The sequence below is a fragment of the Parasteatoda tepidariorum genome, chromosome 9 (assembly GCF_982258835.1).
Source record: "Parasteatoda tepidariorum strain Cologne lab strain chromosome 9, Ptep-v5.0, whole genome shotgun sequence".
NCBI classification, from domain to species: domain Eukaryota; kingdom Metazoa; phylum Arthropoda; class Arachnida; order Araneae; family Theridiidae; genus Parasteatoda; species Parasteatoda tepidariorum.
In genome coordinates, this window is record NC_141763.1 from 85,513,683 (window position 1) to 85,574,630 (window position 60,948).

At 30.0% G+C, this 60,948-nt stretch overlaps 3 protein-coding genes across 13 annotated transcripts; 1 reads left to right on the plus strand and 2 right to left on the minus strand.

Moving 5' to 3' along the window:
• Nucleotides 1-3,534: 3,534 nt before the first annotated feature.
• LOC107451780 (uncharacterized) lies at nucleotides 3,535-16,062 on the minus strand. The gene is made up of 5 exons (XM_043053705.3): nucleotides 15,939-16,062; nucleotides 11,681-11,923; nucleotides 10,093-10,296; nucleotides 8,439-8,693; nucleotides 3,535-3,796 (listed from the first exon to the last, which is right to left on the minus strand). Exons 1-5 carry the CDS (start codon nucleotides 16,003-16,005, stop codon nucleotides 3,546-3,548), a joined length of 1,020 nt encoding a protein of 339 aa, XP_042909639.1. The 5' UTR covers nucleotides 16,006-16,062; the 3' UTR covers nucleotides 3,535-3,545.
• Nucleotides 16,063-16,524: 462 nt separating this feature from the next.
• On the plus strand, nucleotides 16,525-35,744 carry LOC107451781 (uncharacterized). Of its 2 annotated transcripts, none has more exons than XM_071186474.2 (7): nucleotides 16,525-16,846; nucleotides 22,865-23,095; nucleotides 24,390-24,623; nucleotides 27,078-27,308; nucleotides 30,586-30,819; nucleotides 32,413-32,718; nucleotides 35,339-35,744. In XM_071186474.2, exons 1-7 carry the CDS (start codon nucleotides 16,828-16,830, stop codon nucleotides 35,371-35,373), a joined length of 1,290 nt encoding a protein of 429 aa, XP_071042575.2. In that variant the 5' UTR covers nucleotides 16,525-16,827; the 3' UTR covers nucleotides 35,374-35,744. The 2 variants fall into 2 exon arrangements, with proteins under 2 accessions (XP_071042575.2, XP_042909640.2); XM_043053706.3 differs by lacking the exon at nucleotides 16,525-16,846 and adding an exon at nucleotides 19,959-20,066.
• A 5,090-nt stretch (nucleotides 35,745-40,834) lies between these two features.
• LOC107446443 (uncharacterized) lies at nucleotides 40,835-60,510 on the minus strand. Of its 10 annotated transcripts, none has more exons than XM_016061097.4 (4): nucleotides 60,374-60,495; nucleotides 50,982-51,137; nucleotides 50,429-50,539; nucleotides 40,835-43,460 (listed from the first exon to the last, which is right to left on the minus strand). In XM_016061097.4, the coding sequence occupies exon 4, from the start codon at nucleotides 43,458-43,460 to the stop codon at nucleotides 40,983-40,985; it is 2,478 nt and encodes an 825-aa protein (XP_015916583.3). In that variant the 5' UTR covers nucleotides 50,429-50,539; nucleotides 50,982-51,137; nucleotides 60,374-60,495; the 3' UTR covers nucleotides 40,835-40,982. The 10 variants fall into 10 exon arrangements, 8 of the variants coding, with proteins under 8 accessions (XP_015916583.3, XP_015916592.3, XP_071042574.2 ...); XM_016061106.4 differs by having other exon boundaries at nucleotides 50,978-51,137; XM_071186473.2 differs by lacking the exon at nucleotides 60,374-60,495 and adding an exon at nucleotides 57,777-57,874.
• Between the last annotated feature and the right edge of the window lie 438 nt (nucleotides 60,511-60,948).

The following is a 60,948-nucleotide window of genomic DNA, read 5'->3' on the forward strand; positions in this document are numbered from 1 at the left end:
TCATAATTCAAACGTGCTAATATAATTCAAAAATATTTCATCATTTTTACATGTGCGTTTGGCAAATTTCTGCCTATACGTATGGTAAATTTTGTTAGTGCATATAGTAGTATTTTGCCAAACGGTAGTAGCTAAAGTGTATAGTGAAATTGAACTATAGGTTAAAACTAATGGAGATATTCTACTTTACGTTTTACGCCAAACATATTAAAAATTTTCCTAAGGGATCCTCGGAGGTGGGCAAAGTTTCCACAGCCTGCCACCCCTTTAGTAAGTCTATGAAATAAGTTCCAAGCATTTTCTGGGACTTGGGGATTCCTCGTTCAGCTAACCACCTATAGGGAACATCTTGCACCCCAAAGTCTAAGGTCAAGAAAACTGGGATGGGCAGAGTAGGCGTTGACACTCAATGGCCTATTGCACCACTGAGTTTAGTTTTTTTAGTTTATTGTTGTTGATGTAATTAATTTACGTCGCACTAGAGCTGCACAATGGGCTATTGACGACGGTCAGGGAAGCATCCCTGAGGAGGATCCGAAGACATGCCATCGCAATTTTGATCCTCTGCGGAGGGGATGGCACCCTCGCTTTGGTAGCCCGACGACCTGCACCGAAGTCGAGCACTGTAGACCAGTTACGGTAGAAAAGTTTAACGAGGACTAATACCGCACACCCTCGGTCCCTGCTCAGACTAATCCAAGTGGTCACCCACCCGCACACTGCCCGTAGCCAGTGATGCTTGACTTCGGTGATCTGCTGGGAACCGTGTCTTAACGATGAGTCTACTGCGGGACTTTATTTGGAAAACTTAATATCAATATATATAGAGCCAATTAAAAAGGAAGTTTGTAATGTATGGAAAAAGGAAATATTCGACTCCTTGAAAGGGATAAGTGCGGGAGAAAATTATTTGATTGTTGTAAATTTAGACTATCATGAATTAGCCTCGAGCAACAGTATCATGTAAAGTGATAATGAGGAACGTAAATGAAATATTTACCCCGACCTGCCCCAATTGAGGGCATACGGGTAAATGTTTATTAAAAACCAAGTAAAAAAAACATTAAAGAACATAAAATACAAAAAATGCATAAAATACATAAGATACAAAAGTCAAATGGCAACAGCCTGTAAACTTTGCGGGCGAACAATACTCTTGAACAAAATTAGTTATCTCAATTAGTCAGAATATTAAAGGCACAAAATTTAAAAACTAATCATAGGGCAAATTGCCTATTAAGGAAACAATCGAGTTACAAATAGTAAAATCATCAAATTAGTGTTTAAATAGTAAAAGTGGATTAAAATGGTGTGAATGACGAGGACAGTTCAAATCCTACCTAAGAACACCATGAGATTTAAAAAAAAAATTTTTTTTTTTTTAAAGTCACTAAAAGTCCAGTTTTAAGGATAGTCATCCCGGCTAAAAATCAAAATCGCCGAATCAGAGTCTCCAGTGATGAGGTAATTAAAGCGAGAGAATTGGAGTTGACTCAGGGGATATGGAAACGCTGATCCATACGGTAGTTGGACGGCCAGAGTTAGTAAAAATTTACAGTGGGTTTAATGTATCTTCCATAGTTGTTTTGATAATGTCTTTGATGATTGATCTGCAGGTCAGGTTAGAGTAAATCTGGTGTTCTGTTTTGTTGTGAAAATTGTTGCCTCGTCGTGTTTGAAATTTCGGACATTGAAAAATTAGGTGATGGATGTCAAAATGGGGATGGAACGTAAATATATATTTTGCTGGGGTGAGCAAACAAACGTGTTTTACTTATTATAAAAGCATAAATTCACCGAGAAGGGCAAAAAAAATAATTGGTATTTTTCGGCTTTATTAATTTGTTGGCATATACATTCCAGTTTAGCGTATGACTTCGTAGCGCTGTTCAAAACTGGTTTAATGATTATTTACTTTACTTCATTCGTTACCGAGAACGGATATTCAACTAGCATACAATATATAACGCAGTAATTAAAATACTTTTCATTTATAGTTTACAATGAATCATTTATTGAAAAAAGGGAAGTTTAAATATAAAAATCATGGTTAAAAGTAATTATCGAATATATATGAGTAAGAAATGAAACTGTAATAAAATTAGCTGTAGTTTTAAAATATACAAATACTTTTGCTGTATCTTTAGGAAATACTTACATTATCTTTCACTAAACGCTACAAAACATTTAGTAAAAGATAACGACAGGACCAATCGGCAAATAAGACCGCCCTTAATTTCCCTTACCTTTCCCTTTGTTAGAGAATAACTGAGATCTCATCTCCCCACAAATTCAATTCCTGGTTTCCTCCTTTGGTTGCAGTTTTAATTAATATGCTGTTTCCCTCGTGGCTGTTTAAATTTAATAAATACATTTTTCCCCTTTAAAATTCTATTTTAAAACCATCATTGAACAGTCGACCCAATTTTGCGTTAAAGACTAACAATGCTCAACTCTATAGCCCATTTGAACCCAGTCCAGAAGACAATGAAACACCTGAATCAAGTATTGGGAGAAACATGCCTCCGTGGAGACTTTTTGATAAAACAAACCTGCATGAATTGCTCTACATGGAAAGGAAAAGTACGAAAACCCAGGATATGGTTGTGTGGCGAAGGTGAAAAAACACTCTTCGCCTTCGTTGGTGAGCAGCTATTATGATCATAGAGCGTTCGCCTTCCTATGAGGTTCGAATCCCGGCGATAGCTGGTCGATACGAATCCGCATTCGGCTTGCACCGACAACAGTGCTGACATGAAATATCCTCAGTGGAAGACGGATCATGGGTTAGAGTCCCTTTGCCGTCAAGCTAATCGTGGGAGGTTCTCGTGATCTTCCTCCTCATGTAACGCAAATGAGGGCTCATTCCATCAAAAAAACGCCCACGATGGTAAATTTCTCCCAATACAGGAATTACCTTGCCTTCTGGATTGGGTTCAAAATTACAAGGCTACAAAATTGAACATTAGTAGTCATAAACCCAAAAATTGAATCGGATGTTCAACGCCAGTTATTAAAAAAAAGATCCAGTGTTTGAAGTTAAAGAAGGCCGCTTATTAAACCTAAATGAAGAGAGCGTGATTGACTCAACATGAAGCTGGATCAATTTCAATATAGGAGTGTTGGGCAGTTTTGATGGTCCCAAAAAAAAAGCATGATGGTTTGGAATGGAAAATTATAATGGTAACCAATAAATTATGATGGATCATGATGACTGTTGTTGGCCCAATATAAAAATCCATCATACTATGATGGGTATGCTACGTTGGTACAACATGAAAAGGTGCCAATTCCTAACTTGGGAGCAGGTCAAGCAGGTTTGACGGTCCCATCAAGCTGTATGATAGTTTCTGATGGAAATTCAAGATTGTAATCATCACATTCATATTGGTTCATCAATGGAAAACCATTATGATATTTTTTCTTCGGTGAAGAAGTAGAAGAAGAAAAATGCACAGATATAGAGAAATAACTTATATGGAGATATCGGTTATAAAATATTTCACAAGAACGAATCTGAAGCCTATATAATTTAAATATATTTATTATTTATACAAAATATTTTTACAGTTTTCTTCGTCTTTCCCATCGAAACAATCTTCTTTTCCATCACAGACAAGTATTCTTTGCTTGCAGACATTTTTATCGCATCTTATTTGGGATTTTTCATCGCATTCGTGTGAGCCGCAACCGAATTCATCACTCGCATCCAAACAGTTAACTTCTCCGTCACATCTGAGATACTCCGGAATGCACTGTTGGTTGTCACAGTAAAAACCACTGCAATGGTTTTCAGCTAGAGGGAAATAAATGTATAAGTTATAAGGCGATCACAATGTTATAGATTTTTAGTATAAAGTTAAACCTCACGGAAATGACCTCTCTCCATTTTGCAATAAAATGGTTGTTGATGGAGGTTGGTCGTTCTTAGAGGTTACCACCATTGTCTTCGAAATTGTTATCGAAAGTACATGATTTTAAATTTAGTCAGTGTCATTTTGTTGGAGCGGAAAGGCCGCTTCTTTTGGCCTCATGAAAAGACGATTCTATGAACAAAATTGAGTGTCTATAAAAATTATGTGCAAAAACAAATTTATATATAATTATGTTTTGTTGTTGTTGCACACCCCTATTGGCCAGCAGTGCTAGACCTGGTCCATGACGTTATACACCCTCAAAAAATCCAACACCGTCAATGGATCATCTGCTAAATCCTGTTTGGTGAGCCCGAGGCACGCGAGGATGTGGTGAGGCAAAGCCTGGTCTGAAGAACAGTTGGTACAAATTTCAAAGTTCTTGGATCCTTCCGAAAATTTCATTGATTTAAGGTGACCAACCTGTTCGAAAGCTGGCAAGAATAGTTTGTTCCTGACTATTAAAGCCTTGGTCCAGGGAGCCGCCAGAACACTGATACCATCGGTGCTTTAGGGGGACATTTCAAGTGGTCTTGTTCTTGTGTAAGATTTCCAAAAAGGTGAGGGGTGTCGACGGTACAGATGCCTCGCAAGCACCAGCTTTAGCCAAAGTGTCCGCTATCTCGTTTCCTTCAAGATATAATTGTAATTAATTCAAGATAATTATGTGTAAACATAATTTATATAATATGTATAAATATAATTATGGTTTAACTTAATATTAAAAACAAATTTGTGAATGATGAATCTATTTTAAATAAATAAACAAGTATGCTTTTTTGTTTAAGTTTGTATTTAACTTTATATCATAAAAATTTGTTAGCTTTAAAAGATGAGAACAAGTTTGTTTGTCTGAGATGCTCGTATTTTCTGAAATATTTTTTTCTTCTAATTTAACTTTTAACTCTTTTTTTAACTCTAAAAGTAAACGATAACATAGCATCGTCTTCAGAGCACTCTGACTGCAACATGAGCTCTACCGTCAAGAAGAGCTCTCTAAATCAGACACAAATATTTAGAATACACTTCAATCCACTTATTTGTTTTGTTAATAATTTTAATTTTGATATTTTTTCGTGTTTCCATGCCTGACCTTTTCCGCATTTGGTTCAAAGGTTTGTCTGCTCGCTGGGGGAGGATTTGATGGTTGCTCCTAAAGGTTTTCTTCGACATAAAGTCTATGAAAAACGTTTCGCGCCTCCTAAATGTAGTTGCAAATAGAGGAAGTCGTTACACATAAGTGATTATTCATGGAGCTTTCACTGTAGTAGGGGTCGACGCCGCTGTTTTGGGTGCTCAACTTAACGTTACATTTTGTTTTGCACAACAAAAACTATGAGACATAAAAAAACATGAAAATGCTAAGAATGTAAAAGCGTGAAATAAAAATAATAAATGAAGTAAAAAAATATGATTCGATTGTTAGTTTTGAAATTATTATCTGCTAAACTTTTAGTAATAAAAAACACGTTTGTCGATCCGTCGAAGTGCAATTACAGTGCTGAAATTTAATGTGCAAATAGGATCATTTTGTATTATAATTTAAAAGAGAGAGTTTTTCAGAAATTTCCATTTGTTTGAAAGTCATTGCAAATTCAAGTATTGGAGGTGCTGAAGAATGACTATTAATAGTTTTATGAAGAATTAGTTCACTTGGATAAATTAGTTTAGCTAGAATATCAAAATCGCTGAAATTAATAACTAAAAGATCATCAATGAATCTGAGAAAGAAGGAATTAATTTGAAGATTAACATATGATTTTACAATCCTTTATTCTTGTAAAAAAAGTAAAATATTGCGTATTAAATATAGAAAAATATTGATAAATAATTGATAGTAAAATATTCATAATATATATATATATATATACATATAACAAAAAATCGACACACCACGAAGGAGTTGTCCGATTGAAACGAAAATTGGTGGATAGGAAGACAATGTACAGAATAGTAAATGATTAAAATTTCAGAACAATTGAATAATTTATTGCAGAGTTACAGTAACAAGTTTCAATAAGATGTTGACCCGCGTCTAGCCTGGATACAAGCAGCCACACGACGTGACATAGACCGATAAAGCTCCCAGATGGTCTCTTGCGGTATTTCCTGCCAAATTCGATCCAATTGTCTAACAAGGTCATCAACATTCCGTGCTAGATGCAATCGCCTTCCTATCATATCCCAGACATGCTCGATGGGAGAGAGATCTAGTGATCTGGCAAGCCAAGGAAGAGTTTGACAAGCTTGCAGACAATTCATAGCAACACGTGCCGTATGTGGTCTGGCATTGCCCTATTGAAAAACCAGCCCAGGGCGCTGCAAAAGGAACGGTAGCAAAACAGGTCTTAGGATGTCGTCGACATACCGCTGTGCAGTAAGTGTACCTCTAATGACAACCAAAGGGGTCCGGCTGTCAAAGGAAATGACACCCCAGACCATAATGCCTTGTTGAGGGCCGGTGTGGCATGCAATAGTAAAGGCAGGATCTATCCTACGCCCTGTGCGTCTCCAAACACGTCTTCGATGATCGCCAGGACACAGTTGGAAGTGGGATTCGTCGCTAAAGACTATACGTCCCCAGCTTATATATATATATATATATATATATATATATATATATATATATATATATATATATATATATATATATATATACACTATTTAATACAATTTAGCAAGAATCCATTCATTTAGTCAAATAGCCATCACTAGGTAAAGTGCACAATTCAAATTAGTAACCCAACAATGTTTAAGCATTCTGCAGGTGTACTCTATCTGTTCTTACGTGTTTATTTACATTTGTATTTAATCTTCCTCTATATATGCTCAAGGTGTTCAGTAATTCCCGGCCCTTAGTTAGAAATCAGTTATTCTATAGATTATCTAGCTGATGTACAGAGAGATTAGCTAAGGTGATCAATTAAAGTGCCAGAAAATTGTTTCCTTTCTCAACTTGCCTATGTAATCTGCAAATTATCTAGATATTCTGCACATTATTTAAAATGCTCTCCTTAAAGTGAAAACAAGATCTTTACTGAAACAACAAAAGCGGTAATGTACGTTTAAATTTATCTACAGTTTCTTTATATATTTTTTGCTATCTAAAAAAATTCCGATGCTCGCATGGCTAACGAGAAACCTTATACTACGATCTGGTCAAGATATAATTGATACTTTTGTATTCCACACAATTGGCATTTGTATGAATTCCAAATTATTGACATAAATATAGTTTTGTTGCTATTGAAGATATATGTTGTCGAATTTGTTGTATTATTAACAGTTATATGATAACAATATTAAATACATTCGTGAGTTCGTTTCGTATTGGCATAAGGACATTATGTAATATTCCGTATTATGAATATTTTTGGTAAAATCTAAAAAAAACTTTAAAAAAAATTAAAAAAACTAATAAAAAATCATTTAAAAAATATATATTCCGTAAAATAAACAATTCTGGAATAGTCATCATATAGAGAAATATTAATAACCAATAATATTAATAATTCTCTAAAAAACCTATTTTAGAAGCTTATTTTAAATATGAAAAACATTGTTCGAAACTATTGTAAAATCGGAGGGGAAAAAAACTTAACAATTGAGAATAAAACAAACAATTTCTTTTTTCTAAATCCATGAATTTTCCGAATTATCGTTTTTTACTTAGTACTTTTTCCTTAAACTTTGAACTAGTATCGAACATAAGTAAAAGTACTAAACCTTAAAATAAACAAAGCACGTGTTAGAATTAAGAAAAATTATTTTATTTTCCTTATTTCTTAAAAAGTATGGCTAAATCTTACACTTTATAATAATATCAAATTCTTCCAAACTTTCTAACAGTATAGAATTCACACAAAAAATAATAAATAATGAAAATACTTAATATTTTCAATTGGATCAGAGATATATCTAACACTACCGAGTTATAAAAAAAATCAATGTAATCAAAAATTTCGAAATTGTCATTTTCATACATTGATTCATTCTCGGGGAAACAATCAATTTGGAATTACCATGCCGGTTTAAATTAACACAACTTTAGTAAGACATAGATGCATGGAGAGCTAAAGCTACGTAAAACATAAAAATAAACATTTACTAATCACGTCAGTTTGTGCTGACATCTATATTTTAGTTTGAGAACTATTTTGAACAGAAACAGTTATATTGTTGGATAAGCTGCTAAATGCAAAAAAAGGATGGCTAATATATACATATATATATATAATATATATATATATATATATATATATATATATATATATATATATATATATATATATATATATATATATATATATATATATATATATATATATATATATATATATATATATATATATATATATATATATATATATATATATATATAATTGTTAAAATAAGTCTTGCTTTATCAATTCTATAAAATTTTATTTTAAGATTCATGAAAGATAATGAATGTCAATCCATTCTTCTCTAATTTTATAGTGAGGCTGTTTTTTCAATTGCGTGAAGAACACCAATTATACTTACATTTAACTTTCGAATACTTTATCATGCAGTTTATTTCATCAGTTCCATCGGAGCAGTCGTGAATGCCATCACATATGGAATTTTTATTGATGCAGCGAGAATTATCACATTTCATTTGAGTCTTTATATCGCATTTGTGGTGTTCACACTCGGTTTCATCTTCGCCATTTAAGCAATCCCTTATTCCATCACATTTCCTGAGGTTGGAGATGCACCAATTGCTCCCACAATAGACGCCCCTACACTCTTCTTTTGCTGAAAATAAAGACCATGCAAAATATTTTTTTATTTCAGTTGAGAGCCGATCATCCGAACGTCGATGTACCGGATTGCCAGCAGATTTACTTAACATAAATGATATTAATGTATTCTCAAAAAAAAAAAATCTTAATCAATAGTGAATTAAGATTTTTCAAAATTTTAAATTTCATGATCTTAAGTAACGAAATTTTCTTTAAATATCGATTTCTCAAGAACTATTCTAACGATTTCACTCAATTTTCCAGTTTGCCATGTAGAATTACATTCTTTAAAATGATGTAAAATATTGTGTAACTTAGAATTGAAAGTTTTTTTTTACTATTATGAAATAAAATAACAAAAAATAATACGTATTTATTAATATAAATGTACTCTCAAAGGAAAATCTTAATTAATAAGAGTTTCATCTTTCAATAGTCCAGGGTCACCAATTGAAAAATATATAGCACTGGAAACTTATCGAGTGTTGACGGAATAGAGGACAAATTATGGTGTTAAAATTGGGATTCAAACATGAAATTGACTGGTTAGCTTTTTCGGTAGAAAGGAGCAAAGTGACTCCATAAGGAACTTACCACGCACTTATCATTAACAAATTATTTGGCATTCACTGTCCTAATTTCTACGAATAAAGCTCTCTTTGTTTCACCGTATTCAGTGAAAACCGGCTATAAGAGGGTTTTCTCACAGTTACAAGTTTGAATACCATTTATGGCTACTTAAGTGTTTTGGTTGAGTCAATGGTAAAATAACAATTAAATAAATTTTTATTTAACGTTTTTTGAAAATGCTAACAGTGTAAAATTATTGTTCATTGTAGCAATTTTTATTTATTTAGAAAAATTATTATAAAAAATTTGAGTTTAATTTCTATTTGTTAGACAGTTTTAATTAGTATATCAACTTATTATAAAAATGTTAAATGCATTCATTTAGCATAAAAATCTAATTTATAAATTTAACGAGAGAAAAAAAAGTCCAAATTTGATTTAAAAATAAAGTCAAATAAGTTTAAAAAACATCTTTATTGAAGTAAGGAATAAGCAATTTTAAAAGGATTATACGATGTATATTTAGCAGGAATAATAAAATGAACATTGCACTATAAAATTACTCATTTTTCTTTCATTTAAATATTTGTTTCTAATCGGAAAACAAACTTCAGCAAGGTGCCTATACAAAACAAGAAAAATAATTCATTTTGAAATGAATAAATTAATAATAAAATGAATAAATTTAATAATAAAATCAGTAAATTAATAAATATGAATAAATTAAATTAAATTAATAAATATAAATAAATTAAATTAAATTAATGAAAATGAATTATTTAAATTGATTAATAAATTATATTAAGTTAATGAAAATAATAAAGTAAGTTAATAATGCTTACTACAATTATTTTCATCAGCTAAATCCCCACAATCAGCTTCGCCATCACACTTGAAAGCTTTCAAAATACACTTATTTTCGCATTTAATGAAAACTTCCTCATCACACCAGAGTTGTTCCTCGCTATCATTTTCAATCAGATCATCTTCAGATGTATCATCATCGTGCGATTCAGGCCAATAGGCTTTTTCACAACTTGTTGCCTCTTTAAAAAAATGTGATTTCATAAACAAAAGGAATTAAGCATTAAAAATATATAACTGATTCCCGCAACCATAATTATAATAAAAATTTCTTCTAAGTGGTGACATTAGGTAGAGAAGAGCTATTAAATTCATTTCATTGGATGAAAAACGAACTTTTATTCATACTTTTTTTCCTTTTTTTAAGTCAGCCCTTATTGAATCAACAGTATGCTCTGAAAAGAAAGGATACAGTACCGTCACATCTAGTGCCCATGTATTTAATGTACCTAGAAAATAACGAATTGCTATAGTACTGGTTCTATGGTACGCTGAGGGTGGTAAATTTACCGGAAATAAACCAAAAAATTCTTCTTAGATTTAATAACAGTAGATTTAATGATTGTAAGAATGATTTTATTTTCTACTTTGCAAATCAATCTCCAATTTTTGCAGTTTCTACTATACGCTAAAATAGTGTTAAATAGCTATGTATTTTGTTGAAAAAAAATTATTTTCAAATAATGATTTTTTTTAAATGAACTATGAAAGCTTTGAAATGTACATTTATTAAGTTACTCAAGGTATTATATGCCAAATTAATACATACTTTTTCATGAAACGGTCATGTTATTGATGATAAATTATTTTTATTAAAAAATTTAGCAAAACACACTAAAAATAAACCTTTAAACTAATATAATTTTGCCTAAAAAAACTGCAAGAAAATCGACGCGATTAGTTTATTTATTTAAGTCTTATTTTTGTTGAATTAACTAAGAGAAGGTCTCCAAATGCTAAGCGTTTATAAACCCATTCAATTTTAGGACGTGCATCTCATACAGAGTTTAAATAGTTTTCAAATCTTTGATGAAGGGGAAAAAGGCACCAAAAAAACGGATGCCGCTGAATATTTTTCGATCTAATGATTGGATCTGAACGTTCTAAGCACAATCATAATGACTCAAAGGGATACTAGTTTGGAAAATCAGAAATACAATTCTAGAAGAAAACGAAGAGTAATTTAAGATATGTGTGTTCACAAGACAGCACTTGATCAGGGGACACACTTATTCTTAAAAATATTGAAGATTTAAATTTAAGATAAGATTATGAAAAAAAATTGTTAACTAAAAACTTTAAAACCTTTAGGCCAAGTATAAGGGACTTAAACTATGACATATTTTTATTTTCCTTAGTGACAGAGCTTCAAAAAACATCGTTAAAAACCATACGGTAGCTCAGAAGCTGTGCACGTTAAAATATCTATTTTCAAAAAAGTTGAAAACAGTCTTTACCTATAAACAACAGGAGACAACAGTCTAATTGAAGTTATTAAAAATACAATAATTTTTAGTTTTCTTATGAAATTCGAATGTTCTGATTTTTGCAGTATGCAAGACTTACCCTCATCAGTGTGGTCGCTACAGTCATATAATCCATCACACACTTCCCACTCAGGGATGCACTGTCCATTGCCGCATCTGAACTGATGCCTACTTGGGCATTTTCTCTTTTCACATCCTGCCTCATCGCTGCCATCCAAGCAGTCTTCATGACCGTCGCATATCCAACGAGTCTGGATACACTCTCCGTTGAGACATAAGAATGGGTCAGAGTATATCCACGTGCAGTCTGAAGCAGAAGTGACTTATGAAGTGAAGAATAAAAGAGAAGAAAAAAAATATTATTAGATTGTGATGATTCCATCGAACCAAAATTTTAAAATGAACTTTTTTATAGACTGGCAAAAAAATATGGTCAAAGTTTAAAATCAAATATTTTGTTTTCGTAATGTATTATATAAATTGAAGAAGTTGGCGAGTTATACAATCTTTAACAGCCTTTTCAGTTAAGAATATTTTGGCGATATTCTTAGCCCACTCCCCGCAGTTTTATACTGTCGTATCACCCGAGAATTTGGTCCGGGATAGCCTGGTCGGTAGGGTGCTGGTCCCATCTCCGAGAGTTCGCGGGTTCGAACCCCGCCAGCCGAAGACTCACCGTGTAGTAAAATGGTGACTGGTGCACGTTAAATCTTTCGAGTCTCAAAGTGCTCCATGTTCCCATGACAAATCAATACCTCTGGGGGGGGGTACTGAATCGGAGATTGATCGTTCTCTGATTGAGGTCAAAATTACGATCTGTCGACGAATGAATAGATGTATGAATGGGTCCGCCCTATAAACGGGCGTGACGTATGGGTGAGACTGAAGTCGAATTCATAGCCATAGATGGCGCCACTGGAAAGCAAGAAGAATCGCACCTCATCTGCTTTAACAGGCATGCGTCAACCACAACAACCCGAGAATTATGTTGTTTTTTTGGTCCCTATAACTCTATTTGATCTCATGTAAGTATGTAGTTTTATCATGTTAATGATTTATTTTATGCAGATACGACTCTTAAACACGTTCGAGTAATAAAGTTAATAAATGTATTATCAAAATGTATTTTTTAAGAGATCAATACATGGGACATCATTTATTTCACAACCACTAGGCCGAGTGAAAAAACTGCTTGCTGACAAAAATATTTTGCACTTTCGAATTTAGGATAGAACATATATTAATTTTCAGCAAAAAAAAAACAACTTTTTTTTTGGTTGAAATTTGAAAAAAAAAAGTCCGACAAGGCAATGAATGAATGAAATCACTGAGTTAATAGCAATGAAAAGACTATTATTGCTTTATTGAAATTACATACATTTACAGTGCTCAATTTAGGCTTATAAGCCTTTATCAAGTAGAAAGACAGGACAGTTCAGAGAAGGACATTACGCAGGGTTACGGCTTGATTCGAACCCGCTACCTCCAAGCTTTGTACAGCGTTTGGCTGGCGATACCGCACCGTCAGGGTGGCCCCAAAAGACTTTTAAATGATATTAAGAGTTAAAAACATCGAAACTTGTTATGATTTTTCTTAATTTTCATTGTTACTTCCTTAATTGCTTAAGACCCCCTTTTGATTTTTTTAAACACTAAAAAGTAAAAAAACTTTATATTCTGAAACATTTTGAGTAAGAAATTTGTCAGTAAAAATTGTAATTTCCTTGTTAAAAAAACAAAACCTAAAATTTGAATGTAAATATACTCTTGCATCTATGCATATCTAACAATTTAAAAAGTTCGTTTAATACTTGCTACATTTTTATTCTTATAACATTTCGAATTTAATGAAACAAAAGTCATATGCCTATTTAGATATTATATATTTACGTATTATGTAAAAATGTGTTTATTTTTAAAATAGATTTATTGTAACTCTTTAAATTAATTATATTTATTACAGCTGGTTGATTCACATGGTATGGTATTTAATATTCGTAAATTATGTAGCTGAAAAGCTATAAAAAAGAAGTTGAAATTAAGTGTTTTCAAGCATCATAAACTATTGTAGTAGTGCTATTATTACATAAACTACTTACAGTTGACAAAAATAAACAAATATTATTTTTATCATTCATTGTTTTTCTTAAATATATTGCGAAATTCACAGTTTAGCATTTTTCACTGTTTATTCTTTCAGACTAAAAGCAAGAAACATCCTTTTGATTTTTTTTGTTGAAAAGTAGGTCACTAAACATCATGAGATAAAAAAATCAAAGTAGTAAAAGTTGAAACTTTTCCACAAAAAAGAAATCTTGAAATTTGCCAAAAATTTCTCCTTATTTTTTTAGAGCCAATTTTAAAACATTTTTTGACATATATTTAGTATTTTAATACAGTCAAACCCCGCTATAGTGAACACGGTTTATAGTGAACTCCCGGATATAGTGAACGAAATGTTCGGTCCCGTGCCTTGCTATACAAGCATAATATTATTTCTTATGGATATAGTGAACCAAAAAAGTGAGGAAGTTGGATATAATGAACTTTTTTCTGTCTTCGACTGATTTTTTTCTTCATTTTTTTGCAATAATTTTGAAATTTCTACTTCAAAATAAATACGTATACCGATTTTGAAAACCATCTATAGAGGGGAATGTAGTGATAAGCATTTTTTCTTGTTTACTTCCTTTGTCTCACTTTCCCATCCTTAAACAAACCAAGCAGATGTTTCCAACTCAGGCAGACGATGCATCTGTGAGGTGTCAGTGGGATCAATTTGCATTTTCTGCCAGATGGAATGATTAATTATTTATTATTGGTTAAAGGGTTGGACACTAATATGTGTTAAGGCCCTCATTTCAACTCCTTTTTGCTCTCAATTTAGTTGAAAAAAAGCCTGCAAACAAGTGCCTCAAATATAACTAAGCAAGCAGTAAACGTCCTCCTTTGATGATAAAATGGGCATAATCAGAAAAATTAAAAATGGATGCGATCAAGCTGATATTTTCAGGGAATGTAAACTATCCAAATCTGCAGTTTGTAACATATGGAAAAATAAGCAATTAATAATTTCTGCTCACGAAAAAAATTAGATGACAGAAAAAAGTTGAGAAAAGCAGATCACAAGGATGTTGAAGAAGCATTACTGAAGTGGTTCACCATTCGAAGAAGCCGCAATCTTCCAGTATCAGGACAAATGTCGATGAATTTGCTAAGTGATTTTATGAGACTACTTGTATGTGCTCAAATGGCAGGTTAGACAGGTTTTAAAAACGGAATAACAGAAATTTATTAAAAATTAGCTGAAAGTCGGGAAATGTTTCCATATCTGATGCTGAGGATTGCTCATCAGCTTAAGATTACTAATTTTTTTCGCACGCAAGACGAAGAGTAATGAAAAATAACACATTTTTTGCTACTACATAATATTTTTCAGTCATTTATTTGAATAATGTGTAATAAAAGAGAGGAGCTTGGGAACCATTAGTTAAATTGCCTGCGTGACGGATATAGTGAACACCCGGTTATAGTGAACCAAAATGTCGGTCCCTTGAAGGTTCACTATAGCGGGGTTTGACTGTAGTTTTAACGCATAACTGGTACGTTTATGTTTCTAATGACCCCCCCCCCCCCTTCCCCCCAAAAAAAACCAAATTTTTCAAGAATGAAAAAGTTTTAGAGGTTATTGACATATGAACCACCTTGTCAAATGACGCCCTTATGGTAAAAGGAATCAGATTTCTAAGTGCCCCCCCCCGGTCCCACTTTTGGATCGAAAAATTCTGAACATTTTATTTTTTTGCTGTTTTTTATTAACTATTTCCCTACAAAATTTTCAAAAATCTCTAAACGCAAATATTATATCTATCTATTAATATATATATAAATATATATATAAATATAAATATTTAATATGCAGTTTTCATTTGTGCAATTTTGAGTGTTTCTTTAAACTTGAAACAATTTTTAAAAGTAATCAATAGTTTCTAAAAAATATCAATTTTAAAATATTTAAATGAAAAAAGTTATTAAATTCACATAAAGTCTGATTGTAAAAAATTCATAAGGGCTAAAAAATAAGCACTGAAAAAACAAAAAAAACAATTATCATTTTACATCTTTCTTCGCAATCATTAAGTTAAAAAAATATTTCGTATTTAAAATACAAAAAATTATCAACGATAAAACAAAATTGCTTCGTAATTTTTTTTTAATAACTTGATTAAATAATAAAAAGAAAACTTAGGGAAATTGTAAAAAAAAAAATATTGATACTTTTAAAGACTATAATTAAAAAATTTGCAATATTAATCAAGAAAAGTTTTAATAATTACCAATAGGATATGATTCACTCTTTGTCGCGATTAGAAATAAAAGTAAAAAGCAATTTAAAAAGGGCATTTTTTTTTAATTCAAGTTGCTTATATTTTTATTATCTATAAAGGAAAAGTAAACCGATTACTCTATGAAGCAGGAAATATTTCATACATCACTTCCGACTTTAGATTTTAAACGAATAATCGAACAAGAATAGTGTGTGTAAGAAATGTAAGGAATATTTTATATTTTGCTTTAAATTATTTTAATTCGTGAACAAAAAGTAGTCGTTTAAAAACTAATAGTTTGCGTAGAGTGCGCAGAAAAGTGTGAACATCAAAAATAACTCTTAATTCGATAATCGGATGTTCACATTCTAGGACACACTTTATAATGATTCGGAGGTCTGACTTTAAATAGGCTAAGTGATTGTCTCAGGTGATATTTCAAGTTACGAAATCAAACACAAAACTCACTTTCTTTGAATAAACAAAAATTATTCTGACCTATGATTGACCCTCAACGCATAGAAGAGTAGCCGTAATCTGGAAAACATGCCTCCAATACTTTAGACAGGAGAGGGGTTAAAAGTATGGACCATTTTTTAATATTAATTCAGTTTGTGCATTTAGTTATAGCTCTGAAACCAATGAAATGAAATAATACCATTCTGCACACAATTATAAAACGGGCTATAATTAAGAATAATTTCATGCGCATGAGCTGCAAGTACTTTGTTGATACTAATGCCATGCCACTTGCCAATGATGGCTAGCCTACTATGGGATTCCAAGCGAATTCAAGTCAGAGGGTGCGCTTCTTGTTTTTCAGTGGTGTCATCTAGGGCCAATAATACAACTTCAGCAACACACACGTCACAGTCCGTTTTACTCGGAGGACCCATTAATGTGTAACGACAGGCGTGGTGAGTATGCGAGGATTCCTCTCTCTCAATTGGTGACCCGGACGTGATTATTTAGGAAGCTTTAAGAAGCTTCCAGTATTTAAGAAATTTCGAGCTTTGCTCTGTGCACTCTCATACTTAATTTTACTTTTCTATTTTTATCTTGTTATGCTTCAGTTGGTAATAAATGTTGTTTGATTTTTGTCGTAGTTGTCTTCAACTTAATATGAGAGGGTTCCTCTCCCTCAATCGGTGACCCGGACGTGATTATTTAAGAAGCTTCGAAGTTTTAAGAAGCTTCCAGTATTTAAGAAACTTCGAACTTTGCTCTGTGCACTCTCATACTTAATTTTACTTTTCTGTTTTTATCTTGTTATGTTTCGGTTGGTAATAAATGTTGTTTGATTTTTGTCATAGTTGTCTTCAACTTAATATGAGAGGGTTCCTCCCCCTCAATTGGTGACCCAAACGTGATTATTTAAGAAGCTTCGAAGTTTTAAGAAGCTTCCAGTATTTAAGAAACTTCGAACTTTGCACTCTCATACTTAATTTTACTTTTCTATTTTTATCTTGTTATGCTTCAGTTGGTAATAAATGTTGTTTGATTTTTGTCATAGTTGTCTTCAACTTAATATGAGAGGGTTCCTCCCCCTCAAATTCATCCACGGATCATAATTTTGAAGCATGGTTTCAAAACCGTAAAAAAGAAATTCAACTGGACATAGGAGCTAGGCTTTTGGGTTAGGTAATGACCATTAGAGAGAGTGAGGGGCACTGTAAGCTCTTCATGCGCTGTAGGAAAGGGGGGAAATATTGTAGAGTCGGGCTCCAATTCTGTTGGTCATGTGACAGACAGATTTGCCCTCTAGACTTCAATATGCATGCAGATGCAAGGAACTAGGTGGCTTCATTAGTTGGGCTAAGTTGATGGGATAGAATTCTGGTTGTTTAATCGTATTAAGTGAAATCAATTAATGAACCGTTTTTCAAACTGTTTACTATCTTATTTATGGTTATTTGACTATTTTGTTTGAATACGGTAAAACAACAATTAAATAAAAAAACGGGAGACGGCAAACCAAAATTTGCACATTTTTAATTAACTCTGCTAATTTTTTAAGAAGCTTCAACTGTAATTAAGTGGCTCGTCACATGAGCCTTTAGATTATTCAGAAGTAGATTAGACTTTAAAATATTTACTAAAACAAGAATTATTTATTAAAAGACTGCATGACTTTAAATCGGATGCGATTTGAAAATTGCGAATTTGACATAAATTTTTCTTGCTATTAAATATTTTTATGATGTCGAGCTTAGGTTTCGAAATTTTTATATTGCATCCTGAAAGAAAATAAACAAGTGCGCAAAAAGAAGGGGAAAAAATGGAAGGGCTTGAAGTACTTTTGATTTAATGATCGAATCTTAGCGTACTAGGACTCAATCTTAATGATTTAAGGAGGGGTGACCTCAGATCTGCTAATTAATTTATACAAACGATATTTTAAGTTCCTTAGAAATCGAATTTTGAATTTTTTCAAGTCGTGTATTTAAAATTCGATTTCTCAGAAACTATTCAGCCAATGTAGCTCAAATTTTGTATTTTACATTATAAAATTACATTCTTTAAATTTATACAAAAATTTGTACGCTCAAAATGTAAAAGTTTTCTGACTACAATTAAAAAAAATTTTAAAAAATTATTAAAAATTTTTTTCATGCAGTTATCTTTGGTTCTTTGGTATGCAGTTATTTTATATTCATGCGTAAAAATTTTGCAATTCGCTTAAAAAGTTCTCAGGATATAGCGAAATACACAAAAAGTAAAATTAACATTAAGGGATCCAAACTTTGAACCTGTCTCCTGACCAAACTATTGGGACTATATTACCCAAATTGTGGCTACACTCTATATTTTGAAGGGTAGAAATGCAAATCCGTTGAAAAAAAGTTGTGCTTATTCATAGAAAATGCGTTTTTTTGGCTGATTTCGTAACTTAAAATATCGTCTATGACAATTAATTAATTAGCATATTTGAAGTTCACATCTCAAACCAATAAAATTGAGTCCTAGAAGGTGAAGATCTGATTATTATATCAAAAGTTATTCAGAGTGTTTCGTAAATTGTTTTAGGCTCTTATTACAAAAGGCAAACTAATAATTTTATTCCAATATTCATATTGTTTTCCCTTTGTCTTTTAAATCTTCGATTGAAACCATTACGCAAAATTTATGCACCCTCCTGCATGAATTTAGTACTTTAGTTTGGTGCTTAACTATTTATTCTTTCTTGGTGAAATTATTTGGTTTTCCGTAATTCATATGCTGATAATAAGTATTCTTATGTTGCTCATTTAATCTTCATTTTCTCTTAAAAGAAAATTCTTTCTTCGAATTATGAAATTTGCATCAATGGAAAAAATAATAAGCGAAAGAAAAAATAATAATTCAAATTTTTAAAAATCTTAGACCCGCTTAAACAAACCCTTAACGAATTCAATAATTTAAATAGATAATACTGCCCAGCAACCTTGTTCAATAAGCTTTGAGTAGAAATTTACTTTATTATTTGTATTTTTTTAATAAAATAATTTTTTTTTCCACCAGTAAAACATTTTTATAATATGTTTGTTTTATCTGAAAAATCTCATCTTGTTTTTTTTTAAAGACATCTAAACTTTCTTTTCTAACTTTAAGCCAAGAAAAAAATTATTTTTCGAAATTTCAGTTCCTCAAATTAATTTCAACACGGCCTACTTATTCAACGATTCACTTTATGATTCAATAAAAAAATACTTTCTAAAATGTATCTTTAGAAGAAAAAAAATGCAAGCAAGCTCTGTGAAACATAAAAGAACTTAAAAAAAAATTGAAATTGTTTTTCTCCGCGACTTTTACGTAATGCTCATCTAAACCAATGCTACAGTATTATTATTTTTTTTAAATTAAGTTAGCGTAAGAATTATGAAACTAATGAGCATTGCACAATATTTAGAAAACAATAGTAAAAAAAAAACATACAATTTTACGAAAAAAGTTTTTTTAATATATATACTCGCTTGACCGGAAATATTTAATGAATCCTTATTGACATAGTTTAACGTGTGTAAGAGTTTCCTTATTTATAAACCAAGTCTTTATAAAGAAGCACAAATTGTTCAATTGCAAAAAGATATTTTTTTAAAATGCTTATCTTACTTCTGATATTTATTTCTCTCTCAGTGATTACTTCAGGAGATGAAAGTAAGTTACGGTTACCGTTCTATATGTATTTTAACATTTTGTAATAGAGAAATAATAGATATTTTTATTTATTTAGAATTACTTTAGATATTAATGCCATATATTTTATACAACGTCGGTGAGTTTTTAAATCTGAGCAGAGCTCGAAATGCATGTTTACGAAAATGGACGCAATTCAAAATTCGCGTTTTAAAAAATGAAGCTCAAAATGCGTGTTCACGAAATTGGATGCAGCTTAAAATACGTGTTCACGAAAATGGACGCAGCTCAGAATGCTTGTTTAAGAAAACGGACGCTTGATTCCGTTTCTTAAACTTCTTTTATGAGGATTGTTCGAATTTTTCAGAATGAGTAATTAAATCCTAATAATTTCATAATATGAATCCATTTGAAATTCTTTGCTAATTTCATTAAATTATAATTTTTTTTTTAAATAAAGCTTTTCAAGTCAAAAGTTTTTCTTATAAGGTTGCCACAGGTGCTAAAAATTTATAATAGTGGAAGATGATTCCCGTTGTATGAATTTAGAGTTTTTAAACTCATTTTACCGGTTAAAATTCTTTAAACGCATACATCATCCAAAAAGTTACATCTGTAATATACCTCCCAATCCTTATATCCGGGACATTGACCCTTAATGATTATGCTTAGTGTTTAAATAAGTAAGGAAGTAAGCACGCGATTTCCCATTCAGTTGTAAAATTTGATTCTAAAACTGAAAAAATTGTGTCCATTTGCACGCATTTCAAGCGGTGTCCATTTTTAACATGCATTTCGAGCTGATTCTATTTTCTTAAGCATTTATTCGAGCTGATTCAATTTCTTAAGCATGCATTTCGAGCTGATTCTATTTTCTTAAACACGCATTTCGAGCTGATTCTATTTTCTTAAACATGCATTTCGAGCTGATTCTGTTTTCTTAAGCATGTATTTCAAGTTGATTCTATTTTCTTAAACGAGAATTTCGAGCTGTGTTCATCCAGCTGTGTTTCGAACTGTATTCATCATATGCACGCATTTAAAGCTGTTTCAATTTTCCTAAACACGTTTTTCAAGTTGCGTCCATACACGCTTTTGAACTATGTCCATTTTCTTAAATATGCATTTCGAATTGTGTCCATTTTCGAATACACGCATTTCAAATTGTGTCTATTTCTTAAACACGTATTTCGAACTAAGTTGATTTTCTTAAACAAGATCCATATTCTTTAACAAGAATTTTGAGCTTTGTTCATTTTAGTAAACACTCATTTTGAGTTGTGTCAAGATTTAAAAACTCACAGACGACTTTCTTCTTAAATTAGGAAGTTAGCGCTTAATTTTCCACCTCACTTTTTGCAGCGAAGTAAATATGCAATAGGTTAAAATATTGCTGTTATTAGTTCAGATATAGTACACATTTTCCGCACTATAGAACTGTTTAATATTTATTACATAATTTGTATTTTATTATTTTGCTTATTATCTTAGGAGTTTTTCATTTTTATCCTTACCATTTTTACATCTTTAATTTAGTTTTCTAAATTGTTAAGTTTCCAAAATAATTGAGCTAATTTTGTTTCCAAAATTTATCATTATCTATAGGAAAATATTAAGTTGAATATTTTGTTTTTGTTTTTTTTCTTGTCAAAGCCCACGGTTGCATTGTATTCATTTTAATTTCTTTAAGCAGATATTGTTACGTTATATTTAAAATTTACTAAATTAAAATATCCCAAAATGTTTTATTGCGTAAGTACAGAATTGATCATACTTCATTTGCTATCGATTCTATTGTGTTAAAACTTTAATTTATCTTTAAGTAAAAATAAAAATTTATACCTAAAATACACCATTATTTATGAATGTAAGATCTGCAGACTTTAGATGTGCATAACAAACAAGAAAATCAACGCAGTTTAAATAATTTTCGTCAAAATGACTTTTAGTTCCATTTACACTTACCTCAAATTTTATTACCTACTCTCAGAATTTGAATTTCTTATTTAAAAAAATTAAGAACTGATTCTAATGGACGTAACATGCACTGTTACTCTCCGTAATATTTAGTTTTCAATTTTTGAATAAATTTTTAAACTTATTAAGGTTACTAAAAATTGGATTACGTGTATCACGAGTTATTTTGAAAAGAATTATTGGGTCTGTTGATTTCTTTTTTATTTTAAATAAGTTAGACTGAAAATATGAAATTTTTAAATTATGGAATCATTCTATAGAAATTTCATTGAAATTTCTTTTTAAATTTTAATTTAATTTTTGTTTACTTTAAAAAATGATTATATATTCTTTAGCCTAAAAATTATTCATAGAAATAATGTGAAATAATATCTCTTCCTGGACTATTCCGGGACACCAACGAATTTGCGGCAATTCATAATTTATCGCATTTTTGACAACAAACATATCTAATTAATTAAGTCTAATTAATAAAAGCTTAATTAAGTCTAAATTTTAAAGCGTATTTGATTTGCTTGATGTCACAAAATCACACTTGATAGGTGTGTAGTAAATATCCCAATAAATTTTCAATACTGTTTGAAACTTAAAGTGATTTAAGTAAAATTTTTTTTTAAATTTCTTTATCATAAAACGCAGTATTGTAACGAGATTACTTTTTTGACATAAAAGCAGAAAAGAAATATTTTCTTAATTTTTTTTCATTTCTTAAACATACATATCACAAATATAAAAGTTATTTTAAAAAAAACGTGACTCAACTTAATTTTCACAATCATAATTGGGACTTTAAGTGATCACCGGTATTTCAATAACTTGATAAGCTTTAATTTCTTTTTTAGGTGATTTTTATTACGGAAAAAGTTTCACTTGTAAAACTGGTGACGTCATTGGATATTATCAGGTGTGCAATGGACAGAAAGAATGTCGAGATGGTAGTGACGAACTGAACTGTAAAGACAGAGTTTGCGAAAAAGAAGAATTTAAATGCTCTAATGGACAATGTGTTCATAAGTTACTCGAGTGTGACGGTAATTTGGACTGTGTTGACGATTCTGACGAAAAGCACTGCAGTAAGTGTTTTGAAAGTCATTTTATCATCATTTTTTAATTTTAATAATAATCAGCAAAAAAAATTCTTACCTTTAGATTGTTTTTCTTTATGACAAATGATTTATTACCCAAAATAATTCGAGAGTGATATTACGATTTGTGCTGAGAGCGATCATATTTTAATTATCATGATGTAGATATCGATATTGCACTGTATATCACAAAGTTTATTTTGCTAGGTATCATTTTCAATTTTCATTGGTCAATATTTTTGCAATGCAAATGGAAATTTCGCTATCACTAAAACTCCATTATAGATAGATAAAACTAGTTATATCATTGCACGCAGTAAATGTCTGTATATATATATATATATATATATATATATATATATATATATATATATATATATATATATATATATATATATATATATATATATATATATATATATATATTATATATTACATTATGACCACCCTCCATCTATAATAATGGACTCTCTCAGGTTTTCATGGTTTCTCGCCCAGGAACAATGTTTTCATGGGGCACAATAGGACCCATAATCCTCATAGAACAATCCCTGACGTCTGTAAGCTACTTGAACATAGTTGCAGACCATGTTCACTCATTCATGGCAACAGTTGCTGGGGATGGTGTTTACCAACAGGATAATGCACCATGTCATAAGGGTCGAATCATCATGGATTGGTTCGAGGAACATTCCAGTGACTTTCAAGTCATGTCTTGGCCCCCAAATTCCCCTGACCTTAATCCAATAGAGCATTTGTGGTCCTACTTGAAAAACCAAATTTGTGCTGCCACGCTACCCCCTCGCAATGTGAGGGAATTGCAGGACCAGTTGGGGAGAGCTTCGTACCAGATACCTCAGACTACCTATCATCACCTTGTGGAATCAATGCCACGGGGTGTGCTAGCAGTTTTGAGGGCTAAAGGTGGTCCTACATGTTATTAGCAGGGTGAACATAATGTAATGGCTCTTCGGTGTATATATCTGTCCACAGTTTAAAGAGGCGTCAAAACAACCAGCCAGTCGTACAATTTCCTATTTTTGTTCTATACCGTAAAGGAATGTTTATCTTATAAGTTAAGACCTTTTAATGAAGAAAAAAAAAACACAAATTTAATGGATATTTAGAGATTGTTGTGGTTTTCATCATCCTTCGCGTCGCTGCACAATTTGAAAGGCCCTATTATTTTTATTTTGCCTCTGCCAGTAAAAAGTGCAAAGCATAATTTGTATGTAATATCGATTGAAACGAAAAGAATAATATGAGCTTTTAATTCATTCAGATTGCAGCAAAATCTTTAGCAAACCATTCATATGCAAGAGTGGCCAATGTGCAGATAGCTCATACGTGTGTGACGAATATCCCTTTTGTAAAGATGGAAGCGACGAAGAAGATTGTGACAAGAGAACATGCCTCGAAGATGAATTCCGATGTTCCAGTGGACAATGCGTTGGAAAGTTTAATAGATGTGATGGAGCTTACAATTGCAGGGACGGAAGTGATGAAAATGATTGCGGTAAGATTTAAAAACTCCAAATTCTGTACCTATTTAACTTTTTAGTTTTATTGCCAAAATGTTAATTCGTTTAAAATGTCAAAATTTATGGCAAACTATTCTAACAACTATTATCCTGTCTCAAATATTAGTTTAAATGGCTCATTATTATGGCAAATGTGAAGATAGCTCATATGTAAGAAACGGACCTGCTTCCTCCAAAAATGGAAGCTGAAGATGATTGTGACAAGAGAACTTGTCATAAATCTTTATGCTTCAGCGCACAGTGCATTGAAAAGTTTTGTAGATGCGATGGTGTTTACCACTGTAGAAATCGAATTAATAAATTGGTCGGAAATGCTTAAACGTAATATCAGGATATTCTTATTGTTGATAATTATCTAGCATATAATATTTATCGTAACCCAAGACAAAGTTCTTAATGGTCCCATCAAATAATTTTGATGGTTTATGTTGGTTTTAGTGCGATTCATGATGATCCAACATCATTTGATGGTCATCATCATCCAAAGTTTTTCATTCTGCGTTCATGGTTTTTGATATACCAACGAACTTCCCTCATTCCATGGTGGAAAATGCTACTTTAATACTATGACGGTCAACCATCAAGAGAAGTTTGATTATCATGAACAAACAATCCATGATGGATCCAACTATACATTTCCATGATAGTTTAATGAGAATTCTTGTTGTTTTCAGGAATATACCATCAAAGCAATTTGGTTTTTTATGTTGGACCATCATAAATCAAATCAAATTCCTACATTAGGATGATGGTTTTTCATGATCGTTTCAGCATTTGACTATGATGAAAAAATAACAAACCTAAAATAAGCAAACCTTCAAAGCAAGTTGATATTCTTATGTTGGATCATCGTAAATCACTCCGAATTCCTACATTGGCGTGATGGTTACTTATGTTGGTTACCATCAAAAAGATAATGGTTCCTGATGGAATTATTAAAGGTTACCATCCATCTTATGTCGATCCATCAATGGAAAACCATCGAAAAGTTTGACTTGAGATGACACGATATATCATAAGAATAATTTTAAAATATCTTTACAGCAATTTTTAGAATATATCGAAGAAATATATCGATTGATGGTCTCTCTCTAATTAGCTTCTTTATTAAATTTATTCCATTAAAAAAAATTCAGAAAATATATTTGCACCCATGAAATACTTTTTTAAGTGTTAAAATCAGGAACTTATAATTTAGGTCGAAATATATTTAAAATTACACATCATGGATAAAGGATTTTTTTTATAAGATTTTGAGTTCAAATTGTGAATAACATAGAAAACAATACAAACTGGAGACAAAAAATCTCCGGAAAATTTGCAAAAAATGCACCTTTATGTATTTTCCTGCTTTAATTTCGTTGCTATTAAGATTTTAGCTAAGTTACCTTACATCCATTTTCAAAATAAAAAAATTTAAGTTTGCTAAAGTGAAGTGAAGTTAGTGCAGCTGCTGTACGAACTTTAAGTTAGTTTCTTAAGAATTTAATCACGAGTAGATTTATCTCCGTTAAATTTAATTGAACTAAGTGCACATACTTCACTTCACTTGCTTTTCGAAAGTATTTCTACGATTATTCTGGAATCTTATCATTTTTTTCTTATCACCGACTTTGAACATCTGACCTAATTTTGAGTTCACGACTTCCAATGTTCAACTCCGCTGCCTTGTAATTTTGAACCCAATCTGGAAAACAAGGGTTTATGTACTAGAAAATATTATTTGTCTTCAAGGGAACTTTTTTTTTTTGCTTCAACAAACCCCCTTTGCTTTACATGGTGCTGAAAACCAAAAAAAAAACCTCCCATGGGTAGCTGGACAGTAAGAGGCTTCTAGAGATTGATCTGTCTTCGCTGAAGATAATGAAGATATTTTAAATCACTGTGGTCGGTGCAACCCGGGTGCGTTCTGTCCCCTGAGCAACCACTGCTTTATGTCCGGATTTATATTTTATAACCAGCGTTGAACAACCGACTCAGTTTCAAGTTTACGGCAATCAGTGTTCAAATTCGTATACTTGAAATTTTAAACCAGGCCCAGAAGACAAGAAAACTTTGAGCATTGTGACAAACTAGAGTTCATGGAGAACTTCTTGATGTAACGAACCCTCATTTGCGTTACATGGAGATAGAAAATGCGAAAATCTCCCACGGTTAGTCCGACGGTAAGGGGGCTCTAATCCATGATCCTTCCACCAATGGGGATATTTTAAGTCGGTGTGAGCTGGAAGCAGGATTAGAATCGACCATGCAAGTCTGTGTATTTTTTAGGAGTTAATGATTATTAGAATAAAAAAAAAACCGTTAAGTATAGCGTAAAAACAACGATCATCTCCCACCACAATGAGGCTTAATTTATTTTAAGTACTGGTACATGATACAGAACTTGAACTGTTTAAAAAATTTAATAAATTTTAATAATTTTTTAGATGACTTTTTTTACGGAAAAAGTTACACCTGTAAAAGTGGTGACATCATTGGATATCATCAGGTGTGCAATGGACAGAAAGAATGTCAAGATGGCAGTGACGAACTGAACTGTAAAGACAGAGTTTGCGAAAAAGAAGAATTTAGATGCTCTAATGGACAATGTGTTCACAAGTTATTTGAGTGTGACGGTAATTTGAACTGTGTTGACGATTCTGACGAAATGCATTGCAGTAAGTGTTTTGAAAGTCATTACTTTTTTTTATTTTTTCATTTAATTAACTATCTACAATAAAAAACTCATTATCTACAATAAAAAACTTAAAAAAATTCTTAATGTTAAATGATGAAATCGATACATTAAAACTTTTAGAGTGATGTTTCGACCATTTCCTGGTGTTATCAAAATTTTATTATCATGATGTAGATAGTGATATTTTACCGTACATAGCAAAGTGTGCTTTATTTGTTAATTTTTTTTACTCAATTTCCTATTATGTTAATTTCATTATAGTTACATATAATACTATATATATATATATATATATGTATATATATATATATATATATATAGTCCATACCATATAGAAACATGCTGCACAGTTTTTTTAACTTTACTGTAAGTACAATGCATTCTGACAAAAAGGCGTTTTCCAGAGATGCGCTAAGCCCTGGCACTACATAATGATACTACTGACACAACGATAGAGATAGCACCGTGATGTATCTTTCTAGAGAACCTGTTTCCACTCATCAACTGCTCAATTTTGACGTGCCTTGCACCACTTCAGCTGAACAGTGCGTTTGGATTTTGTATTCGAACGTTATGGATAGCAGTACGACTGTGGAAAACAAGCAAATGTGCTTTTCATGAACGGAATTTATCAAAACAAGATTTCCATGGTGCTTGTTGCAACTCCTTATGGTCAATCTGTTTGGGGTGGTTTTCCGAATTTCTTTGTATAACACTCATTGAACTCTATCGGTCAGTTTCGTGGATCTGCCGGGTCGAGGCATTCTCCGATAATCACCACTCACCTTCTACTGCTTAATCTCAAAAATCACAATCGACTTAGTTATGTTTAACTCACGAGGTATATCACTTAAGGATCAGCCGCTTCAATATGATGCCTGACAATTACGCCTTTCTCGAAGTCAGACAGCTCTGAATCTCGTGGTATCTTGAATGCGGCTAATACCATTGATGTTTCTTACGCGATATTTAAGTACAATATATATATATATATATATATATATATATATATATATATATATATATATATATATATACACACTATTTACCAATATGTGTTGGGACACCCGTGCAAAAAAGGATATCTGCGGTCCTGATGTACTTCACACTTATTATCCTTAAATATTGTGTAGGAAACATCAATGGCATTAGCCGCATTCAAGATACCACGAGATTCAGAGCTGAGCGTAATTGTCAGGTATCATGTAGAAGCGTCTGATCCTTAAGTGATATACCTCGCGAGTTAAACGTACCAAAATCGATAGTGAATTTTGAGATTAAGCAGTAGAAGGTGAGTAGTGATTGTCGGAACGCACCTCGCCAATGTTTATAATATCGTGGTATTCTGATTGGTGATAATTATCGAATGCACGGTAGTTTTCGTAAGACATGATATTTACGATATATCACGAGAATATTTTTATAATATTGCTATTGCCGTTTTTAAAAAATATCGAGATGGTATATCGTTTGATTGCCCACCTCAAATTTTTCAAATTTTCCAAATATGTTCGAGTTAAAAAAAAAATTCGGAAAATACATTTTCACTCTTGACATACTTTTTTTTAAATAGTTTTTGTAAGTAAAATTTAGGGACTTGTAATTTACGTTAAAATACTTTTAAAAATTAGGCATCGCACATCCGGTATTGTTTTTTTTCTGATTATGCGGACGAGTTAAGAATAATATAAAAAACAACTTAAACTCTAAAAAAATCTCAATTTATGAAGAAAAGTCTATTTGTTTTTGGTTTTAATTATGCTTCAATTTCTGCGGTAAAGATTTTGACTAAATTACCTTACATCCATGTTTAACATCCCAGTAATTATTAAAGTTAATTAAAGTAAAGTAGAATTCATCCAGAAACTGAACAAACTTTGCCGTAATTTCTTAAAAATTAGATTGTAAGTTGATTTAGCTTCATTATAGTACACAGAACTAAGAAGCCCAAAAACCACTTAACTTGTTACCTTCTTAAGTTCCGAAAATTTCTTAAGACCATTTCTGAATTCCAGAATCTGAATAAGTCCAGTTTATAGATCAGAATCAAGTATAAACGATTCTTGGAATTGTAGACCACCATGTATATTGCTATATTGACGACCGCCACTGACCACAGACAGATTAAGAATTATCTGCCGATCTCATTTTTTTCGTCACATTTTATTATGATTTTATTTTAAAAATTTGGAATTATTATGAGTATTTTATAATACTAGTGGGCTGCGCTCCCTGCTCGCTAACGCTCGCCAACCCCCGAAAATTGCTACGCAATCTTATATGGTTTCCGTCGCAAACCAAGCTCGCTTCGCTCGCTATTAACTTAGGTATATTGCAAATGCACAAAATTCTAAGAATTCAGAACAATCATCCAAATCCATATGAAAACTTTTTTTTTAAAAAAAAATTATATCTTTTTAGTAAATACTAAGTCATTATAATAAATTTGAATTCAAATAAATCGTTAAACCTATTAGAAATGTGCTATAGTATAATTCGTGATATAAATCAAAAATCGTCAAATAAATTCGTAATATATAAATTCGTGAAAGAAGCGCTTTCGACAAAATACTAAAATAGAGATCTATCGACCAAGACTACTCACTTCTGCCTAGCTTAATAGTATGAGATTGCCGCAGCTGATGCTCTCCGGTTATTTCAGTTTCCGTTTTTAAAAGCGCTATATGTTGAGCCACGTCAGCTAGATTTGGCATGTGACATTTTTAGCGGCAATCATTTGTCGATTCGCCGTGTAAGAGAAATAGTAACGTAAACAAAACAAAGTAAACGTTGCCACCGGCGGAAAAGAAATACAGCTAAAATTTGGGAGCCACTTAAGAGAATTATATATATTAGATTCTGAAATTTAATTTGTTTTACGCTTGTTTCTTCATTTCAGAAATAAACTTTGTAAGGACTTTAGTCGTTTAATATTTTCAATTTTTGAAAAAAAGTGACCACACGTTTTAAAATGTGGCCACGTTAAAAAATGGTTCAAAGCTGCAATCCATTAGTATAATTATCTAATTTGTCTTAGTAAAGGCAAGTTTACGTGTTAAATTAAGATATTTTAATGAAAACAAAACATTTAATGGATATTCAGTGATTCTTGTGGTTTTCTGAATCTTTCGCGTCACTGCACAATTTATAGGGCTTTATTATTTTTATTCCGCTTCTGCTAGTTAAAAATGCAGAGCATAATTTGTATGTAATATCGATTGAAACAAAGGAAAAATATGAACCTTTTATTCATGCAGATTGCAGCAAAATCTTTAACAAACCATTCACGTGCAAAAGTGGCCAATGTGCAGATAGGTCATACGTGTGTGACGGGTATGCCTTTTGCAAGGATGGAAGCGACGAGGAAGAATGCGACAAGAGAACTTGCCATGAAGATGAATTCCGATGTTCCAGCGGACAATGCATTGAAAAGTTTTATAGATGTGATGGAATTTACCATTGCAGGGATAGAAGTGATGAAATTTCTTGCTGTAAGTTTTAAAATTTCTAAACTATTCTCCCTTTTCACGCATTAGTTTCACTGCCAAAGTGCCAATTACTTTAATTGGTTACTATTATAACACTTATTATTTCTTTACAAATATTAGTTAAAAATGCTAATATGCCTAGTAGGTTAAATGGCCAATTATTATGGTCATTATGCAGATAGTTCATGAGTAAGAAATGGATTTGCTACCCGAAAAGACGGAAGCGATTAGAAAAATAGTGACAAGAGGACTTGTCCTAAAGATAAATTTCGGTGCACCGTTGGACAATGCATTGGACAGTTTTACAGATGCGATGAGGTTTATGTCTGTTGAGATAAAATTGGCAAAAATAATAATAAATGTCTAAACCCGTTACAAAATTACACCCTCAAATAATTACAAAAAATTTTTTGTAATTTTTTTGCAAAATTTGTTTGAGTGCTCCTCACACTATTGTATTGATATATTTTGCTTTGGCTATATTGATACAATATTAGAAAGCACCTTTTTTTGTGGATATAATCGTGTGAGCTGATGAAAAGATTATATCTTTTACTTTCCGGATTTATATAAATTTTTTTCCCGGTATCTTGTTATTTTTATTTACTAAAACACCAGTGTAGGGTATACCGGGCAAATGTATACCGGAGAATGGCACTTTACCAAAGCTACTATGTGATTGTCAATATTCGCAGATGGAAGTTAACATCCACCTATTTCGGTCATTCACAGTAACATCTATATTCTTTATAATTTCATTTTTTGTATCGGTTTTGAACTTTAAAGGAATAGCGAAAATTAAGATTACCTATTTATATTAACACCGACCGATATAATAAATTGTATTTAAAAGAAATTGCTATCAGATTTTAATTATTTCATTTAACATATTTTCATTAAAAATGTTTACTACTAAATGGATTTGCTCAGGTGAAAAATTATTTTTAGAAGATAGAGCGTTTCTTTATTTTTTTATTACTATTAATTATTTATTTAATAAAAGTGTATTTAATAAATTAATTATGTATTTAATAAACATTTAAAGTTTTTTTTCTATTTTGCTTTGTTTCAAATCTAATTTATGACAGAGGATAAAAAAGATAAATAAGCATTTATAATAAATATTTAAAATTGTAAGCACTTACTGGACAATTAAATTTTTTCTTACGAATTTCAAAAATATTTAAATTTAAGATAATATGTTTTAGATAAACTCTGATTTACGCATAAAATTGCCTGGTTCTTCTATTTAGAATAAGTTTTAAAAATATATGTATCTACAGCGACTTGCCTGGAAAAATTACGAGTTTTACCCTTCTGATTTGACAGACACTAAGAATTTTTCCTTCTTGCTTTCGTTCCTTCATATTTCTCATGCCACGGCCCATCAGTCGCCAAAATTTGGCGATCATTTTGCTGAAAGTATTAATCTCCACTCTTCCACTAATTTTTTAATTGATGTATATTCGTCTCCTTCTCCTACTTTTATGCCCAGTTTGGATTTTAGTTAAATTATCATACAGCTCTAAATAAATTTTGAATATGACTACCTTAAATAAACTAATAAAAATTTTTTTTTTATCTTCATTAATATAGTTATTGGCAGAGCTATCCCCGAAGGACCTCTAGATGTTAAAGTTAAAGAAAAGGAAGATATCAAGCTGACTTGCATCTTTGTTCCGAGTGAGCCTTATTATGTGAAGTGGTACCACAATGACAAAGAAATACCTGACCAATACAAATCAAATTCTTCAAAGATTCACACAACTGTTGAGAATGTTAGTGCTTTCAAATATGTTTCAAAACTATCCATTAAAGATGCAACGCCGAATGACAAGGGAAAATATGCCTGCCATTCCGACAACTACGAACCAGCAACTTATGATGTGGACATAATTAAAGGTAAATTGCAAAACTATTGTATTAATACAGTCGAACCCTGTTATAGCGAACCAACTGACATAAGCCCACTATGGAAGATAGTTTAGATTCCTAAAATCGATAAAAATACAGTAGTATAGTTGGTAATAATGATTACAGTAGTACATAATTTGCTTTATAAAATTATAAAATTATTTACTATATCGAGTTTCTTTGCAAGGAAATTTCCATGACACTAGATTGCCCAAGGAAGTGATTTTGACTGCTTTTTAATTTCAATTAAAAAACAATAATGTATATAATGACACAATTTCTTAACATCATGGTCCCATGGGTTCATTACATCGGGGTTAGACTGTATTATTAATCAGTTAATTTAAACTCAGAGCTAACAATTTCTGTGGCACAAAAAATAGTTGAATACATAAATATCACGGTAAAAGCTGCAAGTTCATCTGAAAGTTGGAGTTTATAGCCAAATTGAAAACCTGAAATTTTTCCTTCCTCCGAGGTAGTCGTTTGCCACCATCTTGAATTTTTCAAGAAGTGAGAAGCTCCAACTTTACTGTCTAGACAAGTGAGGTATTGTTGCATAACAGTCCAGCAAATGTGTAGATGTTACCGGAGAAGTATGAAGCGCCGGCATGTTATAGATTATCCAAGCGGTTAATAAAAAACCTTTTTCAGGCAAAGTATGAAAATTATTTCATAATTTCCCTGGGGACTGTATATAATACCTAGGATTTCTATAGAATGACAAATGCTATTTAGGCAAAGTATGAACCTGATAAGACTATAATATGAAAGAAGGACATTCCTCAAAAATAAAAGTGTTATTCTGAAAAAATAATGACAGCGCCATTAAAAAAAATTATTCAAATTACGTAAAGAAAATGGAAGTTATAACAAAACGAAGTTTATGTCTATCTTATTAAGGGAAACGAAATTTTCGTTTAAATTTTGTTAGCAAGGCACGTGACTTCATACGGTAAAGTATAAATAAGTCATGTGCCTTGCCGTGTTATTCGAAACGAATTGAAGACGCATTTCATACTTAGCTGGTTTCTCATTTGATGTTCTATAGAATGCTTAAGAAATGTGTGAAATATAAATCGTTTCTTAGATCGTCAGTTAGTTGCAGGCATTATATACAATGCCGAGTTTCAAACTATGCCTTTCTTATTAAGGGAAACAAATTTTTAAGGCGAAATTTTCGTAGCAAGTCACGTGATACCCCACACAAATCGAAGATGCACTTCCTACTTTGATAGTTTCTCATTTGGCATTCTATAGAATGCCTAGGAAAAGTATGAAACATGAATCGTTTTACGCATTTCTGGCTAGTTTTAGGCATTATATAAAATCCCCAGGTATTATATACGATGCCGGATTTCAAACTTTGCCAGTAACATAGGTAGATTTTATCATTAAATGATATTTGAAAACGTTTCTTAAATCATGATTTACTCCTCTTAACGCCACACTTATAGTTGTGTATTTTCACATAAATACTATACTAATTTATAGTTACATGACTTGAGCAGCAAAATATTTTCTTTAATGGCCGGCACTGAACTATTCATTACGCTCTTCGCCATCAAAGATGCCAGAAGTATTGCTCATTGCCATAGCCACGGAGGCAAAGTACATTACCCACGTCATACTGTCATAGTTAACCGTTAATAGGGTGTACTGAATTCACACACCACACAACAGAAGACAACCGCAGATAGAAAGACAACCCCCTGTACCAGAGTTGAATTCGAACCAGGGATCACTGTCGTCACAGCCATGCACCCTGACAGCTTGGTCACCTGACCGCTGTGGAAAAAGTACAGGATTTATGAAAAATTCGGGGGGAAGTAACAGTCCGAAATAAAGCCAAAATTGTTAAAAGTCAATATATCTGTCACATATTTTTGTATGACTTGTAAAATACGATGTGGCACACCATTTACTAATCGCTAAAGGACATTGTAAAGTATTTTACGTTCTAGTATTGCATAGTGCTAGAATGTTGACATTAAAGGATTTCTTTTATTTATCATTTTTTGCATTTTCGCTCGAATAATGTAATAATTCTTTGGTCATTTTTTTACTTTTTTAGATTTTCTTTCTTTTTTGGTAAATTTTGATTAATATTTTTTTCATCAATTTTGACTGACATTTTTTTTCTTCATTTAAAAAGCTTTTTGCTTATAAATTATTTTTTTTCTTTATAAATTACTACAAATCTAGCAATGAATATTGTATTTTAAATTTACTCCAATAACAAGTGTTAATACTGATGCAAGCTTTTTTTTAAAAAAGAAAATTTTTAAGAATATCAAAAAAAAAAAGAGCTTTTGATAATAAAATTCAATTACAATAAATTAAGGAATTGCGCATTTATTTTACTTACTACTTTGTTTTATTAAATTCATGAACACAAGTTACAATTTATATATATTTTTAAAAAAATAGTTGATATAAAGCACGGCGTGAAGATTAAAAAGGTGTTATTTCTCAATTTAAACCCATTTTTAAAGGGCTTTTAAAGGAATTTTTCAAAAATTTTAAAGTTGTCAACTTCCCAGTCGTAATTACAACTGTAAAATACTAACTGAACAATTTATAACAAGATTTGTTCATTTTTTTTCAGATATTGCTGCAAACGGAAAGAAAGAAAAGAGTTAAGCAAAATTACTGACAAACCTGTTCGATCCAACAGTCAGATTATGAACAGCGTACAACAATGAACAGAAAACATAACTATTAAGAGAAAAAATTTTAGAAATATTTTAATTTCGTACTTTTTTATAAACATTGTGAATGTTGCAGCATAATTATGATGCACGATTTAAGAAAAGAATGGTCTAACACAGTTTTCCATTGTAGGTGCATTTTTATTACTCGGAAAATCACATGATAGGATACAGTTTTCCCACATTAATTTCCACATACTTTAAGGTTGTCATCAGGATTAAATTCACAAATGTCATAAAGGTATCGCCTTCCAATAAAATATTTTTATAACTAATTTAAAGATGTATGCCCGAAATATTTTTGATTCAGTACGACGTGATTCTATTGCTTTAATACACAACATTTTAAGATAAACTTATTTAAATTGGTGTCTGAAATTATTAAGAGTTTTGCAAATTAGTTTATGGTGCAAATTACAGTTACTTAGTACTATAAATTAAAGAGTGTCGATTAATGATCTAGAACTTAACGATCAGCTTCATGCACAAATTGTAAAAAAAAAATTGCACATTGAATTTTTCTCATTTCAACCACAAGCCAAACTTATGCTTTAAAACAACATAAGGCGTATTCAAAAAATAGTAATAGTAAATTTAAACAATATCAAAGTGGTATTTTTTTCAATTATAATTTGAGAACATATTTCCTTTTACATTGTGACTAATTATCTATTGTAGAATATTTCCCTTTCGAGATCTACGTTCTATAAACTCGAGCTTGACTTGATATGAAAAGTAACAAAAAATGAATAAATAATGAAAAAAATAAGTGAGAGATTAAATAAGTTGCCAGAAATAGATCTTAAAATTTGATAAGAAAGTTTTAAAAATATAAAAACCTTAAGGAGTAAGAAAAATGTTTCCAATTGGATGACATAAGCTTATCGTCACACTGTGATTAAACCGTTAAAAGCGCAAGAATTTTTTTTTTAAGATTTAATTATTTTTCAAAACTAGTTTTCCTTTAACTATTAACGATTTACATATTAACAAAATTTTCTCACATAAAATTATAATTATAAATTCCATAAAGCAAACGATTTTTTTTTATAAAATTTTAAGATAAGAAAAAAAAGCAATGGTAAAGAAGAAGAAATTTGTAGGAGTTAGTGTGCCATGATAAGTGAGGGAGAAGTCCTAATATTTATCAAAAACATGAAATTATAGAAAAAACTCAAGGTGAAATTATTGCCCTTCCCGTGAAAATCAAATTGCACTAAATTGAAATTATTTTATGAATGCATAGTATTCAATCATTATCATTGTTAATATTTACAGTTAACCATTTACAGTAGAATTTTTTTTATTTATTTACTGTAATTAATATCAATTGCATGTAATTTTTTGCAAATCAACATTTATGTTCTGTTATTTATGTTTTGTAAATGAATGAATAAAACATAAAATAAATAACTAATCAAGTATTTTTTTTACATTTTATCACCATACACACGAAACACATTGCATTGAATTTCTATAATAATACAAGTTGCATCATCGACAAAGTTCCCTAGCTTTTAAATACACAAAAATAGTAATAGTATTTCAAAACAGTGTGGGAGATAGAGAAAAATATATGTTGCATAAGAACATGTTAATTTATTTTTTTAAAACATGAGAGAAAAGGCATTTATAACTGATTCAGTTTTAATCTCAGCATATAAATTACGTAACAATAAACTGCAGTAATAATATTTTTTTTCTGTCAAATAGAAGAAGTTGATAATAAATTTATCTAAAACAAAAAATACTGAAATAAACACGAGAAAAACAGTGTCGTAGTTACAATAGAATATATGTTGCATAAGAACGAGCGCAATAAATTATTGACTTACAAAGAAACAATTACAAAAATATTTTATACCTTAAAAGCATAAACGACGAATCAAGTGTTTAATGTTTTACAGTTTAAATACCTCACATAAAAAATCATACTGCTTTGAAAATGATATAAAATTTTCAGAATTTTTATCCCTTCAAAATGGTTTTCAGGAAATGATATTTGTAATCACATTATTAAAATAAGAATGAAAGAATAAGGAACAAAATTAGAGCAAATGTTTGCTACTTTTAATTTTAAAAAAAAGCACACAGGATTTTTAAACAAACTTGAACAATGAGCAACGTTTTATTTTCCAGAATATAAATTCGAAGATGTTTTTAATTTTGCTAAATTGTATGTACAAGCAAAACAAATGCAGTAAAATTAAACTAATTCAAGAGTGATCAATTTTCCAAATATTAATTTCTGGTTATTTATACAATATTATACAATTAAAGTTTTAACGGAATCAAAAAAGCTAACCTAATATTAAACAAATTCAAATATGAGCTCTGTTGAAAATATCAATGACAGAATACTTTTGAAGTTACAATTCAGTGTTTAACAAAAGTTAATAGTTGAAAGCAAATACAAAGTATTGAATAAATTCAAGCGTGAGAATTGTGTTAATTTAAATCTGTAAATGACAGGATAGTTTTGAAGATACAATTCAGAGTTTAACGGGTTCAGTGTTTAATTTCAAATTTGAAAATAAAGCTAACGTAACAATTTGAAACAAATTCAAATTTATGTATTGCTTTATTAAATGTCAATGACAGGTTATTTTTAGGTTATAATTAAGTTTCTGAAGTTAACATTTTAAATTTAAAAATTAGGCAAATATAATAGTAAAAAAATTCAAGAGCAATCATTGTTTTAGTTTAAAATTGTCAAGGAAATGATACTTCCAAAATAGCAATTCAATATTTAACAAAATTAAAAAATTTTAAACAAAATAAGCACAGAAACAAATAAAGTAACAGACTAATTAAAGAAAGAGTAATTTCTAAAATATTAATTTCAGGTAACTTACAATATAAACAATTAAAATTTTAACGAAATTAAAAAAACAAACAAACATAATAATATTAAATTCAAATGTAAGCAAAGTTTTACTTAAAAAAAATCAAATACTTTTGAAGTTACAATTCAATTTTCAATGAAATTTTAAATTCAAAAATTAAATATAATAATGCTCAACAGAAATGTGTGCAGTGTTGAAAATATCAATGACAGAATACTTTTGAAGTTACAATTTAGAGTTTAACCAAATTTTAAACTTAAAACAAATACAAAGTATTGAACAAATTCTGTGTGTGCTAGTTTAAAATTGAATAGTATAGAATTATTTTTAAATTGCAGTTAGTTCTTAAAGAAATTTCATATTTAAGAAACAAAATAAATACTATAGTTCAAATACAAGCATGAGGATTGCTTTAGTTTAAAGTTATAAATGACAGGATATTCTTGAAGTTAACGAACGACGAAACGAAATTCTAAGATTAAAAACAAATGCAATAAATTAAACAAATTCAAGCTAGAACAATGTTTATGTGCTATGCTAAAAATGTCAATGTTCGGATATTTTTTACTAACAATTCAGTTTTTAACGAAATTTTAAATTTGAAAATAAAACCAATACAATAATATGAAACAAATTCAAATGGGAGCATTGCTATTTAAATGTTAATGACAGGAAATTTTAGGTTATAATTCAGTTAAATTTACAACTAAGCAAATACAATAATAATAAAGAAATTCAAGTGCAACCATTATTTTGGTTCAAAATTATCAATGAAATCATATTATGGAAATAAAATTTAAATATTTGACGAAACTCAAAATTTTTAAGCAAAATAAGCACAGAACATAATATACAAGCATTAGCATTGCTTTATTATTTAAAATATAAAAAAAAATTACAGTAACTTCTTTTCACAATTCTAACTTATAATTTAGACATAAAAATAGGAAAAATATTAGTACATGAAAAGTAAGTACATGTTCAATATATAGAACGTCATTTAACATATTAGTTAAAATTTTCAATTTAATTTTAATTTTCGAACCTTTTAAATGTAACAAATATAAAAACTTCAATCAAATTAAACCATTAATATTGTTTTAGATTTTAGAAATATAACATTTCATTTTTATATGTATGCAAGAACAATACTTCTCGATTAACATTAATAATTGAAATTATTTTTATAATCAAACACGTATTTCTTTATGATTGAAATCATGTTTTTAAGTTATACATCTACATGTTTGAAAATAAATTAAAATAAATTTGGGAGGAATAAAATGAAGGAAAAATATTGTAAATAAAAAATGCAATTTCGGCAACTCTTAAAATAATAAAAAAACCGAATTTAAATATTTTAGTAAAATAATCATTGGATAGTTTTAAAACATTTTTGAGAACTCCATAATTTCATGTAATAAATAGCATAAAAAATCCATAAGTATTTTAAGTATGAAAAAAGGCTAAGTCATATTTATTTCTAACTATTTTATATTAATAACAAATCGAACAATTGTTACACAATTGGCGTAATTTAGCTAACACTAATTTTTCTAAAACAGCTTAGCTTTATTTGAAATAACGGGAAAGAAATGGAACATTTAACAAAATAAATAATTTTCGATTAATGTGTAAAGCTTATTCATATCGAAAATAAAAACATTACGAATGTATTTAGATTACAGAGAAGAAATTAGATAGAATAGAATATAGTACAGTAATAATATAAACAGATTAGAATATAGTAATAATACACATTAATAACTTTAGTATGTCACACAACAACACAATGAGGTATTGTCAAAACGGTAAACTTCAACAATAACAACTTCAGAACATTTTTTTAATGACCATTCTTTTTCCTGTTTAAATATTTATTTCTAAATATTTATCCGGTTAAGTCATATTTATTTCTAACCATTTTATATAAATAATAAATCAAACAATTGTTACACAACTTAAAATAAGGCATAATTTAGCTAACACTAATTTTTCAAAACCAGCTTAGCTTTATTTTAAATTGTGGGGAAGAAATGGAATATTTATCAAAATGAATAATTTTCGATTAATGTGTAAAGCTTATTCATATCAAAAATCAAAACATTACGAATGTATTTAGATTACAGAAAAGAATTAAATAGAATAGACCACAGTACAATAATAATATATATATAGATTAGAATACAGTAATAATATACATTAATAACTATAGTATGTCACATAACAACACAACGAGATATTGCAAAAACAGTAAACTTCAACAGTAACAAATTCAGAACATATTTTTAGTGACCATTCTTTTTCCTGTTTAAATATTTATTTCTAACCATTTTATAAAAATAACTCATCGAGCAATTGTTACACAATTTAAAATAAGGCAGAATTTAGCTAACACTAATTTTTCAAAAACAGCTCAGCTTTATTTTAAATGATGGGAAAGAGATAAAATATTTATCAAAATGAATAATTTTCGATTAATGTGTAAAGCTTATTCATATTGGAAATAAAAGCATTACGAATGTATTTAGATTACAGAGAAGAAATTAGATAGAATAGAATACAGTACAGTAAGAATATAAACAGATTAGAATACAGTAATTATACACATTAATGACTGTAGTATATCACACATCAATGCAATGAGGTATTGTCAAAACGGTAAACTTCAACAATAACAACCTCTGAACATTTTTTAATGACCATTCTTTTTCCTGTTTAAATATTCCCTCAAATCTTTTACGGGTGAGCTAGGCTCCGCAATTATGCTTTCCTTTTCTAGACTGCTAATTCGAGAGGGGTTTAATGGATCGTTTACTAAACACGAATGAACGATAACATCACCTGAAATTTCCGGAGCTGCTACAACGATCTTCTGAATCTTTTTGGGTGGTTCTGCGTTGTTAGAAAGGGGTTTTTTCCGACAAACTAAAGTAGCCGAAACTGGAACCGCTTCCGGAGACGATATTACAGGTTCTAAAATGTTACTACCTGGATAGCTCCTTTTCTTTTGCAAACTGTTACCATTGATTCTAATTGAGTTACCGGCTGATGAGGGAAACCGTTCTGAAGCTAAAGTTCTCAATCTTACATTCCCTACTTGCATGTTATTTCTTAGATCAGATTCAGTTGTCCGTGGAATCCCATTTTGTATTCTGGGATAGATTAACTTTCTAATCTCGTCATTTTGCCAATTTTTTAGACATCTCACGGCATTCAGATCAAATCCTCCCGTTTCTGGAGTCTCAAATACGATTGGTTCTTGGCGAAGACATGTGTAGATAGGACTATGGTGACCTAAAGACTGTTCAGACCCTTTTTGATCAGATTCTAGAGTAGGTGATTTTGAAGTCATTTTATCTCCCTTACTCATCAAAAGTATGTTCTTTATATCTTCTACAAAGCTTACATCATTTGTTGATGAATCAATTTTAAAATCTTCCAATCTTTTCCGTATGGCTGTCAATATCAAGGAGCAATTAGAGAGATCAATGCTTTCTATTTTTGTTTTAAAATCAAGTTGGCTTAAACCATAAAAATCGCAATGCTTATTCATTGTAAGCTCACCATTATTCCTGAGTACAGACGATTCGAACAACCTGGCATTGGCTTCAGTCTGCATCAAATTCATAACCGCAAGGTCTTCGGGAGTTATTCCATCATCTTCTGACACCGGCGATGAAGGGGCGGTGTCGCACAGTTCTTCGTCGTCAGTCGCAACTTCTAACTCATCGCTCTTTTTGCTCAAGCAATGAAAATCGAATTGCTTCCGTGAATCCGATGAGAATATAGCGTTAGCTAGTGATTCATTTGAATGCAAGGACTCGTTCAGATCCATCATGGAAGTTAATTCAGTAGAATTATCTGTTACTAATGATGGTCCAACAGAACACTGTACATCGTTTGTATTTTCTTTTTTTATGGGTACTGAAGGACAATCAAAATTGAGGTTAGCAGCTTCTAAATTAATAGATGTATCATCAGCATCCTTTTCTTGCTTAATAGTCAATCTAATAGAGTCTACACATAAGGTTACATCACTTTTTACGTTGCTGTCACAATTTTTAAGAATATTATCCGTTCTATTAATCGCAATACTTTCATCCACATCTTTTTCTTTTTTTAGTACAATATCAACCTCTATTTGTTTATCAATATCTCCATCTTTTTCAAAAATCCCTTCACCACTTTGATTATCATTATCCACATTGTTTTCTATAGCACATTCTTGTCTAATATAACCCACTGTACTTACATCCACATCATTATTTTCTATTTTAACAACAAAATTGTTCACAACAGCAGTATCCTCATTTGCTTCCTTATAACTAATTAAATTTTCTAGACCTTCTATTTTATTAACAGAGTCATTTATAATGTCACCATCATGTTCCAGTCGTGTATTAGTTAAATGAGAAATATCAAAGTTTCCATCCCTTACATTGTTTTCGCAATTTTGTATAATAACTTCATCACTGATATTAACGACAGTATTATTCTGTACAGTAACTTCGATATCTTCATTCTCTCTTTTAATAATGCAATTATTCACCATGACTGTATTGTTCTCATTGCTTTCTTTAAAACCAATTTCATTTGCAACTTCAAAATTTAACACAACTTCCTCCTGTTTTATTTTTTTAGGAAATACACCAAGAAAGACAATATCATCGTCTTCCATTTCTTTTTTAACAACAAAGTTGTTCCCAGCAGCAGTATCGTCCTCATTTACTCCTTTGAAACAAATTAGATTTTCTACACCTTCCATTTTATTAACAGAGTTGTTTATAATGTCACCATCATGTTCCTGTTGTGCATTAGTTAAATGAGAAATATCCTCAATGTATCCATCTCTTACATTGTTTTCACAATTTTGTACAACAGCTTCAGTACCGATATTATCGATAGTATTATTCTGTACACTAACATTGATATCTTCATTTTCTTTCTTAATAATGGAATTATTGACAATGACTGTATTGTTCTCATTGCTTTCTTTAAAACAAATTTCATTTCCAGCGTCAACATTTACCACAATTTCCACCTGTTTTATTTTCTTAGGATATGCACCAAGAAAGGCAATATCATCATCGTCAACAATTTCCACCCTTCGCTTCACCGCTTTAAAACCTTCTGCCCCAGGCTCAACTTTCTCAAACTGTTTTTCAGACATCTATTAAAGAAAATAAAAAAATAATTATAAACAGTTATACATTTTTAATTGATTATGTAATTACACATTTTTAATCATTGTGCGTTTACAGGAAGTCCAAAAAGTATGAAATCTATCAGGAAATGCACATCGAAACATAAATTCACGCGTTACGCGTTTGAATACTAAACGCGTGAATACAAGTTTTCACAATGATACCAAACTCGATATTTATACGACATTTACATGCATACGAGGTTTTTACAATGAATGCAACGATACTAAACTAGACTCCTCAAACCACAACCCTTTGGAGATGGGATGAGGGGCAGTTTAAAAATTATAAAAAATAATCTCCAATTTTTATTGCAAATTTGATTATTCCTGATATAAGTGTCTCAACAACAATTTTTGCTTTCTGAGTGCATAGATGGCGCTGTAATCACTAAATGAAAATGGGATACATTTTTTAATATGCATTGATATCACAACATATACCAACCTAACTTGATGTTTATACAATGCATGCATTTGAGCCGTGATGGCTCAGGGGATAGAGCGTCCGTGTTCCATTGAGGTGAACTGGGTTCGAATTCCAGTGATGGCTGGTCGATGCGAATTCCACATCCGGCTTGCACCGACCACACTGCAATCGCAAAAGGCCCACTATCCCTGCTTTACAGCAATGACAAAAGTCTACAGCAAAATTTAACTTGAATAAAGCATAAATGAAAGTACATAAATGATCACACTACAGTTTCAGTTCTGTAAACAAGAGCCTTCCTTAATGTCAAAACACCGACTAATCATCATTTGGTGTTTAGACTCTTGTTTTGAAGGTTCTTGTTTATGGAAATGAAACTATATTATGTCCATTTATGTACTTTTATTTGTGCTTTATTCATGGTTTTGCTCTGATTTAATCTACATAGCAGAAAGTATACCCAATCTTCTGTAGAATGACTAAAGAGTTCACAAGTATAAAATAGTATTTTTATACAGATACTTTCATAACTTCTGAACTATTAGTCCCGTTGACTTCAGTTCAGTTTCACATTATTCAGCTGAACAATAACACATCGCAAACTTATTTAAGCATATTGAGGCTAAAGCACAATTTCTAAAACTATTTTCTGATTAATTATTTCCTTTTTAACGACATAGGAACGAGCTTCAAAGTTCAGAGCGCGTAATGTAAAAATTGAGTAAGTTATCATAGATTTGTGATTTAATTCTGTTTTGCTTAAGTTTTTTTTTTATAATACACACTTAAGTCTGTAAGCAAAAAGTACACCACACACATCTTGTTTTTTTTTTTTTTTAATAATTCGTGAAAAAAAAGGGATTTTTCTTCTGAAAAAAATTTACCAGCCAAAATTACAAAATTATCCCTCTACTCCAAAAAGAAAACCTTATGGAAAATACTTCTTACTGAAAAAAAATTCTTTTTATTTATTTCATGCAGCGCCAATAATCGATTCACTAGTTTCAAATGACAGAGGTTAAGTGAAAACATGGGAATTTTTCACAGAGTTACAATTATATCTAATGGTGATTCCTGTTCCTAATATTCATTGCAAAACTCTTCTGAAAATGTGTTTGAAGCTGAGTCTTGACCGAAGCTGAAGCTTCAAATTTTCCCATTCTCCAACAATTTCACTGTATCCTGGAGATATTCCAGAGACCTGCCGCAATTTCTGTTTGCCAAGTTGCTGGAAAAAGACGATTATTGACATGCAAATACATTTATAGTTATTTAAGATCAAATACGCAGGTGGCTGAACTAGACACAATTATTTTTTTATAGGAATTAAATTTGTATTTTCTGTGTGCAATGTTGAAAAGCATTGAATTATTGAATAACAGGTGAATAACATTTGTAAGGGAATTAATGAATTAGAGAAAATAACATAAATTATGGGTATGTTTAGTGTACTCCACTGTTTTTGCTTACACTTTTATCTCAACATAACTGATACATATTAGTTTATAGCATGCTTTCATGATTTTTATTTCAAATTAGGCAGTGGTATGTAAAATAAAGCAAAGAATTTTGAGTCCCTCCTTCGAATAAATTGGTAATAGTAAAATAATGCTGAAACATATGTTCATTTTTCGTTCTGAAAATGTCCCTTACCTGGCTCTTCCACTAAGTTTTTCAATTAATAAAGTTAAAATAATTCTTAAAGCATTTATTTAATGTTATATGTTGTAATCTTCGGTGGCTTTACGTTATTGAAGTCAGCAAAGCTCGTTGCTTGTAATTCATACCATTGGAATAAAGATAAATTGTATTTAGCATTTCGTGGCATGATGCTACTCCTCGCTGCCGATTTATGATAGTTAAAATTTTCCACCATTAAGTGATTTTCTCAGGTACATATCCCTTTCGAGAGGTCGTAAGACAATTAATTCCAAAGTATAAGTATCAAAACTGATTGGTGTTGTCTTAAAAATCACAAAATATTTCAATATAATATTAGATACCTATATAAGCATATTTGGTACTCATTAACTTTTGAGTTTATACAAATTTGTAAGTGGCAGCCAACCGAAGAATTTTAAAAAAAAAATATTTTTGAACTTCATAAGGATTTTGGAGCAGGACTATTTTTCCATCTGACCTTTAATTTACTGTTAAAATATTTATAAGTAACGGTGGGAAATAATTTCTTTTAATTCTGTTTCCTTAAAATATTAATACACTATCTTAGCTACCACTGAAAAAAATATTTTCTGAAACTACGGAAAACCAGTTGTAAAATTCTTATAAGTACAAATTCACCAATTACCATATGAATTCAGCAGCATCTGTGAATGGCGATTTTTTACGGTTTTCTTAAACGAATTTCCCATTAATCTTTCTTCCATGAGCTTGGCTATTTAGCACATAACTTATTTTATTCTATTTCAATTAATCACATTAACGTTATTAGTATCATTATTGTCAATAATAATATGCAGATTTTTTTACGGTTACAGAAAACGCGAAAGATGTATCTTTTCCACTTATTTTAACGTTTTTAGTTCAGAGGTTACTTTTTTTTAATTTCAATTAATACATATTACCAACATTAATTAAGCATCATTGTCGTCAAAGTTAGTATGGCGAATTTTTACGATTATCTAGACAAATACCTTTAACTCCATTTCTTTTACTTTGTCATACGTTAGCTTATTTCTTTTATTTAAATATGCATACATTGCCTTAATAATTTAAGCATCATAAACGAATTAATACCACTTTCCCCTTATTTTTTTTTCTTTTGAATTCATAAATATTTTCTTTCTATTCCATTACCGTTGGTTTCAAATAAGTAATTTTTTGAAAACACGCTTAAAAGAATTATTATAAGCTAGGAGGCTTCGCCCCCTGCTCGCTGGCGCTCACCAACCCCCGGAACTGCTTTCACAGTTCATTTTAATGTTGTGATATTAACTGCTATAAGTATTAACTGCTTTCACAGTAAATATTTAACTGTTGTGAAAAGAATCTTATTTAGTTGTACAAAGTACTTCAGCCAAAATTTGGGAGCCACGTAAGAGAATTATATTAGATCAGAAACACATCATTAAAAGGCAGAATGCTTTGGTGTTTTCAAAACAAAGCAAACGTTGCCACCGGCGGAAAAGAGATACAGCCAAAATTTGGGAGCCACGTAAGAGAATTATATATAACTAGGAGGCTTCGCCCCCTTTCTTTTATGTACACATTTCTAAATGTCAGTATTCAACCACAAAACAACTTAAAGTCCTCAAATTTAGCATGAAGTTGTAGTACTGTAAAATTAAAACAATATTTTTAATCAATGAGTCAAATTCTTCAAGAAGCAGTTGTAGAAGTAGGTTGTTTATTTAAAACCTTTTATAGAATTTCTTTAAGAACACAATTGTTAATTTGGGCATTTGGCGATACAACACTTTTAGAATTGAAGGATTTGTTACGTCAAGCGCTCAGGTATCATAATTTTGATCTAGTTGCGCTTCTATGTCATTTTGATTTATGTTGCTAAGTTAACTTTCAAAAAATTCTATGGCTGGCAACAGCATTTTTATTTTTTAAGTTGTTTATTTTTCTTTCTTTTAGAATTCGTTATTTTTTTAGCGAAATGTTTTTTAACCTAACAGAATTCTTTGCCGAGTGTTTTCTCTATGAATGAAGAAAATAAAGTAAATATTTAATTGTTGTGAAAAGAATCTTATTTAGTTGTACAAAGTACTTCAGCCAAAATTTGGGAGCCACGTAAGAGAATTATATATATTAGATCAGAAACACATCATTAAAAGGCAAAATGCTTTGGTGTTTTCAAAACAAAGCAAACGTTGCCACCGGCGGAAAAGAGATACAGCCAAAATTTGGGAGCCACGTAAGAGAATTATATATAATAGATAAAATAAATTCGCGTGGTATTAGACAAAATAAAAATTTGGTAACGTAGATCACACGTGCTACGACGTAATGTTCATTGAATTTATCATAGCGAATATAAAATAATTAAATATTTATATGCGTGCAATAAACTATTTTCTGATCAAACGGAGCTATAAGCTAGCAATTATCACTGATGTATCTTTAATGTGAAAAATTTATTCGTTAAATTTAAAGCAATGGTCAACGCTTAACCAATCAGAAAATTCCAATTCGTCTTTTGCTCATCCTGCTGGAACGATTTTTCATAGAATGTTCCAATGTCAACAATGACCATGCTCGTGCTTTGAACTATCTGTCGGATATTTTAGCAGTCTATAAAGGACATACACACACAGACATTAATTTATATATATGTAGATTAGCCGAAAAATATTGAATTCTAAAGTATAAAAATTCTTACATCATTTTTAAGAATATACATGGAAGAATATACGGGAATGTATAATGTATGTACATACATTACGAATATACGTGGAAGAATATACTGACGATACGAAGAATTACATTGAAAGAGACAAAATTTGAGTGAAATCGGTTGACTAGCTCCTGCGAAATCGAATTCAAATTTAAAAAATTCGATTTCTCAGGAACTATTTGACTGATTTCACTCAAATTTTGAGTTTTACCATGTGAAATTACATTCTTTAAAATGGGGTAAAAATTACATACCTTACAATTCCAAATTTTTCCCACTATTATTAAACGAAACTATAAAAAATGATAAATATTTACTAAAAGTTATTTTTTTACATGAAATTATCTTTAGACAAATGAATTTTATTACTTTATGCAAATATTTTTCAGTGCTCTTAGAAATCAGGGATGAGAGTAGTCAGAAAGTAAAAAAGAGGAAATTCAAGAAATATATATATATATATATATATATATATATATATATATATATATATATATATATATATATATATATATATATATATATATATATATATATATATATATAAACAAAAATTTGACGAAAAAAGTGCGATTTTTAAACTTGTAAACCATGTGATTATAAATCCCGATATGAGGCTTTTAAATCACGTAAATATGAAACTCTACATCAAATTTAAAAACTGCGAAATTACAAATCATGATGCGTAATTTTTAGATCACGATGCATAATTTTTAAATCGCCCGATATTGCAACCTCAAAAACGAATCTCGATATTGGATTTTAAGCTCGCGTGAATACGAATTGCTACATAGGGTTTTAAAAGCTCGTAAATACAAATCACGATATTGGTTTTTTAAATCTCGTAAATAAGAATCATAATGTACGATATTTAAATAGCGTAAATAAGAATCGCAATGCGCAACTTTTAAATCGGGTAAAAACGAAAATCGATGATTGATATTAAAATCGCGTGAATAAAATCGAGATATTTGCTGAGTCTGGACTTGGGATTTCTTAAGGGGTGTTTGTATTGTTTTTGTTCAGACATAATAAATAAAAATTTACAAGATTAATTGAATGAGCAAATAAATATTTTCACCGCAAATCAACCTCTATTTTTTTCTGTTTTTTTGTTTGTGTTCACGCCAGAATACAAGAAGCAGCGACGTCTGAATTACGAAAATACGAGCTATCCCGCCGACGGATAAAAAATACAGAAAATCTCATTTTCTGTGCGTGAAATCGGAGAAAATAGCTAATATAAGTAAAAATGCGGAGGGTTTAGCAGCTAGGACGTAGTTTGAATTTTCTGTTTATCTTTGAAAATCGCAAATAAAATAATTATTTAACTTCAACGTCTGAATTTTAAAAGAAAAGTGGGATATTCATATAAAAAAAAGAAAGAAAAGAAAAAGAAACTTTTAGAGAATCGGAGTTTTGATAAAAAGGCTGAAATTCGAGAGACAAAAAAAAATCTCATCTCTAAATAAAGGTCAACCAGTTTTATCCCAAGGAAATGATTTTTAGAGAAACTTCAGACAGAGGAATAAGGACTTCAATAATTTCGTTCCGCGGAAAATTAAATTCCTCATTAAATATTTTAACTTGTGCAAAAAAAAAATTTCAGCGGAAATTAGCGGAAAAAATGGAAAAATCTGAAAAAAAAGCGGAAATCCGCTAATCCGCGGAAGAATCTCATCCCTGAGAAATTTCAAGATATGGCGAAATATGCAAAAAGAAAAATTAACATTAAGTGGTCCAAACTTTGGACAGCTTTCCTGAACCATATTTCGCTGATTGCGACTACCCCTTATATTGTGGGCGTTAGAAATCCGAATCCGTGGGAAAAAGTATGTTTATTAAGAGAAAATACGTTTTCGCGTCTGATTTCGTAATTTGAAATATCATCTGCACTAATTAATTAGCATAATTGCGGTCACCGCCTCGAACCATCAGGATTGAGTTCTAAAACCTGAAGATCCGATCGTTTGATTATAGGTTTCCCGTTTTTTACTTCGCGCACTGTACACAAATATTCTGATAAATTATATAAAATTGTTGTTTCAGTATTATATATGATTAGGAAAGTTGCTGAAATTAAGTGAAATCAAAAATGTTACCAAATCTATTGTTTGCACTAAAATCTGTAGATGTACTTACAATGCTTCGGTAGATCGTAATACGATACAATAAACAATCTCTTCTATAACCACATCTTTTTCCACATATTCTTGCAATTCCAATTCTAAGCCATTTGATTCTTATTCAGAGCTGAAACGTAAGCAAAATTTATTACCTTTGCAAATTAACTCACCAAGTCACATTAAGTTAATGAAATTAAGTTTTTATATTACGAAAAATAAAACGATAACTTGAAAATGGATTTATCATAATTACACACCTGCACTATCATCATCAATTTCATTTATTGAAGTCGACATAAAAGATGATCGATTTCCTAATTTTTTCGACTCAGAATTTCTCAAGTGTATAATTAGACAAATAATTTTCTTCGTCCAGTAAACACATTTATTGTCACTCATTTTTCGCCATTTTGTAAATATTCAGTCCAAAAACAACAAAAAAGGAATAAAATGGGAAAATGACGCACCTGGATGTCACACTAGATTAATGAAATGTAAAAATACAACAATAAAAATATAATAACAAAATTAAAATAATTAATGATACTAATTAAAACATAATTACACACATGCACCATAATCTGACTAGTACGCTGATGTCAACAAAAATAATGGCTTTCGACTCTATCAAAGTTTCTCAGATTTAGAAATAGGCAAACCAGTTTCTTCTAAAAGCACACATATTCATAAACTCATTTTTCGCCATTGTATATCCATAATCAACGCTGAAACAAAAGCAAAATAGTATAATCGCAAAATTTAACACCGCTTATCACTTTATATTAATAAAATGAAATTTAATAATAAAAAAGTAGTAAATTCTTCGAATAATAATAAGAAAAAACTTAGAACAGTCATGACATAATTACACACCTGTCTCATAATCTAGCTCATATACTGATGTCTACTTAAAAATTTTACAACTCTTACGAGTTACACAAATTAATGAACCTGTATCAAATTGAAGAGCCTAATTAGATTCTAATGAGCATTAATGAACATAGATGCAAAATTTTAAGCAAAAAGGTTCATTAAACAATAGAAACATACAAAAAAAGTGAAAGGTAAACTTAACATTTTAATCTTTACTTTAGCCATGCTCCTTGTTACTCTATGTAAAAAGATGTCGAAACGCTAGTGATGATGACGGGATGAAAAATGCCAAGATCAGTTTGATTGCTTATTGAGATTTAGTGAAGATTGAAGAATGAGAGGTCGAGAGAAAAGTCTTTTTCACGAGTAAGGGATAAACGTTAAAATGTTAATTAATGCATAACTTGAAGCCAAAAACAGATTAAAAGGCCGAATGAGAATATCTTTTTCTTCTTTTTTTTTAATCAAAATGCTTATTTTTATCTTGATGTCACTAGTTTTAAAAAACCAAACAAAATACAAACTTAACGCTTTTAATCTTCATATAATTAGATCCTAACTCAACCGTATTAATATTTATATGCATAACTCAAAAAATAACATAATTTAAGAACGCTAGCACTTTTCGTTACAATAAAATACGTTTAACACCTATGTTACATGCTCGAAAAAAAATTTTTACCTTGGATTTGCATAATTTTGTCAACATCACTTTGACAATGTTGCTCTCCATTATCACAATTAGTCTCAATATCAGAAAATTCAAGAATATTTTCAATTTTTCTATTTAAATCTTACTTTTTTAGCCCATATTTTATCTTAATATTTCATAATTCACTCTTTTAACATTTTCATTACTTGCTTATTGTTATTTGATTTAACATTCTTTCCTTTGTTTTTAGATTTCTAATTTTGATGTTTAACTTTATTTCCATTATTGGTATTTCCATTGCAATTTTTAACCTGGATTTCAGGAGAAATGTGTAAAGACAAGTTGCTTTTATAAACAAGAAAAGTGATAAGTTTTTTCTAATTTAGTACTACAGCCTGTTTAACACTATCAATCAAAAATTGAAATTCAGTGCAAGCTTTTAAACGTAATGTAGCGTATGGTAAATCCGTCTTTAAAATATAAAATTCAACCGACCTAGTTATTTTTCCAAATTTCACTTCAAGCCAAGTTTTAAGTGCAAGTTTGGTTAAATTGCAAAATACCTTTTGTTTGTTTTACATTTCTTTTCATCAATTTGCCTATTTATTGTTAAACCCAATTTGCATTTTTTTAAACAAACGAATGTTTGTTAAAATGTCAAAATCAAACCCAAACTACTTCCTATTCAAATAATCCGTGCTAATTTCCCGTCCGACTCCCATCTAAAGTGACACAATATCTTTCTTTTCTTCCATGTATATTATTTTGCAATACCTTCAAAATAAGACTTAGATCAAAAAGGTATTTAAGATTATTTCAAGTCCAAGTCATCTAAACACTCTATTTAAATAAAATAGGCCTTCCAAGGTTACACGATTTACCCACTTTCCATAATTTTCCTTTCTCCGTTATCATGGTTTCGGAACATTTTGTTTTTTTACTATTCCAGTAAGTTTAAGTGAGAAGTTGGATTTTAACGCATCAGTGGTAACGAAGGAAGGAGGGGAAAAGTGCAAAGAGTGGGAAAATTGCATTACCCTGAAACGCCTATTCTAGTTAACATGATTAGAATGTTTTGCAACAAAACTTGATTATTGCAGAGGTTCTGCTGGTATCATTGAAAACCAACTCTTACCGGTTAAATTATTATGATTTTTAAATGAATATTTTCCACACAAAAAAATTAACCTCAATTAGTTAAATATTAAATAATGTATAAATGTCTTCACAATGAAACAAGTTATTCAGACCATAGAAAATTTTCAAGTTTTATCCAAACATGTTCACCTGGGAAGTAGACGTAAGTAGTTTAGCTCAAAAAAATAAGTTATTTTAAGCATTTTTTTGCTTTAGGCGTCTAATTCTAATACAAATGAGTAAAATCAAATTTTCAAAAAACAAATTAATTTTATAAATTAAAAGAGTAAAAGGTACTTACTTTTCCTTAGTTTAATCCATAATACTGTGCTATTTCACTGTGAAGTAGGGATGCAACGAATAATGATTTGTCTGAATAGCTAAATATTCGGGCAAAAAAAGCGGCCGAATACCTATTACTCGGTGGCCGAAAAGCAAAATTTTTATTTTAATTAAATATAAATAAGTTAAGTCATTATTCAAAAATAAACCAAAACTTAACAATATTATTGGTATGGAGTTATGGGAAAAAATTGTAATAGTTACTCATTAGAAAAGGTAAATAAAAAAACTGATTAATAGTTAATAAAAAAAAGTTGTTCAAAAAAAGTGAAATGGAAAAAAAATCCTCTTAATTCTTTGAATAGAACTTTAATGCTAAAAATAATATTTTACCGAAAAACGTATCCATAAAACAACTTTAACTTTTAGAAATTCCTTGCTGTTATTAAAACTCCCAGAAAAAGATTTTATGCAAAAACGAAACTGGAGAAACAAAAATTGATCTTAATTTTTGAAAGAAAATTTTTACATTGAATATCACAACTTTCAAATTACTGTAATATGAAGAAAAAGAATAGTCAAATCCAAACCCACTTAATTGCTGCCCCAAAATTAAAGAGTCTTCTTAAGCAAAATTTTTTTAAAAGTTTTAAAAATGAACTTTTTAAAAGAGAAAAGGTAGATAGGAACCAAAACAAAAATCGTTCCTAATTCTTAAACGAAAAATTTAACGCTAAGAATCCCAATTTAAATTTTTCAGGTTGCAAAACTTTAAGAAAAAAGTGACGATAAACAAATGCAATTCTCTAGAAACACCCTTTGAAAAATCCTATGTCATGAATAAAAACGCTGATAAAAAGAAAAAATTCGTAAGAAAGCAGAAGAGAAATTTAAACAAAAATTGTTCTTAGTTCTTAAAATACAACATTAACGTTTAAAAACAGCTTTATGTTACCAGTTATTAGTCTTACCGGGCATGAAAAAAATTTATAATAAAGGAATTAAATCTATAGAAACTTAGTTAAATGCTGCGCTATAATAAAAAACACAACAACAAAAAAACAGCTAAAACGAAGCAGAAAAAAAAAACATTCTAATTTCTTAAAACAAAAAGCGACGATATTGACTTGCCAGAATATAATTTTTAAAAAATCAGTCGTACAAACTCGAGGTTCATTATAAAGTAATCTAGTTGAAAATTTTCAAATTCAGCTTTTTCAACTGTCTTTCAGAACATAAATTTGCAAGTTATAGAATTTAACAAGTACGCGTAGAAACTATTTCAAGAAATGTTTAGTAATAAAATATTTTAGATTACTCTTTATTAAATCCATTTAAATTTTAAAAAAAACTTTGCCGAACAATACTTTATTACAAAAATACTTAGCCGAGTATTTCGCCAAACATTCGGTCAACAGAATATTCGGTAAAAAGGACCGAATATTCGTTACATTCTTACTGTAAAATATTCGTATAATTCGATTTTCAAACAATTACTGAACCTTTTGTTAATGAATAAGTTTTACCGCTTTTGCAGAAGTAGATAACTTCACAGAAGAAAGAAACTTAGAAGTGGGAAAAGAATGCAACGTGCAAAGAATAATGAATAACGAATGAATGAAAAACGTGCCAAGTAAAAAACGAAATGAATATCAGTGAACAGAATAGACAATCTACACTCTGTGGAAGAAACCCTTCATGTAATATTCTCTTTCACTTGCAAACTTAATTTAAAAGTGATAGTATAGGAAAAAGGAGTTTAGCTAAACCAAGAATAAATCATGACCAAATTCTGAATTAAAAAGAAATGCAAATAAATTGCGGCAGGATTACTCTCACAGTGGGGACCTAATCTAGCCATAATTTGTTTGCATTAATAGGATTATTCATATAATTATTTGCATTGCTAGGATTACTCAAGTTCATGAAGTGGAAAACTTATACTGCCATAATCTGTTTGCATTGTGATAACATTTTACCTTCATTTGATTTGATTTGTTGGCAATTTGATAAAATTTTCCTGCAAATCTATGGTTTATTCTAGATTTATCTGAATTCATTTTTCTCTAAACTTAAAATTTTAAAATAGTAATGGAAGGGAGACAGTCATAAAAAGTTTCTCTTACGACATGGCGTCCTCATAATAACTCTTGATTTCATGGTCAGATTTTTACTCACTAAAGTGGTCACTCGTGTGTTCTCAATGTATATTCCGAATTAATTTGTTCTAGATGCATATGTGATAAAAACTCGAAACCAGATCTTTGCGTACCATACACTGACAGTTATAGTATCTAAATTTAGAATGAAATTACAAAAATCTGCTAAATTATCACAAAGAGGTGATCAGAAATTGCATATTCCGAAAATATGGCAAAAAAAAGAAAAAAAATACACATCTATATCAAAAGATTGTAGCAACGCTGTCGCTGTTTTGGACGCTCAACTTTACATTTTATTTTGCGGGGCGGCAAAAATTATAGCACTTAGAAACTTGAAATTACGATGATGTTTAGAAAAATGTACAGGAATACGCTGAAATAAAAAAATAACAATCGATATTTTTCCAATTGAGAATAGGGTATACTCTACGTTTCGTATAAAAAAAGGTAAAATTACTTGAATAAAGCAGAAACAAAGGTACAGAAATGGAAATTCCATAAAGACAGCAAATCAAAAAATAAAGATTTAATAACATCTTTAAATTAACAAATTTCTCAATTTCTTATTACTCATTTTGGGTGTAAAATCGAAAATTGCAGTTATGAAGTTTTTTGTAAAAAAAAAAAGTTTAATAAAATTTTAATCTAGCTTGTATTTGAAGCCTAAGTCAAATAAAAATTGTAACATTGGGGTCACAAGAGCTATTGTGACACATAGCTCTATAGTTATACGCAAGAGATATGTGATTTCATTCATATTTCCTATCAATATATGTTGATGATATATAAATGTCATTTCAATATTATCATTTCACTGATATATGTGATTTCACTGATGTATGTGATTTCATTTGTGTATTTACAATGTTACCTGTTAATCTGAAGTTTATTTTAAAATAATTTAAAATAATAATACTATTATTGCGCTTAGAAAAAGGAGAATTTGAAACTAAAAATATATTTTACACCATGTTGCTTCTATGCAACGTCAGTCAAGGTTTATATTTTTATTCTAAATTAAACATTAAAATTTTTCATTCATTTTTCTCTGCATAATAATAACAATCTTACATGCCTAATAATATTAAGCAATTTGAAAACATCCTATATATTTTTATAAAAAATTTATTAAATATTTAGCAATGAGAAAAAAGTTTAAAAATAAAAAAGCATATTAATATGTAACATCAGTCACCCAGAAAATATCTCAATAGACTTAGTATAGTATAGTTCAGTATCCAAATAGACTTAGTATCGTACGTCTTTTACTTAACTTAAATTTATTATTTTTTTTATATATTTTACTGATTTGTTTCTGCAGGATCTGCTACATTATGTATTTTTAAATTCATGGCTTTTCATGAATAATTTCTAGAATTTTTCATGACAAAAACACACCAATAAATTTTAAAAAGCATTATAACAACATTAATTGAAATGGTAGGTACTACCAAAACTCTTATATTCTGCATTTTCATACTTATAGATTTTAAATTTGAAAAACAGAGTGAAGAAAGAGTTGAAGCAATAAAATAACTGGTAAAAATATAAACGGAAATAATTTCTTTTTCTGCTGAGTTATATCCTAAAGATACTTTTCTTGTTCGTCTGAAAGGAAAGAAACGCTCCTGATTTTTCTGTTCTCATTTCGGAATAAAAAAAATCGCCAGTGACTGGCTTGCTTCAGTAAGAATTTTAAATTGATAAAATAAAAATAAATAAAAAAATCCTGAAATCAGAGAAGTTTAAAAGATAATTCGCTTTAGAAATGATGTTCTTTCTTTCATTTTTTGAAAGAACACCATAATTTTTAAAGAACAGGATCAAAACATTTTAGATTTTAAGAAAATATGACTGTAAGTGGCGATTTTGTTACAAATTCAAATATTCGGAACATCATGAAATTGGAGATTTTAAAAATCAGATTTTACGGCTACCTAAATCCATGACTTTCCATGATTTTTTCAAAAAAATAGTTAAAATCATGACATTTCCTGACAAATTTTGTTCAATACCGAAATTCATGACTTTCCATGATTTTTCATGACTTTCCAGGTGCGCAGATACCCTGATTTTATTGATATATTTTCTTGAGTATCTGACAACTTCAAGGCATAAATAATTTATGTTCTACATGACTTCATGCCTGTCTTTGTGTTAAGTAAGAAATATAGTGAAAATAATATAGTGAATATATAATGTAGTGACAATAATATAGAGTAAGAATTGAAATCTTTGTGAAAGAATATGGAACGTACCACTTAAGAAAATTGATACTTGACAGGCCTGGCTAACTCGAAATAGAATTGAAAAAAACAACCAATCAATCTTATTAGCAAATCGTATTCACAATTTTCTATAAACAATAATTATTTCAATAAATGCAATTACATTTTCAAGGACTGTATTAATATTATATTTATGATAATATAAAAATAAAAGTTTTTAATTTACGATTTAAAATTTAAAACACGAAAAGATATTTAATTAACTCATTCTAGGATATAAAATTTAAAAGTACTCGGTTTTACAAACACTTCTTCATTCTTTATTTACAGAAACAAAAAACTAGTTATTTAAAAAATTTTTTGCCCAAAATATATAAATTCCACGAGAGTTAGCGTTTTTTTATTATTGTGTTAAAAAAGGGTATATAGTTGATTCTTTGGAAACATGAGAATTCGGAACAAAAAATTTCTTCAAATTTAAAGTCTTCAAAATAACTTAAATTTTTTTTGTATATTTTTTAGTTACATTTATTAATATCTTACAGACGGCAGTGTAATTTATTGACATTTGCTCAAGAAAAAAAAAATAGAAATTCATCAAATTTTGAATGCTAGAAAAATGACATATTAGCTTAGAAGTTACGAAAAACAGTCATTTTAAGCTAATAGTAAGTAACTCAACTTAAGCCTTTGCGTTAGATGGACCATGAATCACTTAAATTAATTTTATCCGCTGTAGAAAGAATCAAAAATGTTTTTGTTGCCGATACGTACAGAATAAAATTGTGTATAATAATAAATCATTAAATAGGAAAAAATAACTTTGATTACATTCAAGCATATTACAATCTTATATAAACTTGGTATTAGGTTAATATTTCCTTTCTCTCTTTACATTCAACTGTTCAAAAAATTTTCTGGAAACTGTTTCAATGTCCTGGCATTCATTAGCCAGCAAAATGACAGCCAGGAAAATGACAATTTGCCATTATATAGCATTTAACTTTACTATAATTTAACCTTTCGGCCTAAGATGTTTACAGAAAACAATTCCGCAGAAAACAACGAGATTTCTTAAAATAACTCAGGTAAATCTATGTAGTTTATGTTATTAATGATTTCAAGAAGACAGAAAAGTGGCAACACAAAAACCTATTCACCTTGAAAAGATTTTTGAAATAGGTTTTGAACCAGAAAATTGACTCTTTATTCATGCAATAAGACATGTTAAGATAGGACGGTATTCTAATCAATGTATTAACATAAGATATTGATTGCTGGAGCTATCTATTTTGATTATAAATCACTGAATAAAAATAGCCAGGAAAATGACAGATTTTCTTGTGACAAACAAATTATTAACAGAAAAAATTATTTTCCACAAAGTTATAGGAAATAATACCCTCTGCATGCATTCGAGAAATGCTTACAACGGTTGAGATAAAAAAAAATTAGATTTTGAAGAATTTATGGGAAGTTTTGAAGCTAGTTATTATTGAAATATTGTTTGTGACATACAAGAAAAATGACATTTTGAAATTCAACCAATTTTTTTAAATATACAAAACAGTCAATGCTATTACAAGGTCATTTTAAAATACTAACAGCAATGCTATTTATTAAAATTTAAAAAACAATTTCTTTTAGTAGTATAGTATTAGATCTTGGAGCAAACTGTAATTTGTAGATACTTGGAGAGACTGTAAATTGTCACATTTCGTGAGAATCACCCATATAAGGGAAAGTTAATTTATTAAACTTTCGATCACACCTACCAATACGATCGAAATTACAATATAGTACATGAAAATTATAAAGGTTTCAACTCAATTTGAGCTCAAAATACTCGGTAATAAAATTACGTAAATATAAACATAATCATTGCTAAGAATTCTTCAAAAATGTATTCTACAATTTGGAAAGTGCAAAATAGTATTTAACACAGAAAAATATAAAAATGCTATCGAAATCTGAAAAGTCACTTTTGGGAAAGGATGATTTTTCAAATCTTTAACTAATTACTTGTTAGTTAATAATTACTTGTGGTTCAACTGTTTTTTTCTGTTTAAATAATATTGTCCTGAAATTTCATTAATAAATGTATTTAAAAATCACATTTTATTTTTTCAATCAAAATTTTAATTAAATAGTACACATTCGTTACTATTTCATTATTTAGAAAAACTTGAGCATTGTATATTTAAAACAGAACTGGAATTCCTTCACGGAATTCTAATTGTAAAGAATGTCTATCAACTGGAAATGTAACTCTGTTTTCAAATTAAAACATGTTCGTCCAAGTAAGCCATAAAACAGCTTAACATATTTAATTATCAGAATAAGTTCTTTAACATTAAATTTCTTAAATCCTATTTTTCAAATAATCTCCTTTCATTGACCTTCATAATACAAAAATACGAATACAATTCAGATTTGAAATTGAAAAAATTAATGCTAATCATCGTAAAGTATTCTTGTCTAAAAATTAAAATAACTACAGTAGAACAGAAACGCTTATTTCAATTGCACTTACTAGAATATAAGAATATACAAGATACTATATATTCCGAAGAGTTTGGCTAAATTAATTTGTACTAGAATGGAAATAATTGAAAAACATAACTCACCTCGCTTAAAAGTCGACTTTTGAATTGTTTTGTTTTGATAGGGCATTGAAAATCATTAAGGCTGAGATTTATCGCTCATTCGGAATTCTGACTTACAACTCAGTATTTACTTTCAATTTGTTTTAATTCATTTTTTTAATATTTTGATTGCATTAGAATTGAACTGTTATTTTATGTCACAGATATTTTAGAACGGTTATATTTTGAGAACTGTTGCGGATGGGGAATTACTTATCATATTTAAGATACGTAACAGTTATTTTAGAACAGTTATATGTTAGGAGTAGTTTGAAAAATTTATTGTTTTGGGAAAAGGAAATAGAATATAGTTTGAAACACCGGAGTTTCAGAAGCAAATCGCGGATTCCATTTCGTAATAATAAAAAAATAAAATAATAATAATAACAAAGTATTCTCTTTTTTTCTTTTATCTTCGGTACCGAAATTGACACTTTTATTTTCTCGCATGGATGGAATGGAAAATTATTCGTATCTACAAACGTCAATACAGAATATATAATTTTGGGAACCTTTTTTAATTTAATAACTGTTTTCAGCCTGTAATAAGATGCATT

What these genes read in the sequence shown, in the direction of transcription:
- LOC107446443 (XM_016061107.4), bottom strand. Translation starts at nt 43,460, where the DNA reads ATGTCTGAAAAACAGTTTGAGAAAGTTGAGCCTGGGGCAGAAGGTTTT.
- LOC107451780 (XM_043053705.3), bottom strand. Translation starts at nt 16,005, where the DNA reads ATGCCCTTTTTAAATTGCTTTTTACTTTTATTTCTAATCGCGACAAAG. An exon ending in GAGTGAATCATATCCTATTG is followed by an intron (nt 11,924 to 15,938) that starts GTAATTATTAAA and finishes TCACTTCATAAG; the next exon opens with TCACTTCTGCTTCAGACTGC. An exon ending in TAGCGACCACACTGATGAGG is followed by an intron (nt 10,297 to 11,680) that starts GTAAGTCTTGCA and finishes ATTTTTTTAAAG; the next exon opens with AGGCAACAAGTTGTGAAAAA.
- LOC107451781 (XM_043053706.3), top strand. Translation starts at nt 20,009, where the DNA reads ATGCTTATCTTACTTCTGATATTTATTTCTCTCTCAGTGATTACTTCA. An exon ending in GATTACTTCAGGAGATGAAA is followed by an intron (nt 20,067 to 22,864) that starts GTAAGTTACGGT and finishes TTTCTTTTTTAG; the next exon opens with GTGATTTTTATTACGGAAAA. An exon ending in TTCTGACGAAATGCATTGCA is followed by an intron (nt 27,309 to 30,585) that starts GTAAGTGTTTTG and finishes TTATTCATGCAG; the next exon opens with ATTGCAGCAAAATCTTTAAC.